The sequence below is a fragment of the Eschscholzia californica genome, unplaced genomic scaffold (assembly GCF_041429995.1).
Source record: "Eschscholzia californica isolate CP2 unplaced genomic scaffold, dmEscCali1.0.p SCAF_5, whole genome shotgun sequence".
In the NCBI taxonomy this organism is placed as follows: Eukaryota; Viridiplantae; Streptophyta; class Magnoliopsida; order Ranunculales; family Papaveraceae; genus Eschscholzia; species Eschscholzia californica.
Window position 1 is genome coordinate 14,234,941 of NW_028238472.1, and position 72,089 is coordinate 14,307,029.

Genomic DNA, 72,089 nt, shown 5'->3' on the forward strand with positions numbered 1-72,089 from the left:
GTTATTGATGAGATATTGAGATTTTAGAGGAGAGAGACTAGTAAAGTTGAGAGGTGAAGACAAGATGAAGAAAAGTGATTTCTAAAGTTATACACTTATATGCTTTTACTCTTGAAAGCTAACGGTTGCAGCTAAACCTACAGATTTAAAGACTTAAAAGCAATCATATAGGCAGGCGGGTATAAGGGGTAGGATAAATGGACGAGTATGTATGGGTTCGGTCGAGCAAACTATATAAGCGGGCGGACTCGGACGGATCACCGGGTAAAGACCTATGCCCGCGTCCGTCCGCTTAAGCTCTTTCGGTCGGGCGGGTACGGACCGAGATTTATCCGTCCTGGTGAGGTGGTCGGGCCAGATTTAGAGAGAGAAAGTTTCTCGGCATGACATTTGGGATAATTAGACCAATACCATATAGGGCAATCACAACTTCAACAACACCAAAAAGGAAAGTTCTTCCGCCATATATAAGAGGATCGAAGGTATTCACATCAAACCATTTACAGATGGAGATGAGTACTGAGGCCGTCCTAATCAAACGTTAATTTATCATGGTTCAAACGTTAATTTATCATGGTTCAAACGTTAATTTATCATGGTTCAGAGCTAGTCAGGCAGAGGCCGTTGTTATTGTAAGCTTTGAAGGATGGCTAAAAAATCTTCTACTTCCGCGCTCTCAATGAAATGGATGGCACTGTCCGACGAATATACATATCGTTTATGAGTGGATGAGATCATGGAGCTCAAGAGTTCTTCATTGCCATAAACAAGAGAAGGGTTCCAATTAAAATGCCCAACTTGATTAGCCTATTTGATTAGACAAAGCATATGAACTATTCTCAAAAAAAAAAAAAAAAACATATGAACTTGTAAAAAACCTAGAGAGTTGGTTTCTCTACCCAAAATCAAAATCATAAAAAACTAGGTCATTGTGGTTTCTGACTGCAACTTTATGTCAGTAGTGCCCAAGCAAACCCTGATGACCAAGATTCACCTGGCAAAATATATGATGATTATGATAGATATGATATTGAGCAACACATCAATGGAGATCTGGGCCAGAAGAACTACAAAAGTAGCAGTTGAGAATCAAAATACACAATTATATCTCATCTTTGTTTTTGTTAGCTAAAAGGGGAAATAATAAAACAGCTTCCAAAACATTAAGATGTTAGATCTCTACATACAATAACTAGGGTTAAAGAAAGAACATTAAGAGCGATGAAACCCCTACTGCTGTTTTTTACTTGGTATTGAAATATCGGCATTGGCATTAACAAGCAGATACAGACACTATTAAGGCAAGGATGGGTGGTTGGTAAGACGAATACACGTAACAAGGCACGTCTCATCTGGAGTCCCGCTAACATTTTCAAATCTAAAAACCAAACAAGCAATCCGAACACAATGGGGTGAGTGGGAAGAGAACCCTGATTAGGCTGATATAACTCAGAAAGTGAAGCCTAGAAACCAGTAGTATTATAGATGATGAGTTCATCAATAAACAACCCGAAACTAGACCACAAATCATGTCATTTTACTATCATTTTTTCCTTTCCCCTATCAGGAAATTAAGACAGAAACAGAAATAACAACAGAAATGCTAATACTGTAAATACATACACCTGCCTGGCTCAACGTAAGTCACCTTTCCTGCTCTCTCTCTCTCTCTCTCTCTCTCTCTCTCTCTCTCTCTCTCTCTCTCTCTCTCTCTCTCTCTCTCTCTCTCTCTCTCTCTCTCTCTCTCTCTCTTCTTCTTGCTGGGTTAGTCGGTCATTCGGCAGTCATAGGTGGGTTGATGCAGCACCTAAAGCGAGCTTTCCTAACAGTAGTCATTATCTCTGTTTCAGCATATTCGAGCATTCTTACAACTTCGGTGAAAGGGGGGCGGATTTCAGGGTTGGCATCCCAGCAACGGGTCATTATCTCACTAAGCACTGGAAGGCAATCATTTGGAATAATGGGTCTAACGCCTTTGTTTACTACAGCAAATGCTGCCTGAACTGCCGACATATTCTGAAAGGGTAGCATACCAGTGATTAGCTCCCACAGGACTATCCCAAAACTGTAAACATCAACCTTCTGTGTGTAGGGTCTGTGCTGAATCATCTCCCTGCACAAAGATTAGCAACAAAATTTGAATGATGAATTGAAATAGTTGCTTATCGTGGAAAGCAAGAAAAAAAACGGAACACATATATTTATACATCTACATAAACAGAAATAGGATTTCAGTTATCAAGGGTGGCATTATGATAAGGAAATCTGATATTCAAATGTCAGTAAAATAATGAGTTATCGCTATGAATCTATGGAAAACTATCACTGTTGATGAAAATCAGAAGGAATTGCAACAGGTAAGCTGTTAATTACAAAGTTGAAGGCTAGTCGGTTCAACAAGAAGCAGGTACTGAAAGTCGAGGACAACCAAAAGGGTCAGAGTCCGGACGTACATCACTTATAAGTCAATATGCACATATCATATGTATACCTAGAAAAGTTCTACAAGTTGGTGACGCGGACAAGTTAAGAGTTGTCAGGGACTTCAATAACATGGTGCTAGATAACATGTTAACCTAACCAAAATGGTGCAGCATTGAGATAGAGACCGACATCTGTTCAGTGACTATTTCACACAATCCAGAGACTCAAACAGCTATCCATTCTATCTTCCTACCTTCACATACATACAATCACATTAGGACCTGATACCCAAATAGTAAAACTCTTTTCGGCTACCAACCTAAACACTATAAGAGCTCATGTAAATTGCTCCAAGGGGGGTAAAAATCTTAAGCTATGAAGGTGTGACTGTAAACAGTCAAAACCCTCATCGATAAAGGCACTGAGTTCTGTGACCTACCTTTCCAATAGAACTAATTAAGTTTAAAAATGATTACTAATGAAGGATTCAGCCCTTATTTATAGCTAACTAAGAACAGGAATTACTCAAGTGGAACTACCTCATACTAATTTAATCCTCCAATGGAAGTAGGCCATCTTAGCAAATCTTTCAAAACTAAAAATAGCTCGAATACAAACTAAATGCAGTTGAAACTTTGCTGGACAACAACCAGATTCAAGAAAAAATCAACTTGTACGACCCACATACAAATGACATAAAACTCCTTTAATCATCTAATAACATAGTCAAAATCACTTCACAGAGTACCAAAACTTTCCAGTAACAGTTATTGATGTCAGAAGACGACAATCTGCTGCTTAGAACAACTGTCAAAATAGCTGCCGAAACAGGTTTTCTAGTCTTTTAAGTAAAAGCTAAATAGTACTCTCCACTTCTAGTTAGACATGAGAAAACATAACAACAAGATAAGTGATATCTTCTACCCGTGTTTAACCCTCCATATTGAGTAGGACACAATGTAACAATGTTGAATGAGACAACAAAGATACACAAATGAAAACTTTAAGAACTTCCATCTAATTGAATTAATAACGCTATCATTTTGAGCTTCATATCAACACATTCCAAAAAGTACCTCTCGAACTGACTATTCGTACACGCGTAAACAACTTAATCACGAGCTGGAAATGAATCCTGAAGAGAATAAATAGACTTCCCTCTAAGAACTCGCAATCTTACCAGAGCACCATTAAATTACACGTGGTTCGCATTCCTAACCTATGGTTTGGTGGTAAATCTGCCTAATCTGTCAGTCTTTGGGTTTTAACTAGGTTTTAAATGGTAACTTATTCGTATGTTTAACTTATAGTTTAGGAAACATATATAAAGTCAACCATCTTCTCTAATTTATCTTGCACCAATTGCCAAATAGTGCAGAAACATATCATATTCTTCAAGTACAAATGTACAATGAATAGCTATGAATCTCATACTATCCTTCTATCTCAAGGAAGTTAGAGAGCTCGCATCAACTTGTTCCGTTAAGATCCTAAAAAATGGCTAAAACTCCACGTGCTACCTGTGACTTCCGACAAGAGTAAAAGAGGAATCTGGAGATAACAAGTATACCAGAATAAAACAAACATGAATTACCAGCATACCATGATTCGACCAGACCTGTGGGTTGCCAGCTGATCCATAATACATCGCTTTTGAGTTTTGATTTTACCTTTAGGATTTCATTGGTGGCTAACATACCGCTTTTAAATTTTATAACTTAGCTTTTCTTCAAGGGCCTAAACATATATTAACTTACTATTTAGAGAACATCCTATAAGGAAGCCGTGTTCTCAGCTCAAGCTAACTAGTGTGTTACGCAAAGTTGGAGCATTTAACTGATTTCAGGCACCAAGATTAGCAGATATAGTAGAGTCTCAGGCCATGACCCCATTAACTCGGTTAGGTCAATTATAGCTAGTTTCTTGGACCTATGATTTTCTTCTTTTTCCGTTCCAAGCAATTTGCGATTTTGACAAGGACAGAAAAAGGGAAATAGTTATATACCAAAATCAAATTATTCAAATCCATGCAATCAGAAAGGTCATACGAAGACGTAAGTGTTGGTCGCGACAGGAAGCCTACATACGACAAACTAGAAGGCAGAGGCCTTAATGCAACAGATGACCTCAGATTGAAGTTAAATCCCCCACACTCCAAGAAGTGTGGAGTTAAAGTTCAAAAAAACACAATAAAAGAAACTATCCTTCGTCAACAATCTCCGTAACGGTAACAAAATAACCAGAACACATGGAAGCTATACATTTTCTGTATAAAAAAACTCTCCGTATATTTATTACGACTCTTGCCTGACCACAACTAGCAAAACAAAAAGATATCATCTCAAGGCAAAGGGAGACAAATGCTATTTAGGATATTACAATTAGTCTACGAAAAGTTTAAGTGGAACAAAATCAAGGGTACCAAAAATATTTTAAGAAAGCATCCATCCGTGGACAATTGTACGATGCAATTTGTAAGGCTCTTGAGCTTATTATGGTTTACGAATGATCATGAACATTATCTCATGTCCAGCTGTGAGTTACTCCTGACTCTTATCAGGCTAGGGGAAGTCTAGTCCAATTCCAAATGACTCCACGAGTCGGCTGAAACAGCAAACTAGTGAATTAAAGGCCAAGCACCTGATTTGCAAGTCAAGAAACTCACATAGTCACTCTTATTACTGATTCATTCAGAACAAAACCTTGAAGGATCTCATAAAAAAACAAATAATCTTACTTATAGTTATAGATGATTAACTGATTTTGTTGAGGAACAGGTTCCTCCTAGGTGTGTGCTTTTGTTGATGAAGTGACACTATGTGACAAGACTAAAGTATGAACAACCACAAAAGCAAAAGCAATAAAGATATTTCAAAATCCTATTTTTATGCTTCCATGTTTCATTGCCCACAGAGCCGGATTAACTGGTGACTGATATGTAAACTAGCCTACCAACTATGCTATATAATAAATTCATGAGACAACATTAAAGGCATCCACTTAATGCCCAATTAGATATAAACTAGCAAGATTCAAACTCCAAACATGCCATGTAACCTAATTTTTAGCCTTTTAGGTGGTTGAGGAAACATGAATGTTCCTAACTTGGACAATATGGGATTTGCATTAAAATAGATAAATGAGATCCTAAAAAATAAAGCTTTCCGATAAATTAAGGAAAAAATATAGGAAATAAGCAATGATCTGATATCTTCCATTCATTCAGCCTTCAGCCCCCAAATTAATTCATATAACAGAACAGGAGAACTAAGAACATGTGCAATGAATCCTTGCATTCAGCTTAAACTAGCAAGATATCTACCAGAAATAGGTATAAGAGACAAATGAGAGCAAAGGAAGGAATTGAGGGAACAATCGAATACCAAAAGAAAGAGAAAAAACAAATTTAAATGTGTAAGAAGAGAAAATCTTACGGAGCCATCCAACGGTATGTTCCAGTCTCTGGTGTCATGCCCTCGGTTTGAACCTCGATTCGAGCTACACCAAAATCTGCGATTTTAATTGATTTGTCAGAAGAAATCAGAAGATTATCTGACTTAAGATCCCTGTGAATGAACCCAAGCCCGTGTACATAAGCCATTCCCCTTGCGACATCTAAAGCCTGCTTAACAGCCAATTTCAAAGGCACAGAACGGTTCTGTCGCCTTGTCAAGAACTGCCGAACTGAACCACCCTTGGCATACTCAGTTATAATGCACCACACCATAGGTTTACGACATGCTCCAATAAAGCGAACGATATTGTTATGCCTCAAAGTAGCAAGCATCATTACTTCCTGTTGGAACTGTTGTTCCATGAATTGTGCCTTCTCTGGGCTATTCTCCGGCTTTTCCAGTATCTTAATTGCGACATCTTCACCATTATATGTACCCTTGTAGAGTTTCCCAAAAGCCCCTTGAGCAAAAGCTGTACCCATATTAAGCTTCCTCAAATCAATAGTCCATTCATCATAATTCTGAAGCCCTTCAGTTGGAAATCTATCGTCAAACAAAGCTTGGGCAAGTGCATCATCACTTAGGGCATGAGAAACTCTACCTGGACGAAGAACACTATGACCCACAGAGTAATTGTTATTCACATTTTTCAGACCAGGATGGCTCAAAATGTGAGTATGAGAATCATTTGACCCAACACTGCTATTATCTACAGACATCGAAACAGATCCACCACCATTACTAGTCTGCATGCTTCCAATACTATCAATGGACATATTCGAACCCTCACCGAGTTTCTGGTAAAACCCTTGAGTGAAATCATAGAAATTGTTTTCATTGTTATGATTACCTATAACTCCAGTGAATTTCGGACCCTCCAACATCTTGAAACACAAAAATTTCAACTCTTTCAATTGAAATCAATCTCCTTTACTTATTCAGAACCAGATTTTAACCTCAGAAACCATTGGTAACCCAAGAAAACACCAAATTAGGGGTATTTCCTTTAAATCTGATGTCACGATTCCTCAAGATCTCTTTTCTAATCAAAAGAAGAACAATTTCTTCAAAACCTAAAAAAAGCAGTCAAAAGAGGAAATCAACCCTAGTAAAACTTTCACTTCTTTCTGATCTGAAGGCTTCTTCTCTAAGAATCAAACTATCAAATTATACTATTAAAAACACAAATTTCTACACTTTAAAACCTAAAACCAAGATACACCTCGGAAAACACAGAATTTCTATCTCGATTCCAGTTAAGTAAAGGAAATAAAATAAAAATAAAACCTTTCAGGTTTTCAGGGTTAGAGAGAATCTGAGAGGTTTTAATTGCTTTCAGCTCTTTACCTACACACACGCAATACCAAATTCGTACACAATAATAAGACAAGAAAGATAAAGATAAAGAGAAAGACTGAAACAATATGAAATGAAACCCTAAAAAGTAAAGTATTAGTGAATTAAAGATCAAAGCTTACCCTTAGGAAGGAAGATAGTAATCTCTATTCACGTTATCTTCGTTTGGTAAAGTAGTAGCTAGGTTTCTTTCTTTATTATCTGTTTGGTACTTAAAGAGAGTGAATTGAGAGAGAGAGAGAGAGATGAGTTGATTTGCAGAAGAAATTGATGACGAAGGAACAAGTATTAGGAGAGAGAAAGAGAGAACTTTTTTTTTTTAGCACGAAATAATCTAGAGAGAGAGAGAGAGAGAGTGGGTGGTATTTTCGAGGGGAGTGAATATTTAGGGCAAATGGGATGTGGACTAGTGGAAGAAAGCAAGTCTTTTTGGCGTCCAGAAATGATAACACACTATCTATCTCTTTGTAACGGCTCTACTTATACAACACACACTACACTAGGGGTGTACTCGAGTCGAGCCGGGCCGAGTAGTAAGATGTTCAAGCTCGGTTCGTGTATTCGACTGTCGAGCTCGAGCTCGAGCTCGTTCGAGTAATTGTCCACTTGTTCAAGCTCGGCTCTTATAAGTTTGAAAGAGCTCGACCTCTAGCTCGAACTCGCATTCTTTTAAGCTCGTTTATCAAAATACTTCAAATAAAAACTTTCTAAATTATCAAAATACTTCAATGATCATTTGTCACATATAATAATGATTAAGGATTCATATTCCGATAATTTTTTAAAGGTTGATATTTCATGTACAAGTTTCAATACTAATACGTAATTATGTATTACAATATTATAAGAGTATGTTAAACGAGTTGTTCACGAGTAGCTCGTGATACACTAAAGAATGATCAAGCTCGGCTCGTTTACATAAACGAACATGATTTTGGGCTCATGTTAAGCTCGTGCTCCTTAATATTCGAGTCGAGCACGAGCAATAGTCTAGCCGAGCTCGAGCAGCTCGTTAAGAGCTCGGCTCGTGTACACCCCTACACTAAACATATGTAATTTGAGAGTAATTTGGATGTTTAAACAAAAAAAAGAAACGGTCCACCAGTCTTTGGTGCAGTAGTTTTTTTTTTTTTTTTAATCGAAGGGAAACATATCTATTAATAAGTGATAAAATCACATTGATACAAGGATGATAATTGTTATTTCTCTCCTCTAGATACCTCATGCAAGTTACATACCTGTAACTGCAAATGCCTCCTGAAGGGAAAGAAATTGGACTAGACACAGACGCAATGGATCCTAAAGATCCGAGAAAAGAGACCCTAAAGATCTGACAAAAGGATCCTAAAGATCCGTGAAAGGAGACCCTAAGTTGGACACTCATTTTAAGTTCATGAGATCGTGGGATCGAGTCTCGATAGAAGCAGTTTGTCATCAAGATTTATTCCATGTAATTTAAGCTATAAATAATGTAATAATTTTGTAGTGGTTGGACAGTCATCTTAAGTCCATAAGATTGTGGGATCGGTAGAAGCAGTTTGTCATCAAGATTTATTTCATGTAATTTAGGCTATAAGTAATGTAATAATTTGTCGGGCCTTAGGCCACTTTGTTGTTGGACTTTAGGCCTCTTTCATGCTTATTACATCTTAATGATGTATCAATGCTTTGTAATGACTAACGTAGATCGTAGTTAAATTCTAAAAAAGAAATAGCGGGCATTCCCAAACAAAATGTATAGTAGATGTTTCATGTACTTGGTAAAATAAAATGTCATTATAGGCATTTTTAAGACATTGAGTTCGTCAATAATATTTCAAGACATTTGGTCTACAGAAAAATGTGGAGTAGATATTTTATTAATAATATTATTATTATTCTTAATATATGATATTATTATTGTACTTTTCGATCAAAATAGACATTGGTTGTTATCTTTTCTTTTGAGAAATTGATTATGATCTACGTTAATCATTACAAGATATTGATACATCATGAATATGTGATAAGCACGATAACCGTCATTACTCATTTACTTGTTATCTTATTATATGAAAATAATATATAATATTCCATAATATACTTTTAAACTTTCGTACATGTTCTGTTATTTGTAGATATTGATGGACAAAGGATGAATATTTATCATATTAATCTCATTATTATCTTATCATATCAAATAACATATATTTAGGAGTTAATTCCGGTTTAGCCTCCAATTTGTGACCAACTCGTCGTTTTAGTCTCCTTAAGCGTCCGACAGTTCGATTAGGCCCCCAAACGCCACAAAAGTTACTTCTTGTTATCTTTCTTAAACATGGGGCTCAGACAAATCCACTAACTTAATTTTTAATTCTAACAAATTAAAAGTAGATAAAATAGGGAAAATCCCAAAGAAGGAATTCGAAGGAAGAAATCCTTAACCTTAACACTAAAACTCAGACAATGACTCAGGAGAATAATAATAGACCCCAAACTATATATTACACATATTTATGATCCCTCAATCTAGGAAGGAGAAATCTGAAAAGCTAATTTTCAGAACTAAGTAAATAGGCACGACGGTCGTGGAGATCCTAAGGTTTTCATGGTCTTCATCTAAATCCATCAAATTATGATATTGAACACAAACATAACGAACCTCTGCTTCTTCTTTTGATCTCATCGTTGTTAACGGTCATTCAAATGGTCAAGAAGTCGGTGAATACTAATCCAACAAGGTGTACTTGACCAACTTCTGCTTTTTGTAATACAAATCACACCGGTGCGGTAGACCCCTTTTTACTATAGGTATAGAGATAGATAGAAACCTATCCGATAAAAAAAAAAAAAAAAAAAAGATAACCTAAACTAGATTTTTTTTCGAAGTGAGGAAGAATCAGAAACTTTGAAACATATTTTTGGAGATTTTTTGTGGAGAGAAACTGATAGATAGGAAAATAGGGGTGGATTGTAGAAACTGTCAGAGAGAAAAGTAGAGAGAGAAAATACGTGGAGTAGTAGTTTTAATAGTGTGAATCGAATTTGAGAGAGATATTATAGAGAGATCGTAATTGATTTTGGTATATTAAAAAAAAGTTAATTGTTGACAATAATACCCTTCTATTTTGAGTCGATTAACATAAGAAAATTTTATATGAACCGTTAGATGTGATCTTTATCGAACTTCAACAAAAAACTAACGACCAGATTTATACCTCACGTAACCGATCAGGTTGTATTATGTATAAGATGGGGAGTTGTAGTTCCATCAATTTGGATCAATTTCTATTTACACTAATGAAGTGCATTCTTCTTTCGTGAATCACCTTTGGTTGTGGGTTTTTTGTAGTTTGAAGGTAGAGATTCAATTGATTTTGATGATTCTTCTAGTCCTAGTTGTAAGTTTCTTTTCATACCCTTCTTTTTACATCAGAAATGAATTCTAACTTCACCTCTGTAAGAATACAATCTTTTCTCTCTAATCTTAAATAAATAATTCAAAAGTAAACATCTATCCGAGTTTATAAATGAAAAAGTAAGTTTCTTTTCTGCCTATGTAGAAAATATGAGAAATTTTTGTTTATGATGTATCCTTGTATTTGAGAACTTGGTAGGTGTATGTAAAAGATCGGATTAGGAATAATCTCAGAAAGTTTAGTAAAGATAACCGTCAATGGATACATGTATAAAAACTCTAAAAAGAGAGAGACGTCTGGGTATTTTTGTTAAAAAAAAACATACGAGCATTTTTATTAAAACATAAGGCTAAATAAGAAACCGGTCTTAAAGTAAGGGCTCATACACGAAATAACCCTAAAATGAAATAAGGAAGTAAAAGTCTCTATGGTATTCCTTACAATGTCAAACTCTAAATACTCATGGAGTAGTGAGTTCCCCACAATCAAAAACAGCTTTTCTCAATAGCATCCCAGCCAAGAAAGATGACAACAACTTGTCTCTCATAAAACTAATCACATTTCCTCCACTTTCTTGAATCATACCGACCAGTGGCGAGGCCAGAGATTTATCCCAATGGGGGCACCTTTTAGTCATAATTCTTCAGAAAAATCAAATATACTTATTTAAAAAAATACATCTAGTGGTTCATTCAAAATCCAATACATATTTATAATCGTACAAGACGAATATACATCATTATAATAGTTCTCAAATCATTGCATCATTCTCATCGTAAGCGCAAGTTGTCATTTATCTATACATTTATCATTCAATATCGTAGTTAGTTTTAACAATGCTCGTGCCTGAAAATAATGGTGGATCTATGATTTATAAATATGAAATACCTAGAGCAATATAAACACTTTAATTCATACCATATCAACGTAGTTGAAGTGCAAATTAAATTTAAAAGAAGAGCGACTGCCACATAGATATTTATACAAAAGAGTTAGTACGGTATAAAATTTAAAATATATATTAGCATAAAATATTTATGTTTTACGCCTTATTAGAATTAAGCAATATAATTATTTATAAAGAGAAAATGTTATCGACTTCTTTTTTATATCCACATTAATTTAAAATACAAAAAGGAAGAGGAAAGAAACAAAGGAAAATAGTTGAATTACAAAGGAAAAGCAGAAGAAAATTGGAGCCGGAGTTAAATTAAAAGAAAAAATTTGAGGCCTGTTGGTTTCGAACCCATGACCTAGGAAGGAACTATATAAAATGGGTTCTCAAGTTTTACCAACTAAGCTGCAGCGAAGAATTGATAAATAGGGTGCGTTAATCAATATATATTTCACTTGGAGTGTATCTGTGTAAGCAAATAATAAAAGCAACATGGGCTGTGGGGGCGCGTGCCCCCACATGCCCCTATGTGGCATCGCCCCTGATACCGACCATGTAAGATGTACTCACAAGATCAAAGCTTCTCCATTTTCTCTCTTGATAAAACTTATTTAGTCCAACCTCTATCCTTTTATACTCTTCTTCTTCATTTTCATTTAGATCATCGCTTATTTCTCTTCTCGTATTTCTTGCCAACAGTGTTTGACCAATACACCTCGCTAGGACGATACTATCTTCTAATGCAGAACACCCACCCTGACCGAGATCGGGTGTCATCGGATGGAACGCGTCACCGGCTACACAAACATTCCCTTTGTTGATGTTTCCATACAATATATCCCATGGCCATCTTAACCTTAATGGAGATCTTGTAATGCTTCTTGGGTTTGTCTTTTCAACTACTTCCACCACTTCTTTAGGTAGATACATTATTCTTGGGTTATTTCTTAAATGGCCTCCTACTTTATGACTAGCTTCCCGCGTGGTTCCCTACTTTATCAAAAATACTCAGATGACCCCCTAATTTGAAACATATTTTTGGAGATTTTGTGTGGAGAGAAACTGTATAGATAGGAAAATGGGGGTGGATTTTAGAAACTGTGAAAGAGAAAAGTAGAGAGAGAAAATACGTGGAGTAATAGTTTTAATAGTGTGAATTGAATTTGAGAGAGATATTATAGAGAGGTATATTAAAAAAAATTTAATTGTTGACAATAATACCCTTATATTTTGAGTCGATTTACATAAGGAAATTTTATATGAACCGTTAGATGTGATCTTTATCAAACCCCGACTAAAAACTAACGACCAGACTTATACCTCCCATAACCGAGCAGGTTGTTTTATGTATAAGATGGGGAGTTGTAGTTCCATCAATTTGGATCAATTTCTATTTACACTAATGAAGTGCATTCTTCTTTCGTGAATCACCTTTCGTTGTGGGCTTTTTGTAGTTTGAAGGTAGAGATTCAATTGATTTTGATGATTCTTCTAGTCCTAGTTCTAACTTTCCTTTCATACCCTTCTTTTTACATCAGAATTGAATTCTAACTTCACCTCTGTAAGAATACAATCTTTTCTCTCTAATCTTAAATAAATAATTCAAAAGTAAACATCTATCCGAATTATTTCTAATTTGACTTAGTAATCAACCCAAAATTTAAATAATTAAATAAAAAAGTAAGTTTCTTTTCTGTCTATGTAGAAAATATGAGAAATTTTCGTTTTTGATGTATCCTTGTATTTGAGAACTTGGTAGGTGAATGTAAAAGATCTGATTAGGAATAAGCTCAGAAAGTTTAGTAAAGATAACCGTCAATGGATACATGTATAAAAACTCTAAAAAGAGAGAGACATCTGGTATTTTTGTTAAAAAAACATACGAGTATTTTTATTAAAACAGAGGGCTAAATAAGAAACCGGTCTTAAAGTAAGGGCTCATACAGGAAATAACCCTAAAATGAAATAAGGAAGTAACATTCTTTATGGTATTCCTTACAATGTCAAACTCTAAATACTCATGGTTTAGTGAGTCCCCCACAATCAAAAACAGCTTTTCTCAATAACATCCCAGCCAAGAAAGATGACAACAACTTGTCTCTCATAAAACTAATCACATTTCCTCCACTTTCTTGAATCATACCGACCATGTAAGATGTACTCACAAGATCAAAGCTTCTCCATTTTCTCTCTTGATAAAACTTATTTAGTCCAACCTCTATCCTTTTATACTCTTCTTCTTCATTTTCATTTAGATCATCGCTTATTTCTCTTCTCGTATTTCTTGCCAACAGTGTTTGACCAATACACCTCGCTAGGACGATACTATCTTCTAATGCAGAACACCCACCCTGACCGAGATCGGGTGTCATCGGATGGAACGCGTCACCGGCTACACTCTTAGATTCAGTATGATATCCACTGTGAGATTTGTTTTTGATAAACCTAAAGTAACAGACCCCAGCAGAGTGACCCCATCTCTTGCAAATGCCACAAGGGACAGTAGAAAAGTCAAAATCCTCTGCTTTCTGATTCTTGTGTTTGATGTTATCAGAATGAATATGCTGTTGTTGGGATGAAGACATATCCCTTTTTGCAGAATTTTGATTTCTATAATATGAAGGAGATGGCTTGTTAACTTGTCTATTCACTGTTCTCTTAACATAATAGGCTTCTTGGTCTTCTTGTTTTGAAATAAGCCACTGTTCATGTTGTGTGAGTCTAGACTTAAGTTGTATGAAGGTTAAGAGTTCATTGTTAGCTCTTAAGGCAATGATAAATTGATCATAATCTGCACTTAGTCCCTGAATAGCAATTCTGACCAAGTCTGAATCACTAATTCTATCATTAACAGAGATAAGTGAGTCTGCTAATTGTTTAATCTCTCTGAGATATTCAGAAATTGAAACATTTCCCTTCTTGATTGACTGTAATTTCTTTCTAAGTTGGTCTTTCTTAGATTCAAGACCTTCATTATGGGTAAGATTAAGACAATCCCAAATTTCTTGAGCTGAATTCAGTCCATATATATCATAATAGACTGATTTGGATAGAGTACTCTTAAGGTATGATTTGACAAAACTCTCTTTACTCCTCCAAATTTGATAATCAGGGTTAACTTGCTCAACCCCATGTATTATTTTTAGTTGTGGTGGTGGTTCAATGGTTCCATTAACAAAACCTAGAAGATCATATGTTACTAACAGTGTTTCAACTTGATCTTTCCACATCATGTAGTTAGAATCATCAAGTTTTTCTGTAATAAAACTAGTAACAGAAGATATGGGAGGAAGATTACCAAGATTTGCTGAAGCCATGATCGATTTGTGGAAGCGTGCTTGAAAACAAGTCTGAAGAAACAGTAAGTCTTCCTTGAAAAACCTTGACTAAATTTCTTCTTCTTCTTTAGAAATTAACTATAAAACTATGAAATGATGATGAATTTTACTGAGTATTAATCATCTTTTGCTTTGTGTTTGATTTTACGAGGTGTTAAATTGATTGCTATTGAATTCAAGTGAAGGAAACCCTAATTTTGGATCTAATCTGAGACTGATACCATGTTAGATTTCCTTGGTAAGAATTCTGATTTTATTTCAATGTTTATTAAGTACAACTCTAACTCTATTTATAGGTAGAGTTTAGAAGAAAACTAAAGTTAGTTACAATCTTAACAGAATCTTGATTAGTTAGTTTTCCTAACTAATTCTTTATTGTTACAGGTGCCTATAGACGTTCCTTATTGTGCTTGACCAGACTTCATGAACTGTTCTGACTTGGACTGCTTGACTTGGACTTGGACTGCTTGACTTGGACTTGGATCATGACCCTAGTCTTCATTGACATTTGACTAGAGTTGACTATATAAAAGATGATATCTTTGCCCTAACTTCATTTCGTCTGGTTCTCTCAAACCCTAGTTCTTACAGCCCCCCTCAAACGAATGGGGAAGAGAGAGGCGATGAACCATAAGTTTGGATCTCAACTTCTGAAACAGATCATAAGCTAATCCCTTTGTAAAGATATCCGCTACTTGATCTTGAGTGGGAATATGATGAACTGCAACCAATCCTTCCGAAACCAGATCCCTCACATAATGAAAATCGACCTCAATATGCTTCGTTCTCGCGTGGAATACTGGATTTGATGCAAGGTATTTCGCACTTATGTTGTCGCAGTAAAGTTTGAATGGTTTTTGTAAAGGAAAACGAAGCTCGGCCATCAGGTATGAAATCCATACAACTTCAGTTGCCATTGTTGATAAGGCTTTATATTCTGCCTCAGTAGATGACTTTGCTACTGTCGCCTGCTTCTTTGAGCTCCAAGATATGATGTTCGACCCTAAGAAAACACAATACCCAGCTGTAGACTTCCTGGAGTCAGGACATCCTGCCCAGTCAGAGTCTGAGAAAGCTGTAATAGTAGTCAGATCACTTGGAGATAATCGAACCCCAGAACCAACTGAACCCTTTAAGTACCTGAGAATCTTTTTTACCAAAATAAGATGAGTTGATGTAGGGCTATGCATGAATTGAGCTGTGTAGTTCACAGCAAATGAAATGTCTGGTCTGGTTAAGGTTAAGTACTGAAGAGCCCCAACCAGACTTCTGTATTCAGTTGGATTAGAAAGAATTTCACCATTTTTAATAGAAACCCTCTGTCCACTAGAAACAGGAAGCTTTGATGGCTTAGAACTTAGTAAACCAGCTTTCTTGAGAAGTTGGAGTGTATATTTGTTCTGGGTTAGCATCATAGAACTTGATGGTTTATCATAAGCAACTTCTATGCCCAGAAAGTATGATAGTAATCCCAAATCTTTCATCTTGAATTGTTTGCTGAGATCAGTAATTAGATTGCTAATAAGAGTATTTGAGCTTCCTGTAAGGATTATGTCATCTACATATAGTAGAAGAACCATAATCTCTGAATTACTATGCATCACAAACATTGATTGATCTGATCTGCTCTTCTGAAAACCATATGCATATAAGAAGGTTGCAAATTTGTTGAACCAGGCCCTTGGTGCCTGTTTGAGGCCATATAAAGCTTTGTGTAAGTGGCAGACATGAGTTTCTTTGCCTTTTTGAACAAACCCAGGGGGTTGTATCATATATACTGCCTCATCTAAAGTTCCATGTAGGAAAGCATTTGATACATCCAGTTGTTTGATTTGCCAAGTCCTTGAGACAGCAATAGAAAGAACTAATCTGATAGTGTTGGATTTAACAACTGGACTGAATGTTTCTTCATAGTCCACACCCTCTTGTTGATGGAAACCTTTAGCTACCAATCTGGCTTTGTATCTTTCTATAGTCCCATCACTTTTCTGCTTTAATTTAAATACCCACTTGCAGCCCAGAATGTTCATTTTATCATTTGAGGGTACTAAAGACCATGTCTCATTGTCTTGTAATGCTGAGAACTCTTCATGCATAGCTTTCACCCATTCATGATGTTTTGAAGCTTCTTTATAAGTAGTGGGTTCAGTAGGAAGCTCCAAAATGGATAGGAAAGCAACATCTAATAGGTGAGATGATGAATAGTGGGCAACAAAATCAGATGGAAGTTGCTTTTGCTTCACAATACCATTTCTGCCTCTAGTGATAACACAATCAGTCTGTTGTTGTTGAACTTGTTGTGTTGAGTTTGCTGGTGTACTAGTAGAACTACTAGGAATGCCCAACTCAGGAGAATATAGACAACTAGATACTGCATTTGCTGGTGGACTAGTGTTAATACTAGATGTGCCCAAAGTAGTTGAGACAGGCTGATTGGTATCCAAAATAGGCAGAGGTAATAGTATCTGAGAATTAGTATTCTGATCACCACTAGGCATAGAATTATTGATGTGAGCATAGGGGAAATTGTTCTCATCAAAAGTAACATGCCTAGACATGTAAATCCTTTTTGAAATAGGATCATAACATCTGTAGCCTTTGTGTTCAGCACTATAGCCCAAAAATACACATTGAATACTTTTAGGACTGAGCTTATCCTTCCTAAGCTCTCCAAGATGAGGATAGCAAGCACACCCAAAAATTTTCAATTGGGTGTAATCAGGAGACAAATGAAATAGAGTCTCAAAGGGAGAAAGACCCTTTAATGTAGGTGTTGGGACTCTATTGATGATGTAGACAGCAGTGTTAAAGGCATCAAACCATAAATTTTTAGGTAAAGAACAATGAAAGGATAAGGTATTACCTAGTTCAGTTATGTGCCTGTGTTTTCTCTCTGCCTTACCATTCTGTTGTGGAGTGTAAGGACAGGAGCATCTGAAAAGAATACCATTTGAATCCAAAAACTCTCTAAAGTCACCTTTCTTTAGCTCAGGTGCTCCATCAGATTGGAAATACACAATCTTTGACTTGAGGAGATTTTCACTTGTTGCTTTGAAGTGAGTAAAACACCTTATACTGTCTGACCTGAGCTTCATTGGATATATCCAGCTATATTTACTATAGTCATCTAAGAAAAGGATATAGTATCTTGCTCCATTAGGAGTGCACACAGGGGCTGGTCCCCAAATATCACAATGAACTAGATATAAAGGTGTATTAGTTGTGGATGAAGAATTTTCAAATGGTTGACATTTACTTTTACCCATTTCACATGATTTGCAGAAAACTTGACTTGTGGTGTTAGAAACAACAATCTTATTCTCCTTATGTAGTTGCTTGATGACCCCATTATGTGAATGGCCTAGTCTAGCATGCCAAATGTCAAAACTAGGAACAACATGTGCCACATGAGCCTGAGCAGAATGTAGCTTATGTGAATGAACCTCTATAGGATATAGATTGTTCTTAACAGGACCTTCTGCTAGAACTTTTTGTGACCAAATATCCTTAATGCTATAACCCCATGGAGAGAATTCAACAGAACATGAATTCTCTTTTGTAAACTTGGATATGGACAGCAAGTTTCTCTTTAGGGTAGGAACACAAAGTACTTTATTCAGAGTAAAATCATGACTTGAAGTTGATAATTGAGAGTTACCAATACTAGAGATGGATAGAAGATTACCACTACCCACCATGACAGCCTCTGTTCCATTATATGGCTGAATTGACTTGAGATTTGCAGCTGAGTGTGTCATATGGCTGCTGGCACCAGTGTCAGCTAGCCAAGATTGATCCTTAATATCTGTCTTATGTGATGATGTGAGAACATGACACTCTTCATTTATAATAATATCTTCCTTTGTATCACTTATGATTTCTGACTCACATTCTAGAAATATATCATCACTATCAACACAAATTGCAGTATGACATTCATGGAATACATCAGTAGAGTCATCATCCTCATACACATAGTCATATATAATAGCATTATTGCATTCTAGAAGTGATTCATCTTCATATAAAAAGGATTGAGACTCAATAGGTTCCTTGGGTGTTCCTGAACCTTGAATTTCTTGCTCACTCTTAGATTCAGTATGATATCCACTGTGAGATTTGTTTTTGATAAACCTAAAGTAACAGACCCCAGCAGAGTGACCCCATCTCTTGCAAATGCCACAAGGGACAGTAGAAAAGTCAAAATCCTCTGCTTTCTGATTCTTGTGTTTGATGTTATCAGAATGAATATGCTGTTGTTGGGATGAAGACATATCTCTTTTTGCAGAATTTTGATTTCTATAATATGAAGGAGATGGCTTGTTAACTTGTCTATTCACTGTTCTCTTAACATAATAGGCTTCTTGGTCTTCTTGTTTTGAAATAAGCCACTGTTCATGTTGTGTGAGTCTAGACTTAAGTTGTATGAAGGTTAAGAGTTCATTGTTAGCTCTTAAGGCAATGATAAATTGATCATAATCTGCACTTAGTCCCTGAATAGCAATTCTGACCAAGTCTGAATCACTAATTCTATCATTAACAGAGATAAGTGAGTCTGCTAATTGTTTAATCTCTCTGAGATATTCAGAAATTGAAACATTTCCCTTCTTGATTGACTGTAATTTCTTTCTAAGTTGGTCTTTCTTAGATTCAAGACCTTCATTATGGGTAAGATTAAGACAATCCCAAATTTCTTGAGCTGAATTCAGTCCATATATATCATAATAGACTGATTTGGATAGAGTACTCTTAAGGTATGATTTGACAAAACTCTCTTTACTCCTCCAAATTTGATAATCAGGGTTAACTTGCTCAACCCCATGTATTATTTTTAGTTGTGGTGGTGGTTCAATGGTTCCATTAACAAAACCTAGAAGATCATATGTTACTAACAGTGTTTCAACTTGATCTTTCCACATCATGTAGTTAGAATCATCAAGTTTTTCTGTAATAAAACTAGTAACAGAAGATATGGGAGGAAGATTACCAAGATTTGCTGAAGCCATGATCGATTTGTGGAAGCGTGCTTGAAGACAAGTCTGAAGAAACAGTAAGTCTTCCTTGAAAAACCTTGACTAAATTTCTTCTTCTTCTTTAGAAATTAACTATAAAACTATGAAATGATGATGAATTTTACTGAGTATTAATCATCTTTTGCTTTGTGTTTGATTTTACGAGGTGTTAAATTGATTGCTATTGAATTCAAGTGAAGGAAACCCTAATTTTGGATCTAATCTGAGTCTGATACCATGTTAGATTTCCTTGGTAAGAATTCTGATTTTATTTCAATGTTTATTAAGTACAACTCTAACTCTATTTATAGGTAGAGTTTAGAAGAAAACTAAAGTTAGTTACAATCTTAACAGAATCTTGATTAGTTAGTTTTCCTAACTAATTCTTTATTGTTACAGGTGCCTATAGACGTTCCTTATTGTGCTTGACCAGACTTCATGAACTGTTCTGACTTGGACTGCTTGACTTGGACTTGGACTGCTTGACTTGGACTTGGATCATGACCCTAGTCTTCATTGACATTTGACTAGAGTTGACTATATAAAAGATGATATCTTTGCCCTAACTTCATTTCGTCTGGTTCTCTCAAACCCTAGTTCTTACAATTCCCTTTGTTGATGTTTCCATACAATATATCCCATGGCCATCTTAACCTTAATGGAGATCTTGTAATGCTTCTTGGGTTTGTCTTTTCAACTACTTCCACCACTTCTTTAGGTAGATTACCAAGATTGTTAAGCACAAATTGCTTTAGTTGTGTTGGGCCCTCCTCAATATTTCCTTCTTGGCAACCACAATAAGAAAAAGAGGGAAAATAAGTTTCAAAAAATTTTAGTTGACACCTAAAATTTTTAGTATGATTGATTAGTCTTTAAACACAACAATGTGTTTTTTTTGTTGCAAAGTATAATTACTTACCATGGTGGGAAGGCGATGTATAAGTGAAAAACCAATATATTGTTTTTCGGTCGCATGGAATGAAACCGGAACGAAAGCCACTCCCAGAGAATTGCAAGAACTTAGGTTTAAAATTGTGTCCATTACTCCCTTGGTACAGAGCAAAACCTCGAATAGCTACCCTTCTAGTGAAAATAGGTGGAGGAAGACCTAACCATTTTGCCACTACTGAGTTTACTCCATCACATCCAATTAATACCTGAAATAAAATAACCGGGCTTAGGTTTCGTTTAAGAATGGGAAATGCTAAGTTCACAAAAAAAATTGACAAAATTTTTGTCGAAATGATGTGGCAAGTCTTTTTTCACAGTTTGACTGAATCCTGACTGTTAAAACATAATTCACTCATAAAGAGAACTGTCAAGATTCAGCCAAAGTTTGAAAAAAATCTTGCCACGTTTCGGCAAAATTTTTGTCAATGTTTGACTGTTTGAGCACTTATCTACGACCTAGACTGCAGACACTCTCTGAATGGATCAAAGTACTTGCCATCCGCTTATTTCTTAAAAATTTTGAAGTAATTTAACAACATAAACTTAGAATGGGCAGAAATTATTACCTTAGCCTTGACAATGGACCCGTCTGCTAAATGAACCAGCTTGGAATACTCTTCTTCATCAATTGAAACAACCTTAGAATTGAACCTAATGGTACCATCTGGAAGTTCATTGTCTAGGGTTTCAAGCACTTCTTTTCTTCTCAGACAACGAACTTCATGCATCCCACTACATAAACAAAGCCGGCAGGTAACCAAACTAAGTAGTTATATGTTACGCTTTTTTTTTTCTTATGAATCTGAAATTTGATTTGAGGGCGTTTGGGCTGCTTAAATAAGATTTATTTTTCAGAATTGCTACTTAAAACGAGAGACGAAAACCGACCCGATAGCAACGTGACGCGTGGGTTGAGAAACACGTGATTTGAATGTGGATCAATGGTCCCGATCATATTTTGTACCAAAAGATTTGAATGTAAATACGGGATAATCGTGGACTGCAGTATGAATATCAATTCGGAAATAACAAACGATGTTATTCTGTTTCTCAAGCCACACGTCACGTTGTTATTAGTTCGCTATTGGGTCGCTTTTAATCTCTCATGTTAAGTAGCATTTATGTTTATTTTTTAAACCTAAATTGAAAAAATAGATAACTAACTCGATTTGAATATATATTTGATTTTCAATTGACAAACTAATGTAAATGGAAATATCAAAGAAAAAGTAACCGACACTCGTTAAATAGAACCCTGATTAAAATCTAATTATTGAGATTCCTATTGATATATAACTTACAACTTCTCTTCAAATTTTGAGAATGAGATTTTAGAGGTTGGATTTCCAGAATCAGAAGAAGCTGCAACTACGCTGAGGTAAATCAGGTAAACGGTTCAGTTAAATTAACACATAACACTAGTAATATAACAAATTACAATATTCGTTACACAAGATTATATTTTCGTGGACATTGTTTTTCATATTAGTTTTTCTTACCGTTTTTGTAAATTTCAATATGTTGTAAATAACTAGGACCATACTCAAAATCGTGGACGGCGACTACATTACTTTCATCTCAAAATTTATGTTTTTTTTTTTTTGCTATTTTACTCGTATTTCCATTATGAATATCAATTTTTTATCCTTAATTCCAAAATAATACGGTAATAACAACGAAGCCCGTAATGAGAAATGTTCTTTTTTTCATATTACGATTATAATTTCGGTTATAGCGCTTACAACAATAAAAACGTCGTCGCTATTGTTTCTCTTGTAACATTTGTTTTTGTAACTTACCCTTGAAGTAAGTCATGATTTTGCCTAAGGGTATCCCCAATGCCAAGGGCATCTATGGCCTTCCAAGCATTAGTCCATGTTGTAATTGCAAATCCTGTCACCCTTAAACTATCTGAACTTTCCAAAACCAAACTCTCCAAACCCATCCTGCAATAATAATAATAATTAATTGTCATGATTTAATGAGTTCTAACTTTAAGCATAATAATATTTATATAGAGTACCTATGAAGGCCTAGAGAAGTAGCAAGACCAGCAATCCCTGCACCAACAATAACAATATCTTTAACTATCATTTCTTTCTTTTGCTCCATTTCCATCTGCTGCAGACTCTCTCTATTTTTTTTCTATCTCTCTGTGTGTTGAGCTTGTGCTAGATTTGATGATGATAAGAGTCACAAGATCATATTTTACATATAAAAAGAAAAGGATGATTTCTATTTAGCCCCAAGAGGTGAGTAATTCACTTATTTAGTCACCAATTTTGTCCAGTGTTCCCATTTGGACACCTCTTGGTATTCTGTGTAGAGAATATTAAGTCATTATTATTTTTTTACCCTCTCCTTTTTCCTACTTCACTCTCATCTCAATCTTCTTCTTCTTCTAGGTACTAGCTCTCCTCATTCTCTCTCTCTCCGAGCAAGATTGATTTTGTAAGAATCTATGAGATGAAAAACGGGTTTCAAAAGGTGAGCCTCACTTCGCGTTTCACACGTCCTAGACTAGTGAAATCCTAATAGGATTTCATAATTGGTATCCCCCTTTGGAATTCAACTCCAAAACGAGTGACACAAACTGAAACCCTAAATTGAGATTTCAATCTCCAAATCTCTATTTTGGATTTAACTATTTACTTGTCTGATCTATTTGAAACCCCAAAAAAAATCTAATTTGAGAGTTCATGGATTTTAAAGATTTAATCTTGATAGGAGAGAGAACAAGTGAGCGAGAGAGATAGGTGAATATTGAGGAAAAATATGAATTGGGGAAGTTGATAAAGAATGAAGAGAGAAGATATAGCAAAAAAAGTAGATGAGGGTAAAACCAGAAAATAAAAACAATAATCGAACATTTTGTCACCGAGATATCAAAACAGAGGACCAAACGTGAATGCTGGATAATATTAGGGGCTACACGAGTGGGTTGGTCAGTTGGTGGCTAAATTAGAATTAACCCTATAATAGATGAGCTGATGGCGTCTGCCATTACGTAATGATGTTGATGACATCATCCAATACGTTATCACTTAAGAGTCAAGACTGTCCTCTTTTATGTTGACCTAAAGACTATCGTCTGATATTCTATGTGGATCAGGATAATGAGACGTCCATAGACATATAAATGAAGACATTCAAAAGTCCACAAATGTTGTAAACATTCCAATTTTGACATTTAAAAGAGTTATTTCCTTTTTGGCCCCCTACTTTGTGACCAGCTTCCTTCTTGACCCCCTATTTTTCATAAATTCAAATATGACCTCTTTTTTCAAGGTAACTGCCATAACTACCCTTCCACTAAATATATTTCCAAAATAAGAAAAAGATAAAAAACATCTCTCCACCTCACCTCTCTCTTCTCCGACAAGGTCGCCGTCCAGAAAAAATTTCGGGCGACAACCTTCAAAAAAAAAATTTCTCCTCTCTCTCTCTCCAAACACTCCGGCGAAGGAGTTTCCCTTCACCGTAGGCTGGTGAACCAGAACTCCGGCGAAGGGAAACCCCTTTGCCAGAGTGTTCAGAGAGAGAAGAGAAATTTTTTTTTTAAAGGTCGCTGGCAGGAAATTTTTCCGGCCGACGACCTCGTCGGAGAAGAAAGAGGTGAGGTGGAAATATGTTTTTTTAATATTGAAAATTTGTTAAGTGGAAGGGTAGCTGTGGCATTTACTTTAAAAAAAGATCATATTTGAATTTATGAAAATAGGGGACCAAGAAAGAAGCTGATCACAAAGTAGGGGGTCGAAAAAGAAATAACTCTATTTAAAATCTACACTGAGGCATTCAAATGAGAACATTTGAAAGTCCACAAATATTTGGAGCACTGTGACAATTTGTCTATGGACTCTGGTAAAGTTGTATTTTTGTAGACAATTTGATGGGTACCCGAAAATATTCCGAGAAAAAAATGTTCTCAAATGAATTGAAATCCTAATTTGTTGAAGGCGACGGTAATTATTAATACGGATAATAATTTAATGAGGACAATGAAAACTTTTATATCAACAACAAAAATAACTAAAAATAATAACGAATAATAATGAAATGATAAAAATAAAATAAATGAATAGTTTAAGAAGGAAAAATTGTTTATGGTTGATGTTGAACTTGGATTGTTTGGATCATCTAACATGTTTTTTACCAATTGAGCTACATTAGACTACTCGAGCTTAGTAAATAGTTTAAAAACAAATACTGTAATTAAAATTGAAGCCCCTTAGTTCTTTCCACTCATTCTTCCTGTGAGGCCCTTTGGCCCGAAGCGAGGCTTTTCTTGTTTCCCCTTCAGGATCGACCATGAATGTAAGAAGGATATATTTTCTCTCTCATGTACACTACGCCCTGAGATGTGCAGCAAAAAATTGAGCTTTCTGATTGTTGGGATAATCTCACATTAGTTGTGGAAGAGGCAGAGGATGAGTTTACAAATGTGGGAGAAGCCTTACCTCTTAAACTAACTTTTGGAATGAGAGAGCAGGTGCGGCCCAGATCAAAAGCAGCCAAAGCGGCTGCTTTGGGCCCCAACATACTTGAGGGGCTTCCTGGTTGGAGTTTAATAGACTAGCCCTAATAAATAGATAAAACTAGAAGCAAATTTTGCACAAAAATCAATCCGCAACTCAGTAGTTAGGGACTTCGGTTGTGTAATGATGGGCAGAGGTTCGAATCTTCCCGTAACCAATGTAATTCAATTAATTTTTTACTTGAAAAGGGCCCCTATTTTTAACTTCGCTTTGGGCCTAGAAATTGTTTTGGCCGGCCCTGTGAGAGACCCAAGAACCACGAAACACTGGTATCAGAACCCGAATATAACAATCCTCGACACAATAACTATTGAAGTTTAGAGTCAATGTGTAAGGGATTGAACCCGGATATAACAATTCTCGACACAATAACTATTGAAGTTTAGAGTCGATGTGTAAGGAAGAGATTGTTGGGATAATCTCACATTAGTTGTGGAAGGACATGGGATGGATTCATAAGTGGGGGAGAAGCCTTACATCTCAGAACTAACTTTGGGGTTGGAGGCCCAAGAACCACCCAACCCTGATTACCACATATCATTGCTGAAAAGGAAAACAATATCTTTTGTATACTTAAACAATGAAAAATGAAACCATATCATTTGATAATACACAACTCCGCCATTTCTTTATCAATGAAAACTTAATTATTGCAAATTCTACATCACAAATTGTTTCAAAATAACTTGTTATGTTCTCTGATACATACAAACTTATGTTCTTACTTCTTCGATAAGTATACAAGACCTTAAAAAGAAGAAATACAACAACAAAATCATCAATTCAGCCACAGTTTTCGAAGGTTCATCTTAATCAATTATGAATATTGTCCAAATTCATAATCTTCTGTTCTCTTAACCTTCTTTTATACGTAACTGCAACACAAAATGATTTTGAAGAAGAAGAGTGAAACTTATCCATCAGACTTAAGGTTTCCATGGAGCAAGAGGTGGTGGAGGAGTTGGAAACATTGGTGGTACCGCTGAGAATATCGTGTTTTTATCAATCGGAGTTGTAACTTTGCCTTCGCCCGATAAAGCTACAAGTGCAGCAACAAGTCCCGCATTTCCTGCAAGTGTTGGCTCCGTATAATTGTAGTTTGTACGAACATCACGAAACCCATCAAATTTATCAGGTCCGGCAACCATGGCTCCGACAATTGTATTAGGGTTGGGCTTTGAACTGTCCCTCCATTTCCATCCTCCTTTACAATTATACTTCACTCTATTTTTCGGAATCGATGCTCCTCTATGGTGAACATGTTTCGGGTACTTCTTTCCGTAACCAACTAGGTAGCTCATTTTCCGAGGATTCTTACCGAGGATGTAATCAATCTGACAAAACCAACACAATAAATAGCATTCTTATTAAATTTTCTATAAATGTTGTTTTTGTTTGGAAGAATGCTACAAATCATTTACAGTTTTACTTCGAGTCATACCAATGAATTGGTGGCACAATATATACCGGTTGATCGAAGTACGTGGTCAAGGTGATGCCAGATATGTTTTTGAGTCAAACTCTGATTATGACTCTAGGGAAAAGAAGCATTTCTCTTTTGTTGCCCGGGGACCAAGTATGTTTGGAACCACTCAAAAATGAAAAATAAGATTTGACAACATACCTGAGTTTTGGCAAAATCACGAAGGGCATTAGTTGAAAAGAAGTTGGGCCCACAATACCATCCTGGCGTATCCGCAGCATCAAGATAATCAGCGTATAAAGTAGCCAAAAAGGCTGCATTGACTACATATTGAAGAGGTTGAGGTCTTCCATGATTTAGTTGTATCAAACCTCCTGCAACGATCCCAAATACTCGAACATGTTAGAATAATATATTATGGACTTTAAGACAACATATATCTTTGGGCCTCTCACTTCAACGTTCTTGTTGGGCTCGATTTCTAGCTTTCGTGTCTAACTTAAATGACTACCTATAATGCAAAAACTCATACATGTACGAGTGAGGGATGGCTAAAGGGCCAAAATGAGTAAATAACCATGTAACTCTTTGTCTTAAGTCGTACATGTCATGATTTTCACTTTGTGAGCATTACGATATGATCAATCAAAATGAGGGAAAAGACGAACCTCTCGTTCGGTTAAAGCTGGTGAAAACTGGTAAGTACGAACACATGATTATACTGGTCTGATTGTGGAAAGTGCTTAACATATCCTCGTAGGGGTATCCAGGACTCAAGAATAGTCTTAATCTACTGAGAAGGACCTGCAAAATAAAAATAAAAATAATCAACATCAAGCTAGTCAGACGAATATTAAGCACTGTTACAAGCCCAAGCCCGAGGTGGTTTCCAATGTTTAAGCGATAACCGCCAAGGTCTCGAGCTGAAATAGCAAAGATAGTGAGCCATAATCTTGAAGGCCCAAATAGCATGAAAGAATAAGCCATTTACTTACTTGAACACCAGCAAGCTTGTTGTCCCAACTAAACACACCATAATCAGGCCCGCCCCAAAAAGCACCGGCATGTTTTGCTAAACCTCGTGTTGTAGCTAACGAGAGGTACGAGGAATTTCCAGTAGCGTAATATAGCCAAGCTCCGCCCCACAAAAACTCGTCCCAGTAACTAGTTGAATTATAGAAAAGCGAAGGGTCTGAACCTCCACCACTATACCTTCCTCTTTGAGTCCTTGCAAACCTATATAAAGTCGAAGCACCGTGGACTAGCTTTTGTGAGTAGGTTTTGCTGTCTTTAAACACGATCGATGCAGAAGCTAAAGCAGCAGCCATTTCAGCAGCAAGATCAGAACAACTATGGCATTCATATACTTTCCTATCATAATCGATGTCCTCAGGCCTCTCCCAACAATAATGGTCATTTGGTGTAGTACTCCCTCCCGAAGTATCCCCTGTTCCAACCTACATGACAAAGAAGAAAATGAGATTTATGTGTTACCACCCGACCAAGTCGGGTTTCACAAATTACATCAGTTTCCAAATGCCTAACTTAGACTCTTGGAGTGTTCGCTGTACCAGGAAGAAATTAACAACCGCAAAACACGGATCATACTCTAGAGTTGGTACATCCACATTTTTTTTTACTTTTGGGGTAAAAGATTTTTGATTGTCGAAGATATGCCAAATCAAACACAGACAGAATTTTCAGGTCAATTGTTAATTATCTTTTTTCATAGTTCAAATGAACGCAAGTTCTAAGATATTCCTAAAAGCAATCGAAAAGTGGGACCAATGTGTAGAGTATAACAACCAACCCTTAATCAACTAAAGAATAGTTGTACGGAAAGTCGGCAACAGATCGTTCAAGTAACTAGCAAACCTAATCACGCTTATCAGAATTCCATTCTAGATATTGTATCTTCCACAAGATTGATTTACTCTTGGTTTCAATTTTGGGACTAGATTTTGTTTTCGTATGAACTGAAATGAACATTTTAAGGCAACATGCATGGAAATATCCCTTTACTTTTACTGGAACAATAACAATAAAAGAAGTAAGCAAGCGACGAAAATTTTAGTACAACCAATATACCTGTGCATAGATCTTGTCGATGGTATCAGCAGAATTATTGAAGGTTTTCAAGAGGTAATCAGTACCCCACTTGATAAGTTCCTTGACATGGTTGAGTTCACCAGCAGCTTCATATTTAGCACTATATTCAATGACACTCCAACTCAACATTGTCATGGCGAAAGAAGCAGGGAAGTTGAATTTGATTCCATCTCCTGCATCATAAAATCCACCAACTAGATTCTTGCTGACTGAATTATCCGACATTCCGTCTTTCATGCCAGAGTTACCCCTCCATGAAACATTATTATGTTTTGGTAATGGTCCAGCTGCAAGAAGAAATGTCAAGGAAGATATGAGATTGGGCCCCTCATATCATAAATTAAGCATCAAGAAAACTATTAGTACAAAACATTACTGTAGTTATACTACAAGATCTCATTATGCCGACACATTTTTCTACAATAATTCAATCCGTTATTTTTAATCGATCCGAAACAACGGAACCCACAAAAATAGAATTTGTAGTGTAATTGTTGTAAGTTTTACTCATTTCGACCTTGTTTTTTCAAAGATTCATTAGATAATACATAATGATATTACATCATGCAAACTAACCTTGAAGACTCTTGAAATAAACCTCAAGATCATTATGACTACCTACTTTGTTAATACCTATAAATTACATCGAGCAAAATTTGATGGAAACCATACTCCCAAATATTGATCCCGTGACATCGTGGTCTTTTCGAGGGATGCACAACCAGTTGCACTACAACCGGACGTTCTACCCATTTAGACCTAATTGACATATTAGAAGACTACAAAATTAGACCAACTCCAGGTCTAGGGTAGGTCATAAATACCGTTTTTTTTTTGCAATTAAATAACGGTTAATATGATCTACTGTTACACCAACATTTTACTGTTTTCCAAACATGGGTTTACTTCAATTAATAAGATCTGAGTATAAATCACAACAATTTTCCTAATTCGGAAATAACCCACTAAAATTAAGCTAATTGGGCGGATTACTTCAATTAATAAGATCTGAGTATAAATCACAACAATTTTCCTAATTCGGCAATAACCCACTAAAATTGAGCTAATGGGTTTACTTCAATTAATCAGATCTGAATAAAAATTGCACCAATTTCCCAAATTAGGCAAGAACCCACTAAAATTGAGCTAATGGGGAGGGGATTACTTCAATTAATCAGATCTGAGTATAATAAATTGCACCAATTAATTTCCCAAATTAGGCAATAACCCACTAAAATTGAGCTAAAAAAACACCCAATTGAGTAAACGGATTCCTGTAATGAAAACCAGAAATCAAGCAATAATAAATAATTAAGAGAGAGAGAGAATGAGAGAGACTTACAGCGTTGGGCATTGAAGAACATGAGAGCTTTATGAAGAGCTTGAGTATAATTATCAGGAGGAGGATCATGATGATGATGACGAGGAACAGTTTTAACAATTAGGGTAATTAAACCAGCAAGAAAAGCAGAAACAAGTAAAGTAGCAATAGTCCAAACAAAGATCTTACGACTAACAATAATACAACCAAGATCTACATATTTTTTCTTTTTTTGTTCACCTGGACCTAATAACCAACTTTGTTGTGTTTCATCTAATGGTCTTGATAAAGCTGCTCTATCAAAATCTTGTAAATTTCTACTTCTATCTTCATCTGTTGCTGAATCTGCTGCATTTATCTCTAATGGACCTCCCCAATCTCTTCCATACATTTTTTATTTTATTTTTTAAACCTCCCCCTCCTCCCCTTTTCTTTCCTTTACTCTCTCTATATATATCCTTCTTCTTCTTGTTTGTGATTAGAACATGAAGATTGCAAATTAATACTAAACTTGTAGAAACAGAAAGAGAGATAGAGATCTAGAGAGAGAGAGAAAGTGTTTTTGATTGGTGATAATGGAGGGGTGGGAGGAGGAAGAAGTGGAAGTTAATATCTTCTTCACTATCTTCCTTCCTTCCTTCCTAATGGAGTTAAGAACTACTAGCTGGTAGTAGTAGTTTATTTATTAATTTTTATTTAAGTGGTGTCTATTTTTCTTTCTTTTTTTTTTTCTTTTGATTGTCGGTGATGTTGACTTGTCTGCTGTATTTCTGAAATTCTGTGCACTCATTTTTAATGTGGGTAAACAAAACCTAGTATATGATCTAACTAACTTAGTTATGGGTTAATTCTATTTTGGGCCACTAAAGTTGACCAACTAACCAAAGTGGCGCCTAAAGATGACCCCCATCCAGTAGAACCCCCAAACAGTTTTTCTACTCTGACACTAATGACATTACTTTTTCGTTACCAATTTGTCCTTGTGATATTTTTCCAATTAATTTTTTCGCTCTAATTGATACCTTCTTCTTACTCTAGTTAATTGATATTCTTCTATCTCTAATTAATTGTATTCTTCTATCTCCATCATCTTCAATATTAGTTCTTATGTGATTCATTACCGTCACCTTCACCATTTTTTCTACTTCATAACTTATCTTGTGGATCTTTTTATCTCATTTATTTTCTCTATCATCTCTTGGTCACGCTAAATCTTCTTTCAATGACTTCTCATCATCATCATGTAGTCATCATCACCATCTTCATCGTCGTCATTATTATATTAGTTTTATTGATTCAAGAGTTTTTTAGTTGGAAAGAAATGCAATCATTCATCTTGGATTTGAGTGACGCTTCACTCTTAGGAGGTCATTCTGGTAAGTTGATCATGTTTGGGGACCAAAATGAAATTAACCCTCCATCTATTTTCAACCATGTGGTTTTTATTCTATAATAGGTTTCCTAATACAATTGTTCTCTTCATATTATATAGAATAAAAATGATACATTCCTACTTTTTTTTTGAAAGGATACATTTCTACTTAACATAATTGATCTTACTTCTCTTTTTCTTCTTATTACTCTTCATCTTTTTGTCTCTTAAGGAGTATTTGGTGTCTACTCAATATCAAATTTCAATGTAATATCTTAATTAGATTAGGTTTTGTTCTAAGTATTGGTGCTTTTATTACTTTCTAAAAAAAACTTAAGGCCAAGTAGTAGATTGAGACGAGAGCTACACCTACCGCTTTTTAGTCTTTTTTTTTTTTGATGAGACCGCTTTTTAGTCTTCATGGACATTTATAATCTAATAAATCACTTACAAAAGATTAAATAAATCAAGATATTTTGTATTTTTATATAACAAAATCTAATAATGGTTCAAAACATATCTGAATCATGAATAACTCAACATCATTTTTACTGTAATTCTGTTATACATACAAGAAGTTAAACGATCTCGGACAATGTTGAGTAAAAGAATATTTCGATCTATTATCTTAAACATTTTTGAAGTACATCGATCTTGTTTCCATATCCCCTCCCCCAAACAAAAGCTTCAGGTACATGAAAAAGTATAAAACAAAAGAAAAGAAAATAAGTGAACTTAGGGATGTAGTCCACACTGGAATTCAACATTCCCTCCTACATTTGCAATGAAAAAATAAAAAATATCCCCTCCTACAAAAAAGCCAACGTTTGGTTGGATCTCTGTTCTTTGACTAACGGATGGTGATTGTGGACTAACGTGGGCTAACGGAGCAGTTGGTGCGTCGGTGATTTGTCCAGATCTGTGGTTGTTGTTTTATGTAGGCCATGTGAGTGTGCCAGAACGTCAAATGAAGCTTCCAATTAATCATTCACTACTATTACTTTAATATAATCTTGTTTAATTACACATTCTCGTATTTTTTTTGAAGGGTTATTTCCTAATACCCCAAACTTTGTGACCAGCTTCCTGCCTAGCGCCCTACTTTAATAAAAATATCTAGATGATCCCCTTTTTCAATTACAGTTATAACACCGTTAACTAGTCATCATTTATCTCTCTTCTATCTCGTCACCTCTCTCTGCCACTTCGTCTTATTGCCACCTCATCGTCTTCATTAGCGAAGGTCGCCTACCAGCCAAATTTCCGGCCGACGACTTTCAAACATAAAAAAAATCCCCCTCTATCTAATTTTTTCTTATTCCTCTCTCTCTAAATACTCTGGTGAAGGGGGTTTCCATTCGCCGGAGGTCTGTCGAACATACCATTAAAGGTTTGCTCGACAGACTTATGAAGGTTTGCGAACAAACCTTCAATAGTCTGTTCGCAGATCTATGAAGGTCTGCGAACAGACCATTGAAGGTCTATTCGCAGACCTTCATAGGTCTGTCGAACATATCTTCAATGGTCTGTCGAATAGATCTTCAATGGTCTGTTGGGTTACATTTTTTTTTAGAGAGAGATGAGAGAGAAAAAATAATAAATTTTTTTTTTATGTTTGAAGGTCGTCGGTCGGCGACCTTCGTCGGTGAAGATGATGAGGTGGCAGAGAGAGGAGATGAGATGGAGGAGAGAGAAATGATGTCTAGTTAACGGTGTTATAACGGAATCTGAAAAAGGGAGTCATCTGGGTATTTTTGATAAAGTAACGGGTTAGGCAGGAAGCTGGTCACAAAATTGGGGGCTATTTGGAAAATAATTTTTTTGATAAAGTATGGAGCTATGTAGGAAGCTGGTCACAAAGTTAGGGGCTATTTGAGAAATAACCCTAAAAAAATCAAAATTACATAAAACAAACCTTAACATCAAATACTCCTCTCTAAAAAAAAATATGGGTGGATCCATATATTTATACATAGTACCAATGTTGGTACGACTATGAGTCTATGACTCTATGAGTACCATAAAATTACAATCATACGGGAATGGTCCTATGCTTACAATTTTGCTAAAAGAGTAAACATATTTTTCGATTTATGTCAACATCATTGATTGGGTTGTTGGAGTATTTAAGAAGATTAAGTTAAAAATATCAATAGTACTCACTCAGAAGCTGACAATAAAATATGAGTGAGCATCGACTCACATGATAATGGCATACTACTATGATCACGAATAATGTTATTAATATCGCATAATTGTCTCTCTAATTCAACTACTATAAATTCGAAGTTCTATGTTGCAAAATTTGCATGCATCAACCAAATAGGTGGTAACCTAATATTAGCAGCGACTGAGCTGATCCGGTATACTTTCCTAACAATAAGATATGAGTGAGCATCGACTCACATGATAATGGCATACTACTGTGATCACGAATAATGTTATTAATGTCGTATAATTGTCTCTCTAATTCAACTACAATAAATTCGAAGTTGTATGTTGCAAAATTTGCATGCATCAACCAAATAGGTGGTAACCTAAAATTTGCAGCGACTGAGCTCATCCAGTATACTTTCCTAGCAATAAAATCGTTGAACTTTTCTAAGAGATCATGTTCAACAAAATAAAAATAAAAATAAAAATAAAAATAAAAATAGGAAATCAAGTATAATTATTTCTTCTTACGAGGTGATCTGAACCAATGTTTCATGAAGAAAAAATCACTTATCGTGATTGAGATACACACAAATTTGTGTATCTGATTTTTTTGATTTCTCTTATTAATTTAATAATTCAACAGATTTAGTTTTACTATTTCGAAATTTCATACACTAACAGCGGTACACTCAAAATAATTAATTAGAAAGTATTTGTGAAGGTCCAAAATGGACCATAATGGCACCATAAGTCCACTATTAACACAAAATAGGTCAGAAGTCTAAAAAAATTACAGATTTTAAAACGTAACAAAACAAATCATTTTTGCGTTTATCGAGATTTATCAAGAAAATCATTTTTGCATGACATCGTTACCTTATTGGATTACACAAAACATCTGTTGAATTTCACGCAATTTAGTTTGCGTTGCGTAAAAAAAATCCCTATTTCTACCTATATGTACACAATCACTACACAATCAACACATTAGTAATAAATTTGTGTGTTTTTCTTTTTTGTTGAACAATAAATTTGTGTATTTAAAAAGAACAAACTGTTTGTCTATTTTATTTAAGTTTGAATCTTAGGGGGGGGTAGTGGAGCGGGACTTTCACAGACTTTCATAGACAAAATGTCCCGTAGACATTTCAAGACATTTCGGATGAGTTATTATAGACAACATGTGTTCATAGACATTTTCAAGACATTGAGAGTTTGTAGACAAAATGTCTTTATAGACATTTCAAGACATTTGATCCATAGACAAAATGTCCTGGGGACATTTTAAGATCTTGAGTCCATTGACAAAATGTGTAATGCATATTATATTTGTGCTAATCAAAAATATATTTTTCGACTTTTGTAGACATCTGTGAATATTTGTGGACATTGATGGACATTCGGTAGACATTTATTATTTTAATATTATTATTATTATTTAATCACATGAAATAATATATTAATACTAACATTTCAAAAATATATTTTTCGACTTTCGTAAACATCTGTGAATATTTGTGGACATTGATGGACATTTGGTAGATATTTATTATTTTAATATTATTATCATTTTTTTAATTACATGAAATAATATATTTATACTAACATTTCAAAAATATATTTTTCGACTTTCGTAGACATCTGTAAATATTGTGGACATTGATGGACATTTGGTAGACATTTACTATTTTAATATTATTATTATTGTTTAATCACATGAAATAATATGTTTATACTAACATTTCAAAAATATATTTTTCGACTTTCGTAGACATCTGTGAATATTTGGGGACATTGATGGACATTTGGTAGACATTTATTATTTTAATATTATTATTATTGTTTAATCACATGAAATAATATATTTATACTAACATTTCAAAAATATATTTTTCGACTTTCGTAAACATCTGTGAATATTTGTGGACATTGATGGACATTTGGTAGACATTTATTATTTTAATATTATTATTGTTGTTTGATCACATGATGGACTTCAAATGTCTCTTGTTTTTTGAAAGACATTTTGGCTTCCAAATTTGTCCCAAATCCTTCACAAATTCATCAAACTATGAAGTCCACCAAAGTCTGGGACATATTTTGTCTACAATCGAATGCCTCGGACTTTCATAGACTCTCAAATGTCTGGATTTGAATGCCTCAGACTTTCGTGGACTCTCAAATGTCTGGATTTGAATGCCTCAGACTTTCGTGGACTCTCAAATGTCTGGATTTGAATGCCTCAGACTTTCGCGGACTCTCAAGAGTCCGCGAAAGTCTTGCTCCACTACCCCCCCCTTAAACTCAATTTATATTTGATTTTGGACTTTGTGTCGGTATAAAGTCGTGGTTGGGTCCGTTCGAGAGGACCCACCAAAGCCCATACTCGTTTCTCTTGGTTGGTGAAAGGTAATGCATCTTCATCTTCACTACCTAATGAGGTATCCCTTTTTCCTCCCTTACAAGCCAAGAAGATATTTTCCTTTAGTATTGTTTATCTTCGAGGAATAAATTTCAACCAAAAAGAAAATAACACTTCAACTTAGAATGAATACCTCTTTCAACAAAAAAAAAAAAAAAAAAACTTAAAATGAATACCTAGATTTAGCATGTCTTTCATTTTTTTCAAACAGCCATAAAAGTAGGTTTTAGACCTAATTGTTTCATAAAAATATATATAACAAGAAAACTGTTTGTTGGCATACATAAATTGGTATGTTTAGGTGACCACGGAAATGGTGGGGACAGGGATTGTCTCAAAAATGAAATAATCAAAATTTTCTCTTTGTAGTGTACTCAGACCTAGGATTTCTAATAAGATCTTTATCAATTTGGATTTAGTATGAATCAAAAGTCCTTGGTCTGTTTGACAACAAAAAAATCTTAAGATTCTCTCTTTTGCTCATGAAGTGATTTTTTGTCAAGGTAACATACTAATTTAATTTCCAGGTGTTACAAATTAGAAAAAAAAAATATGGAGGGCTTCCATTAGTGGTAACCCTCTTAGAAAGAGAAGAAGAAGATGATGGAACTAAAAAATAAGAAGAAACAATAGAGACAGAAGAAAAAAGCAAAATAATACCATTGGAATGTAAAAAACATGACTTAAAACAAAAAGAAACCATTTCTGCATTTCTCATACTTTAGGAGATCACGCGAAAAACTTGTCATACTTTTGAGGGCCCCTATAGAAATAACTCTATTAATAATTTAATATAATCTTGTATAATTAAACTTTATGGGTTCTTTACTTAACCAAATTTTGGTATTTTAAGTTTTTTATCTGTAACTTTTTACAATGATTTTGTGAAAAGAAAATAAAATATTGAACAAGGAAAAAAAACATACAGTACCATCAGATTCTCCCCTCTTAGAAGTTTGGGTGGATTTTGTTTTTATTTGTCTATTGACAATTTTATATTGGAGAAGCCGTGTCTTCAATCCAAAGACTAGGACACTAAAATATCAGTGGCTCAATGCCTACGATAATAGTAGTTCATACGGTGCTATTATGATTACGAATAATGTTGTAGACATTGTAAAATTGTTTTTCTAATTCAACTATTCTAAATTGATTTTACAGTAAGGCGTAATCGCGAGTCCGTACTTACAACTATATCTTCTTAGAAAGAGATCTAAACTAGTGTTTCATTAAGACAATTAAATTTTAGCTAAACACGATCCAGAGGTGTGCAAAACAACCATGTACATATTCAATTGCTTGGGTTATTGTTGGTTTCTCTACAAAATTTATTAATACTACATATATAAGAATTATGTATCTAATGGCCAACTTTTCATATTTTCATTGGCCCCCTAAAGCAAATATAATTTCTTCCTAAATGTCATAGAAAGAAAATCTTTTCAATGGTGAGGTGTGTGTGTCCATTGAAGAGGACCCACCAACGGCTGTGAGCCCATTCATAGTCGTTTCTTTTGGTTGGTGAAAGGTCCTTTGCATCTTCATCTTCACTATTTAATGAGGGTATCCTGTCTTTCCTCCCTTACAAGCTAAGAAGATATTTTCCTTTAGGGTCCGTTTCATACGTGTGAAAATAAGGTACGAAAATTACGAAAATCGATTTTCCACCGTTTGGTTGGGTCTAATAGTGGGAAAGTGCAATTCTTATGGGAAAAAATAGTTGGAAAAAGTCCTAAAAAATTTTACGACGAAAAAGGTGAGAAAGGGCTTTTCTTACCCACACCATGTCGCGCTCTCTCTCCTCCCGTGAAAAAACTTGCGCTCCATCTCTCTCCCGCCTAAATTCTTCCATCTCCCGCGTAAGTTTCCCTAATCTTCAGACTTTCTTTTCCTTTATTAATCCCTTTTTCTCCCTCAATCCATTAAAAAAACCCTAAATCTTTTGATTCCCTATTAATCACTTTCTCTTATTCAATCCATTAAAGGAGTCAAGAGAAGACAAATAGAGCAAGTAATAATCCCATCATTCTATCTCTAAACCTCTGTTCTTCATGATTGTTTTGTCATAATATATCAAAATCGAAAAGCAGTATACCCATTTGGATCAACTTTGATCAGCTTAGGTATTGTTCTTGGATTTTGATCAGCTATGATAGAAAAAGTTGTCGTAGGTCAAATGTTTTTATTTAGTATCAACAAGTAAGCAATATATCCAATGTATATTACAAACAAGTCAATGGTAAATCTATGAGCCAAATTTATAAGAGATTTTACAAAAAAAATCTTGAATACTTCTACCTTAGATGTATCAACAGTAAGCAACAAATCTAGCAAACAACTTAGATTATGATTTTGGTCAAGTTCTGAAATGTTTCTATTTTGTTTCTATATTAGATTTGCACTATCAACTAGTAAGCAGTAAATCTAACACATACCTATCTTCATGAATTTGCAATACACATCTTTCTATCTTGTTTGTATCTTGTTGCTATATTAGTTTTGCAATAACCATATTTCCATTGGTATGAATTTATGAGAAATTTTTGCTTTTGGATGCTTATTAGGTGTTTGTTATATTTACTAAACCAATTTTTGGACTAGTATTTCAGAATTATGTGTCCTTAAGGTGTAGAAATTTTAAATATATGTGTTTGATGACTAGTATTTCAGAATTATGTGTCCTTAAGGTGTAGAAATTTTAAATATATGTGTTTGATTGATCTCATGTAGCCTAGATTATATTGAAGCCAGCTCTTATTTTTTTTTTCCATGTATAACAGTTGTGGTTGATGAGTATGGCTCAAATGCACCACCAACCCTTCGTAGATGGCAGCGGAAAAGGGAAACAACATGTGCGGTGGACTAATGAAATGGATAGACTCATGATTGATGTTCTGATTGAACAGCTTGCCCAGGGGAATAAAGGAGATAATGGATGGAAACAAGTTGCATATCATGCAGTATGTGGTAAGATAAAAGAATCAGTCGGCATAAACATTACAATAGGTAATATACGGAACCGACTTAAGACATGGCGGACACATCACTTAGCAGTAAAAGCGTTGATAGATCTCAGCGGGTTTGGAATTTGTCCTATTAATCATACACTTAAAGCCGATGATTCCGTGTGGTCCGACTATCTCAAGGTATGTTTTATTCTTTTATGAAAACTATACTGTTGTGGTTTGTTTCGTACTTCTTTTTTTTATGTGTAAGCAAAAAAGAAGTATCGCCATGAGAACAAATGTGAGATTGGAGAGAGTATGCAGTGAGTGAAAGAGGTGGAGAAAATGTTTGTGTTTGTTATGTTCATCTTTTTTGTTATTTTTTGTCTAAGCAGGGAACAACACAAGTTGTTTTTGCTGGTTGTTGACTGTTCTTGAATGACATATACATTCTTACTTGTTTGTAATATCTTGCATGACAGGTTTAAAGTTAATTGTTAAGGGATACTGTTAAACAACAGTTTTGTTGACGCAAACATATCTTAATATAATGATGCTACTTCTTTACTTGTTTGTCATATTTTGTAGCACAGGTTCATCGTCAAGCTCAAAAGTATTGAAACATGAACTTAACAAACTGGGATGAGATTGCTTCACTAGTTGGCGCAGATCAAGCAACTGGATCATTTTCAATGACACCCGGACAAGCTGAAGTTGATATATCAGATGTTCCTGATACACCTATCTCTGGTCCCAGTATGGAAGAAGTGGACAAAGATATTTTTCATGATGGACGAGGTAGAACAACTTGAATGGTGCAAGCTACGGTTTGGGTCGTGATACTTTCTGAAGAATAGTTTTGGTATGAGATGCTTATGGTACTAGTTTGTGGTGGAAATACACAATACTTTTTGTAGTTTTTTGTGAATAGGTATGTAGCATTTTGTGCATAGGACAATGTCATATGATAGGTGTGCTACCTGAATAGCATTAGCCTGAAAAACTACGTTACTATGAATACTAGTATTTAATCTAAATGTTTATTTTGTTATGTCTAAATTCATATGTTGTTACATTACTAGTATTTAATCTAAATGTCTATTTTGTTATATCTAAATGTCTATCTTGCGGATCAATGTCGATTCATATACTAAAATGGTGATCTCGGAAAATGTTGTGTAATAATCTAAAATCGAAATCGAAGGGCTTATTGATAATCTAAAACCTTCGAATGAATAGGACTTCATCCCGCATATTGTGTTATAATCTAAAATCGAAGGGCTTATGTGACGGAAGGTTTGTAACAATTGAAGAACAAGTTGCAATGTTCCTCTTTGTTATCGGCCATGACGTCAAGAATCAAAATGGAAACTTAATTTTTATTCGTTCAGGAGAGACAGTAAGTCGTTATTTTAATCAACCCATGGTGCATGAGAGTAGGAACTTCATATTTTGTTTCACTACTTCACAATTTTACCAAAAACTTGAATTTGAATTTCTCGCGAAAATTCAGGGTTGTATCAAACGCTTAAATTTGCATTTTACCATGTTAAAATGACTTTCTTTCCTGTGAGAAAGAAAACGATTTTCTTACTCGGACTTTCTAACGTATCAAACGGACCCTTAGTATTATTTATCTTTACCATATGATAAGGGAATACACTTTGACGAATACTTTTTTGACTTAGTTAGAAATTCAAAACTTGTTAAGATTTCAAATAGAGAAATTGGTAAATTATTGTATGAGAGGAAAATTGCATCTCTTAAGGAATTTCTAAATAAAAATCTTGATATATGATATGTTAAAAATAGTCTTCGGAAACAAATAAAGGGATGGAGGTTAGAGGCTTGAAACATGTACTAGGTACACTTTCCTTAAACATTATTTATCCCCTCCCGATCCAGATTACTTGAAGTTACGAGGTAAATGCTTCCAAGATACGCTAAACCTTTGTGAAATCAAAACCGCTATTACTTCCTCCAATATTTCCCTCCACTCCCCTAGCTCGTCTGGTAATGTGGCTTTGCCACATTATCAACATGGTGGCAAGGAACAAAAGGAGTGACGGAAGCACGAACTAATGAGTTTTTCTTGACTTATCTATTTCTGGTCCCTAGAGTATATCCTTATTTATAAACTAGTCTCCCTATTTATAATCAGCCTCGACTCTGGAGTGTTGATTTATCTCTGGGTTGTTGATTTATCTCTGGAGTCTAGGTCTTAACCCCATTTAAAATTGGTTTTTAGTATGAACCTCTAATAATCAATTCCTCTTTTTATTTTCATAATTGGTCTTAGGTTTTATTTTCATTTGAATTTCTAAGTTTCTCGGAATGTCAGGTAATTTGGGGAAATAAAGAAATTTTCCTGAGTAGAAAGATTTGAGCGGAAACAAATTTTTTTTTTAAAATTTTTTGTTCCCTCCAAACACTTAAACCATTCTTCCCCTTACATCCCTCTTCTTCTTCTCCCACTACCACCATCAACTCCGACGACCTCCCAACACAAATTTCGACGACACTCCCACCATCTTCGGCGACACTTCTTCCTCTCTCATGTTTTTTTCGACGACAAGGAATCCGGCGAAAGAGCTCATTCCTTTCGCCCTTTCCTTTTGCCGGAGATAGAGAGAAAAGATAGGGAAAAGAGGAAGAGAGAAAGAGAAGAGAAAGAGAGAGAAAAGAAAGAGAAGAGAGGGAAAGAGAGAGAAGACAAAGAGAAGAGAGATGAAAAATCTGTTGAGTTTAGTCGGACATTCATAATGCCAAAGTAAATTGAATCTGAGTTACAAATACTTTGAAACTAAAATCGTCTGAAATCAAAATGCATATAATCTTGACTACTAATAGTCTGAAACTGATAATAATCGCAAAATTAAGTAGTCTTCATCCAAAGTATTCAACCAAGACTAAAACAAATCTAAATACCAAATTAGACTGAAACAAAAAATAGTATGAAACAAAATGAACCTAAACTACGAATAGTCTAAGATTGGTAATAGTATGTCCTGATGTCAAAAAATGGTCTTCCGTTATATCACCATGAAACAGGAAGTTGATGCATGACATCCTCCGTTATGGTGAATATTCTGTTAAGTCAAGTGAGATTCTGCCGGTGTTTCTGTCTCCAGTTCTGATTATCTGCAAGGAGCAGGAGCAAAGAAACAGAGAACCAGAACTGGAGGCGGAAATAATCTAACCTAATTTAACAGAATATTCAACAAAACGGAGGTTGTCATGCATCAACTCCCTGTTTCATGTTGATATAACGGAAGACAATTTTTTTACATCAACACCTAAGTTCAAGGATCTTTCGCAGATATCTTGCCGATGTGATAGATCTTTGAGGAGAAGTTTCTCCCTTGGACGCATGAAGTCCAAACTTGCTTAAACACTTAGAGATCTGTAGCCGACTGAGATCTCTGTGGAGATTCTGAAGGAGATGTCTTTCGACCAAGAATGCAATACGAGCAATTTGTCGGATAGAACAACTGATGAAGAAGATCATCAAGTCCGATTAATTTAGGGGTCGTAGTGTTTAGCTAGAAACCAACTACGATCGTCGAATTACGAAGTAATTCGCGGCTAACTTCGATCGGATCCTACAACGAGTTACACATAAGAATGACTATTTAATCGGATGATATGACTAGTGGGGTGAGATATATAATAATGGGAGTGTCCCATAAATATATCTCATAGGCCTAAAACAAGTTTAGGCAAAGATTGCAAAAAGTCCCGAAAAAGGGGTTTTGGGCCTAGAGCCAAAAAAGGACTTTTTGGGCTCGGATTGGGCTGATTTTTGGAGGGTCGGTTCCTCTAATAAGTAACATAAAATCTGCCAATTTTGGCTGGATTTGGACGTCACCTCCTCAAGGAATTGAGAAAATATCAACTAATTTCTATTTTCGACTATTTCCTTAATCTTATTCAAAACGGGAGTGTTACATGTACAAGATCCTTGACAAAATTTGTGACTTAATGACTCTTTTTCATATACAAGACCAAAATTGATCAAAGATTTTCAAAGTTTGACTTTGATCGGGACCGTTCAAATGACATTTTGTCAAGAATCTTGTCAAAGATTCTTTGTACATTTAGCATTTCCCTATTCAAAAGGATCTTTTAGGAAACCAAATTAGTGGTGGACTCTTATTAGGATTCTATATAATGACCTTTAGGGCAGTGAATAAGGTGTGGAATTTCTCATATAGATTTCTTATTCTACCGCATCAAGTAGAGAGGAGAAAGTGAGCTAATTTCCCAAAACTATCAATTAGTCAAAAAGAAGTGTTATTCGTATCAAACTACCATTGGGGTTCTAGCTGACCTTCAAGGTGGGAGATTAAGGAGTCCGTTTGGTGTCCCAACTAGAAGATCAAACTACATGAGATGTCTGAGATTCCGCTATAAACATTAGTAGGGACTAAAACCCAACAGTGGCTTTAGAGCCTCTTGCAAATGACTAATTTTTGCTAAGTTTCGGACTAATCCATGTTTGATTAGCTTAATAGTTTAGTTTAAAAGTGTTTTAAACATCCAATTTGAATGTGATTCAATGATTTTCAAATTGATAATCAAAGATTGATGATTGAAAGTGTTTCAAAAGAATCAATTTTGATTGATTTTGGTATTGAAAACTGAATTCAAAACTTTGGTTTTCATTGATTTTGATTAATTGGATGAGAATCATGAAATTGGGTTTTTAAGTAGTTTCTAAAAATTGGAATTATCTCAAGAACAAAGAAATTGGATTTAGAAGTTTCCTTAAAAGATCAAAGTTATGATTTTAAGACTTTAAGAGTTTTGGAAATCAAATTTGAACCCTTTTGGAAGTTTCTAAAAGTTGGAATTTGATGCTTGAGATGGGAAATTTCTTTTTTGAAAGTTTCCAAAAATTGAGTTGCATGCATGCGGGATGCTGCTGGCCGGACGCGTCTAGACGCGCCCTAGTAGTATCTCGGATGCGTTCGAGACGCATGCAGATCGACCAGACGCGTCTGGGAGCTCGGAGGGTTCGAGCACGTCTCAGATGTGATTCGAGACGTGAGGAAGCAGCTGCGGCCAAGGTCTTGGACGACCTAGGAGTCTCGGACCTGGTCCGAGACGCATCCTAGAGCCCGGCTTTAGGCCAGACGTGTCTGGCACGCGTCTGAGCCTAGGCCGACGTCCTGGCCTAGTGCAAGGACGTGTCCTATGCCTAAACCGAGAGCTAAGATGCGTCTAGCCCGGGCCTAGACGCACCTAGTCTCGGCCAGACCGTGCTAGGCACGACCCGAGCACCTGGCCTTGTGCCATATGGTGCATGGGCCGGACTTAAGCACATCCGAGGGCTCTTTGGTCCGGACCACCTTGTTGGGCCTTGACAATGGAGTGTCCCGGGCCTTACCGAGTTTGACCCAGGTCCACGGGCCGAAATTTTACGGGTCTTGACCCGAGTGGGAGATTTTCCGACGAAAGTCAAAATTTTCTCCCGATTCCAACCAAATTTTACCAAAATTGTTCCGTGCCACCCGAAGGTCCGAAACTAGTTTTTCTTAAAATTAATTTGGGAAATCATTAAGAAACAAACCAATTTTTTCCGAAATTGACCTGGGCCTTCAAAAGCCCAAAACGGAGTTTTTCTTAAAATTGATTTTATAAATCATGAAAGATAAAACCGGAACGAGAGCATTAGTCGAATTCTTCGAATTTAGACTTAAGGTCCGTAATGTGACATGTGATGTCGACAAAAGTATCTCCAGGATTATCATGCATATATAATTCTTAGCCTTTAAATATTATATGATTGCATGTGATGTGAATGTGGGAAACTAGTATGGCCATAGAAATTGTTTCTTTTAATTCTTGTTTTAAGCACGGATGGGTGCAAATTTGTAATTAATTTTAATTTCAAGTTTATATGATCTGCGAATCGTTAGAGTCTTGTAATTAGATTTTAGGGTCTATGAGTCCATTGAAGAAGCTCGAGCATGAGATCCAAAGGCGAGTGGGAGAAATCAATGGAGGTTCGAAGATGACGATCTAAGGCGAACCAAAAGACGAAACAAGAAGAAACCAAAGGAGACTAGATCTTCTAGGTTAGGGGCCATACTAGGATCCATATATGCTTTGATTTACTTTCTCGCGCGTATTTACTTACTTATTTACGCTTTACATCGTGGATGTTAGTCAGGCTAAGTAGTTCACTATAACACGTGCCAGACTAGCGTAAAAGTCCCCAAAAATAATTTTGAGTGAAGTGCCTATCCAGATTAAGACATTCGTTGCACTTTTGTTTGTGATGGTGGGTCGGCCTTCGCAGAGTACCATCTCTACCTCGGGACAATGCGGGTAGGCCTATTGCAGAGGGCTACATGTCTAAGTGGTTCCACTCAACGAGATCAGCAAAAGAGTTTTGGGTACTCGAGGCAAAAGGATAGATTATTCATTCATTAATGAAATCTATCAACCAAGAGTCATAAGGGTATGGCCAGTGAAGTGGTCCTTCAAAACGATTACAAAGTGGTCGAGCTCGGGAAGCTAGCTGTGCTCAGATAGGTCCGAATGTGGGTTTGCTACGCGAAGCTTGTTGACCACGTGTGTTAACCCTTTGATGGATGTTATTTGTGGGATGATCTCTTAGTATTTGGATTAAGATTGGTTAGATCTTTAACCCTTTTGGGAAAAACCGAATTCTAAAGCGAAAAATAGTTGAATAAAATTTGTTGATGGTATTCTGTTTTTTTATTCTTCGAAGAATGTTGATATTGACTCTTTAAGAAGAAGGTTCAGTTGAGTAGGCTAAGCATTATGAGAGAAGAAAGTGTCACTAAAGTAAATTACGCGCAGAGGACCTAAATTCCATTTTAAAATATGTATAGGTTTTTAAGTCATTGACCCAATTATTTTGAACCCCAAACAAATCCATCCGCCCAATAATAACTAAAAATCTCAAACTGAACATTTTGCCGATAGACTCAATATCCTGACCATCGTCCACAAAAAATGTTATCTACGAAGCCAATGTCTTGAAATATTTAAAAGATATCATGTCTACATATTCAATATCTTGAAACATTTAAAAGACATTTTGCATACAAACTCAACGTCTCCTAACGTTCAAATGACATTTGGTTTATAACCTAAGGTTCTGTTTGATAGACACTTTCTCTGGAGAAATGAGAACTATTTTCCCTTCAATATTAATTTTCTCACTGTTTGATAGGTTACTGGAGGGAGAGAAAAAAAGAGGCACGTGACCTTATTTTCTCACTTTTTCCCCACTTTCCCTTAAAAGTGGGGAATTTCGTGACCCACGTTTCACCAGAGAAAGATTTTCTCAGATCCAGCTTATGCTGATTAAACTACCTTTCTCTCTCTCCCTCTAAAACTCTTTCTCTCTATCTTGGATTAATTGTTCGGTTACTCCTCAACTCCAAGCTCTAAATCAAGTAGTTCTGGTTCATCTAGCTTTAGCTACGATGTGAAAGCTTCGCTGAAGATCTATGTCCCTCTAGTTAAAAAACCTAATTGCATCAATTTCAGTATGGCAAAAACTCAATCGACAATAACAACTTTTAGGAAACAGAGTTCGTCAGATCCTGACGAAATGAAGATACAGAGGGGTCAACCAGATTTTCTTGAATGAAGAACTGAATTCAAGTTATGCAGTTTGAATATGAATAAGGATCAACTACTTACTAGCTACCCATCTTTATACACAAATACAGAGAAATGGTGTATTTTCCTTCTTTCAGTTTCCATTCATTTTAGATGTTATTTGAACAAATGTGGTTCTTGAATGATTGCTTGCTTCCACAAAAAAAATGGACAAATGGTTTTTTTCTCCTCGTGAAGTAAACGATAGAAAATAAGAAAATATTTGTAGAGAAAATTATTCTCGGAGAAAAAAAATTCTCGTAGTAAATATTTCTCTATTATTTTACTTCTCCCCTGCTCGCTATCAAACACAGCCTAAATGTTAAACGTGTAGTAATAGAAATTTTGTTCATGTCAGCTAATGTCTATCACTCTATCCACTACTCCATCATTGGATCTTTTCTTCATAGTATGACCAAAAGTTGCCCTTTATCCGGACTTGTTTGACTTGTCCTCCTCGATTTGTAGCTCACAAAATCTGGAACTGATAAAATCCCACTTCACTGCCTTCTCTGTTCACTGAAGATTTTTTGATCTGATTCAAGATGGTAACTTTCTCACTCTTTTCATCTTCTCAGTTGAATTTCTCTCTCAATTACTTTATTGGGGGATTTCTCTAATCTTGTAGGAATCAACAATTGCTAGCGATTCTAATCTTCTTCAAGTACCAAAATTGAAGTTATATTCTTACTGGAAAAGCTCTTGTGCTTGGCGAGTTCGTATTGCCCTAAACTTGAAAGGTCAGATTTTGATCCTACCCATAAATTACATCAACTTGATTGATCAATTGATGATAAACTTTTACTCAGAAAACTTAATAATCAAATTTAATTTCGTTTTTTGGGTAGAGTTAAGTAGTTTTTCCATATTAAATCGCTTACCCATAATAGATCAATAATTTTTTGACACCCATGTTGCAAATATCTATGGAACTCAAATGAGGATTACTCAAGAATTACCCTTTTTAGGGTTTTCTCCTCATCAAATAGATCATATGTTCAATTATGTGCTTCCTCCTAAAAAATGCAAAAAGTTGCACCCTTTTAGCATTTTTGCTATGTCAGATGGTTCCACACTCTTGTTGGTTCAGTGGATAAAGTTACCTTTCTAGGTTAAACCAGCTGCTTGGCTGGTTTGTTGTGCATCCACTCCAAAAACCCTGAGGTCAAAGGTTCGATTCACGACGGAGGTGGAATGCTGGAATCCACCATTTACTGGCTTGTGTTAAAATGGTATAAATAAAGTAAAGGTAGGAATGGACTTTCATGCCCCTGGGATGACCTTAAGGGTGTTTATATGGTCTTTAGGACCCAAAATGTTTTTGATTATGGTAGTTGTCAGGCTTATTCAGTTCATGTATTTATTCATGATGTACACATCATAATTTTACACAATAGCACGAGTGCATCAAAGCATGAAATAACGAATAAGCACATAAACAACCATGTAAAAACCCTAGAGTCCATAGAAACTAACTTGAAAGGCCATGATAATTACTTACTTCATTTACACCTATAAGTTATGTAGAATAGTATTTGAGGGTAACTTAGCTCTCGAAGTATAGATCCCACACCTTCTGGACTTCCGTAGGATGCCCAACCCCATGTGCATGCATTGGTAATTGATTTTGCTGCACACTACTTGGCTAGAACTGTTTCGGCTATTGGTTATTGATTTTTTTTTATTGGTGTTGGTTTTTTTTTATTTGTAAAAAAGGGTTGAAATATGAGTACAAGGCAGTCAATCTGTTGAAGGGGGAACAGTTCAGTCCAGGTGAGTAACTGACCTATACTTGACTTCTTTTTTGCCATTACGGTTAATGTTTGAAACTCTAAAAGTCGACCTCAGGTCATCTTGTTGTCGTTCGCTTAATTCATGTATCAATATATAGGTTTATTTGTTTGTTTTATTTTGAATTATTTATTAACATTTACGTGTGATTGCATTACTAATCCCAAATTTCTTGCCCTTTTTAAGGGCATCACTGAGTAATATTCTCGATTAGCCGTTCTTATTTGGTAAGCAAGTTTTTCTGTTATTGTACTGCAGAGTTTTCAAAGCTGAACCCTCTTAGTTTTGTGCCTGTACTAGTAGACGAGGATATCGTAATCAGTGACTCTTTCGCCATTTTATTGGTTAGCTGCAACTTCTCTTCTTTCTCTTATTTCTCGATATGAGCTATGATAAGATATCAAATACTTCTTTTTCCTGCTTTATGTTTTCTAATACTTACAATCTTTATCAAATCCATAATGGCTAACCTTGGATTTCTACAGTACTTGGAAGAGAAGTATCCTGAAAATCCAATTTTACCGAGTGATCTTCAAAAGAAGGCCATTAATTTGCAGGTGAAGTTACTAACCCTTTCCTTTATTTGATTTTTCCGTCAAAAATTAGTTATAGCAATTTAGTTTAACTAAAAATAAATTCATGAAAAACTATGCAATCTCAATTCTCAAGATATAAACGGAGATATGTTGATTCTTCAAACACTAGATTAAGTGGCTAAATAAGATAAGTTCCTCATGGACAGATTCCCGCTCAAAATATATTTCTCCCATCCTATATCGTGTAGGTAGCTTCAAAATTTCCCTTACCTCGTATTTCGACCATGTGTATATTATGCGGGCACCACACAATATCCTTCCCTGCCTTGCTCCAATAATGGTTTAGACTTCTCTGATTTCCCTTACCTCGCATTTCGACCATAACAATCTTCATTAGTGATTTGGATGATATAATTATTCTCAAGTACAAAGACTAAAAGAGGAACATAGTGTCGCAAGTTGTAGAATCAATACCTAGTTAGGTAGATGGCAGCTCAGCCGAAGTGGTTAAGATAGTTACGTAAACTTGTTCTGGCTATATCTCTTAAAGCCTCTCTATTTGAGGTGTTAAGATAAGAGTTTACCTTTTCCACCCCTAATATTTTTTTTTGCGAGCCTTACTTTGGTGCTAATGATTTTCATTATTATCAACTGGTTTTAGGCTGCAAATATTGTTTCCTCGAGCATACAACCACTGCAAAATCTTGCTGTTTTGGTAAGTTACTTCTGCACAGTTCTAAGAAGATTTTCTATGAAAATGTTATTCTTTTTCATAATACTTGTGGTAAACCTATGCTTGTGATGAATATTGTATCCCCTTCTTTCCCGAGTCACTTTTAATGACATGTGATTGGCATTAGAATGATTTTCATCCTTGGCTCTTCTATTTCTCCTTATTCAGAAATACATTGAGGAAAAAATTGGTCCAGATGAGAAGATTCCTTGGGTTCAACGTCATATTGGAAAGGGCTTTGCAGGTATACTTCTACCCTGATCCTAAAACTCTACTTAATATCATAATTTTTCAAGTTAAAAAGCTAAATTCCTTTGGCCAGTCAACTCTATCCGGAATCATATCTAAGAACTTAGGTGGTTAGGATACTTGCCCAAACCTCATTGCTGGCTTTTGGAACGATGTAGTTACAGAGGCGTGTATTCCGAGCTTACGTCTTTGAATAGTATGAAAAGTTTTTAGATTTTCAGGGCTTAACGGGTGCTAAAATGAGTCTTTTGTTGTGTATATAGTTCGGTTCCTTGTTATCAGACTTTGTGATAGTGCATTAGATTCTATCTTGTTAAAGCCGAACCCCCTGAAGTTCTGGGTGGAGAAAAAGGCCATGAAATTTAAAAAGTCGCTCAGTCTCCAGAAGTATCACACGAAAATACCATTATCTCCCTAGAGGTACCAGAATTGGCACCACAAAATTAGGGTCCCAAATTAAAGTCGCTTTGGGGCTTGTCTCACTGTCTTCTTTAAAAAACCTCTAGCATGACTTAAATATAAAAGATTTTGAGGGTTATTAACCAAAAAAATACCATATATTAGGGTTATTAAATAAAAATACTTGCAAAAAGGTAAGTTATCAAAGATATCTTCATACGAATCACTCAATATCATAAACCTGAAGATATTTTGGCCCTTAAATTGAAGGTTTTGAGTTTCTATTGAGAAGTTACCAACACCTCAAGTAAAATTATCATAGAATTACAACTCACTTGTTCTGTACTGTTAATGTTCTAGTCTTCTATAGAGCCGAAGAAGACATATCGTGTTCATGAATCCAAGGTAGCTAATTCAGCTCTTTTTGTACATTTCTATGAATGAAGATGATATTTTGTAGGGAAGTACTCTTTTTTATGTACATAATGTCCTCTATTGTCATGGATGCCTCAATAATTATCTTTAAACTATAACTTCCCTTACTTAAAACATAAGTTGGGGGTGTTTTTCTGTTGTAGCACTCGAGAAGCTTTTAGAAGGTTATGCTGGAAAATACGCTACCGGAGATGAAGTTTTCCTGGTTTGTTCATTCAAATTTAGTTTTCTTTTTATATGTGTAGGGCTCACATAAACATACTCCAAGTATAGATATATAGAAACCTCTATTCTGTTTTCTTTGGTTATTGACTACAATTGAGACATGAATGAGGGGGTAGTATGTTGAAAGTACCACTCGCTTCCTCTCTCTCTCTCTCTCTCTCTCTCCTTTTTTTTCATGTTCTTTCTTTTACCAAAACACCCATTTGTATCAAACAAATTTTGTTATAATACATAGTTTGGGGTATGAACTTGAATTTATCTATCTGTATCGTTATATTCTAACTTGATTTTTTGCTGAGTGACTAGAGCTGTCTTTCCAGAAGACCCATTGTATATAAATATTATACTTTTGTAGCTTTAATCACTACCGACTGAAATTGATTTGATTAATAACTTCTGTTTCAGGCGGATTTGTTTCTTGCTCCACAGATTAGTGCAGCTATTACACGGTTCAGTCTTGACATGGTACTTGCCTTACTGTAAATTTCACTATATATCACTCTTCTGCACTTCCATATATCTTATCAATGTGCTAGTTTAGCATTAAAATTTCGTTCAACTCTTGTTGGTTCCTATATAGGCGAGCATTTGATGCCTTCTCTTTTCGGATACCTCATGCATTAATTTCTTAGACTACACAACACATATAATTTTTTTCGTTCAATATTCATATGAAGTCTCAAGAAAATGTATTACAGATACTCGTTTGTAGTTTTTTGCCTGTGTCCATCACTCAGATACTCAAGTCGGATACGGCAATTCACTTTAGTGGGTAATGTGAGATTATACAAGTACAACTTTTATAAACTTGTAGAATTGTGTTAGAGCCATAAAATGCTCTCTTTAGACGCTAAATCGTTTGCTTATTACCGGCGATACCCCGTAGTGGTCTATTTACACTAACCCATATCCAACCTTCGTATCAAAGTCAGATACCGACAATATACTGGTGATCATGTTAGATAGCTTATAATTGATGAACTCAAGAGTTAAGACCTTCTAATCTATGTATCTTTTGTCTATTTGGTGCAGACCCAGTTTCCTATCCTATCGAGGCTCAACGAAGCATACAATGAATTACCCGCGTTTCAAGCTGCGATGCCACAGAATCAGCCAGATGCAGTTATATGAAACTCTAGGTTAGTCTAGTTTCTGATGCATAGTGAATAAAAACGAATCAGCTAGATGCAGTTGTATGAAACTCTAGGTTGTCTAGTTTCTGATGCAATAGTGAATAAAAATAAATTCAACCTTGAGTTGAAACATGCCTTTATCTTTGAATATAGTGTTATGATGGAGTGTCATTGGATCTCCAAGTTCGAAAATAAGCTAAATATATCAATGTTGTGTCGATCTTTACTTTATCAGGGTTACGATATATGGTTTAATACTTTTGTAGCTCAGTGTAACTGAATCTTTTTCTTAGTTTTGGAAGAATAAGCCGAAAATAGTTTACCATAACTCTACAAATGTCTTTAGTCAAAATGTGAGTTGAGTTCTAATCAACACAACAAGCTTACAAAAAGCACACAACTAATTCCAATTCTGTGGTCTTGGTAATTTGTAAACAGTTCGAAAACTAAAATTTCAAAAACAATTGTTACTTGGGAAAAGGTTAGATGTGAAAACCAATTTTTTTATGATCTGAAAGAAAATTAAAATTTTCATTTGTGCATTAAAATTTTAAAGGGTTAATTGGATGGTTGAAAAATAGAGTGTGCCTTTAAAATATCGTGCTGTCTCCATTTATTCACCAATTAAATAAGTGGTGCCTTTAGATTTTTGTCATCATCTTCTTGTTAGTAGGATGCTAACATCGGAAACCCTAGTTTCAATCATTTCACATTAATGAAAATCCTAAATTTCATTATCTCTATACTAATCAATGAAATCTCCTATCTATATCTATGAATCGGACTATGATGAATGGTTTTCCTACATCACAATCTCGTATTTATGAATCTGACCATGATGAGTGATTTTCCTCAATCACAATTTTGAATCTATGAATCATTGAATCTCACCATCTTCATCCTTATCTGAGAGAGCGACACAGTCCTATTTAGTGAAGAAAATAAATAGCGAATAACAGAAGAAAACCGACGAGTTAAAAAGGTTAAAAAAGAACACCATAAGTTAAATTAATTTATTAAGTTATTTTGCAAAATGGACAAACATAAGTTCTCAGTAATGATAAGTACTCAGTAATGATAAGTACCGAGTGATGGATTTGGAGATACGAAGATGTTCTCTTTTGAAATTGGAGCATGAACTAGTTTTTACTAATTTCACCATCTGAAAATAATGATGTCTAATGAACCTTAACGTTAGTTAACTGTAGTGAAAAACGTAAGATGTCCCAAACACTATTTTAAAAAAAAAAATTGTGGCTAAACACTAATTTATCAAGTTATTTTCCAAAAAGGGTAAACATAAGTACTAAGTGATGATGAGTATTGAGTGATGGGTTTTGAGATACGAAGATGTTCTCTTTTGAGTTTGGGACATGAACTAACTTTGACCAACTTTACCATCTAAAAATAATGATGTCTAACGAACGTTAATGTTAGTTAATTGTAGTGAAAAACGTAAGATGTCCCAAACACTAATTATTTTAAATGCTTGTGCTGCAAACATTAATTTGTTTAATATAGATATCTTAACCCTGTTTTTGCAACTTTTTCATAAAATATTCTAAATAGAAATGAAAATTTTACTTATATTAATAAAATGTATTTACATAAATCGGCAAATGAAACCCTCTTTGCCCCTCTCGCCGTCTCTCCGTACCTCCGTCTTTCTTCTCTCTTGTCTGAGATGAAGGGGAGAAGTTTTAGGGTAACCCTCCTCAACAGTTCAAGGCCTTCAGGTTCTAGAGTTGCTAATGAAATTATTTTTCTTCGTTTTCAGCGAAGCGAAACATTTTCTGCGTCAGAATTGTGAGAGGAAAAACATATAAGCGAAGAGAGGACGAGAGCCGTGGAGGGTTTATGAGGAATCCTCCTCAAGAGTTTTAGACCAATAACACCTTGCGACAACTTCGCAACAATTTTATAACACCTTACAGTAGTTTTACAAAAAAAAAAAAATTGAGTTTTTAACCAAACAAGATACAAATGCAGTGCTTATATTTTAACAAAAAACAAAAACAAAAATTTAAATTTTTTACCACTAAATATATAGCCTACTTTTTTAACTTAAAGAAATTTATAATTTGTTCTTCACCAAATTTCTTAATTTAATTATAGATGTATATACATATTTACTATATATTTATGCTATAACTATATCATGTAAAGGATTAGGGAGATAGTGACCCTTGGATTTCATTCCAAATTTCTTGATTTAATTAAAGAAGGAAACCCCCTCTTTTTCTAAAATATATTCTGACTTTCATGAAGACTTGAAATTCTAATAAGGTGATTTTCATCTCTTGTTCTTGGGGTTCTACAAAAACCGATCGAATTTTTTCTTCCCTCACTTTCTCTCTCTCTCTCTATAAACAACGAATCAAATGTTGTTTCATTTCTTCTTTCTTTCTCTCTCTACAGTACAATGAAATTCCTGGTTCCCTCTTTTTCACCTTTTATCTCTCTTCCGATCTTCTCTTCTCTCGGTCTCTCTCTCTCCTTCTCTTTGATTTGATTACTGATACTGTTAATTGTTAAAACCCAAAGGTGAAAAATGGCTCCAATTAGTAACGGCAAAACTAATACCGCATCAGAACAAGCCGAGCTTCTTAGAAAAGATGGGAACCTGTATTTTAGTAAAGAACGATTTGCTGCCGCCATTGATGCTTATACAGAGGTTTTCTTCTTATTTTCCGTACAATATCTTATTTCCCACTTTGGGTATTTCGAATTTTTGATTTTGATTTCTGGGTTTTTAGGCGATTACACTTTGCCCTGATGTTCCTGTATATTGGACAAACCGTGCTCTTTGTCATCGGAAACGAAAGTATGTTTGTTAATCTTCCATTAATATCTCTCTCTTAAAACCTTGATTTCTTATTTTGTTACATATTTTTGGTAGCAACTGGGAAAAGGCAGAAGAAGATTGTAGGAAAGCTCTTCAATTAGATGGACATTCTGTTAAGGTTTGATATACTTTTTTTTTGAATTTTCTTGGGTTTGATAACATAAATTAGGGTTTTCTTAAGGTCATCTAATTGTTTATTCTTTATTATCTAGCTAGTATAACAGTTATGTGTTTAACAACATTGTACAATGAACACGTTTTGCGTCCGAGAAAGTTTACGCCCTATTTTTGCATTGATCTCTTAAAAATTGAGTTACATAGGTAACCGAAATACAACGAGTTAAAGTTCATTAATTCAAATGGAGATAGATCTTTATAGGAGAGTGGTTAAAAGCATAAAACATTGGAGATGATATACTTTGAAGCCCTAGAACTAAACTACGACGAGATTTCAGTTCTTTTGTGTAAGAGGCAGTGAGAAAACAAACCGTTTATTGAAGTTGGTTTGAAGAGAGGAATCAGTTTCGTAACTGGAGGGGGTTAGGAATGATTGTGGAAAGTGGAGGCGGGGTTGTCAGGGATAGGGTAGTAGGGAAAAATGTGAGGGATTAGGGAGATATTAGATTTTACGTGATACACGTATGAGAGATAACGGAAAGTTTAATAATGTATGCTGGATTGGTAAAGAGTTTTGGATGGAAGGGTTAACGATTTATAGAAGGGGATTGCGTGTGAGATTTATAGATACGACTTTTGACATGGCACCAAATACACCGGCTACATAGGCCTTCAGTTTAACAAATTAACATCGGTATGTTATTGCTACTCCTACAAGTACAATATAGAGCATTTAGAAGACATAATATGGTCTATAGACTATATAACACATAAGGGCAATTTGGTTTTTATTTTTGTTGTAGTATGGCCTTGAGGGGATCATGCTTTTGTTTATTTTGGGTTGCAATAATAACAGCTTGTTTTGTCGTAGAGTATATTATAGCTTTTGTTGGTATTTGGTACACTTGCTTCTATTACATAGGGAACTTTACTTCAACTTTATTTGGATTAGTTTCCCTTATCTGATTTTGTCAAATTTTATTAAATGGTTAATTGGTAATGGCAGGCACACTATATTTTGGGACTTGCTTTACTACAGAAACTAGAGTATGTTGAAGCCGTCCAACACTTGGAGAAGGTCACAAGCTTTTAACCCTTTGCATCCCTGCAACAGTTGATTTTCTAGATTTGATATCTATGTTTCTCAGCGTGTTTACGTCGTGTTACAATGACTCATATACATCATATAGTAATTAGTCATGATTCTCTCCTCCTAGGTGTTCATTCCTGATGCTGTTGTATGTCTCTAATTAGCTCTATCTAGAGCTGCATCTTCTGTGAAGTCATGTGGTTTTCAGTCTTTTACAAGCTCCGAGTTCTTAATGATGCTCAGTCTTCGTTAAACATGGATAAAGACTTCGATTGTTTGAAATTGCATAAAGTTTTCCTGTCTAGCTTTATTGTACGACCATATCAAGCACAGTTACACTTGTACACCACAAGCTTCAAGTAGCTCCGGCACTAGAATGTACAACCCATAAGGTGAAGAAAGTGATCGATATTTTGTGCATCGGTTATTTGTTGTGGGAAACAAAGAAATCAATTTAGCACCAATCAGGAACCCAAGGGCATGCCTTGGGTGCCTTGAGGACCATGATTCCTTGATTTGCTAAAGCACGCCTCCTTTTGTTAGGAGCTAGGGGATGATCTGGACCTTTTAGTTAAAAATCTTGAAAACCCTACAGAAAAGTAATCAATTAGAATGTTAGATTGTATGTATGTTAAGGTTCATTTATTTGGCTGTATCTAGAAGTAGTCTCGAAGTACCTATTTCTACAGCCGTGACACCATGAATTTGGTAGTGCTTGTTCGCGAGATTCCGAGTTTTATAATTTATATAAAATGGACCATTTGAAAGGATAGCAAAGAAAAACATATGTGTTGGTTTGCACCTAGCTGTACAGAATTTGCTGCTAGGAAATGAGAATACTTTTTTGCAGAAGAAATGGAATCATCTTTGTCACCTTTGTATTGAATGTCTCCAACTGTTGTACTCCATCTCATAAGGACGTTTACTTCTATTAGAAGAAACAAATATCTCACTAGAGTTTTTCTTAACTTTTCGGTCTACTAACAATAAGAGAAAACAAGTAAATCTAACTAATCAGGAAGCAACTGAAATTAGGAAGTAGATGAAATAAAAGTGAAAAGTGTGTAATTCAATTCGTTTAGGATTGCTGTCCGTTTGGACATGTATTTGTGTGGCCTTCACTTGCCCGTCACTCTGATCCAATTTGTAAGTAATTCAATTCGCATCAGATCAGCGAAGATTATTTTTTATGCATGTACTATGTAGGTCTTCTTATTGAAGAGATTTTAGTGTGCTGGGTATGCGCGATAAGAATCTCCATTGCTATTGTTTTATTTTCTACCTAGGTTTTATCTGTCAACAAGTTGAATGTTACCTTTATCTTTCAATTCCTTAATAGGCTTTGGAACTTGGAAGGGGTGCAAATCCTGGGAGTTATATGGTTGAAGAGATCTGGTTAGAGCTTGCCAAAGCAAAATACATAATATGGGAAGAAAAGTCATGCAAGCGATCATGGAAGCTACAAAACTTAAAGTATATATTTATATATACTTGTTAATTGATCTTTCCTGATTTTACTTTCTATGAACTCATTTCGTATTTCGATTTATAATTGGTTATCTTTCAGAGAAACATGTGATAAAGCTTTGGAGGAGCAATTTTTACTCGATACTTCTCAAGCTGAAGTTGCTACAGATGAAGCTAAGAAAACCCATTTGGAAAATTTAGACCTATTGGGGCAAGTATTCAGATCTGCGACAGAAGCTGACACTCCAGCTGAGGTAAGAATCTCAGCCTCCTAAAACCAATGTCAATTTTTTTTCTTTTCGGTTTGTTTTGAAAGATGATGTTTTTTGTTGTTAACTACTTCTAAATATTCAGATTCCGGACCACTTATGTTGTAAGATCACTCTTGATGTTTTTCGAGATCCTGTTATTACCCCTAGTGGATTAACTTACGAGCGAAAAGTGCTACTCGATCATCTTCAGAAGGTAACAATTCTTTTGCATTTTCACATTTACAAACTCTTAACTTCACATATTCTGATGTTCAAACTCGCGACCATCTTTAAAATATAGGTGGGTAAGTTCGATCCGATCACTAGGGAACCACTTGACAAGCACCAACTGATTCCAAACCATGCTATCAAGGAGGCAGTTCGAATATTTCTAGAAAAAAATGGTTGGGCTTACAAGGTGTAGGTAAAGATTTCTCTCATGCTTGATGAAGGTAATAGGTGAAGATTTGGAAGAACTAGACAAATTTACTCAATTGTTCATTGCTATATTCAAATATAATCGTCGGATTCTTTTTTTCCTTGATACAATTTATTGCTTCACTACCCATGGTCATGTAGTGTATAGATTGTCATTCGATATGACATTTACTTGGTGAATATATCATGTACAGTTTGATAGTATAACATGATTTTGAAGGGAAGAGAGTTAGATTGTTCATTTTGGTAGGTAAGTGCTATTCTGTTTTCATTGAGTAGTATAGAGAGCTGCAAGTTATAGGCCGGGTTTGAAATAAGATGTATTTTGCGGCGGACTGCCACATGACCTCGGTTGGGCCTTCGAAATACCGTCAGATGATCTCTGAGTTAGTAAAACTACTTTGACACAGAATTCAGGAGCATTGTCAGATCACCATCTGTTGGTTTGCCCTAGGGTGAATTTCAAACAGAATTGATCTCATATAGTTTAATCTCTAGACTGGCTTAATGGGTGTTCTGCTTTTCTTTATTTGGCTTCTATTCTTTGTGGGCTTCTGGTCGTTTTTTCTGCATTATCAGAATCTGACTCATCTGAATTTGATTTCTCTTAGGGGTACATTAGTCATTTTAGGTTACTTCAGAGGACACTTGATTTAGACTTATGACGGACTTGAGTGCAACCAATACCAGGCTGAGCCGCCCCTTTACAATTGTCTCGACATCACGAGTCAAATAAAAACAAACTCTCGGAATTTTAGTTAATAAGATTTCGAAGTCAACTTTCATATTTGACTTTAGAGAAAATAAAAAACAAGTGTCACAAACTTTTTGCTTTATAATTGGTTCTCTTTTTTTGCCAAAGTTGGTCAATCTAGCTTGACTCAAGAATTCTTTTTTATCCTCGTTGAACATTATATTTTTTTATACTTTTTGCCTCGGTAATCTTTTCGAATGTCCCGAACTAGGGGTAGCAGAAGAATACAAACGACGTTCATTTGTGTGGTTTGTCATAAGTTGTTTTCGTGACGGAGGTAAACTAAATTAACCTTAACCGAAAACCCCATAAAGAAGGTACGCTCTGCTTCGCCTCTTTAGCCATATAGTCATCACAATCTTCCATGGTAACGACCATCATCTCTCCCATCCCATCTCTCTGTGCCATCAATGAAAGTTTAGGCTAGCCTCCCATCCCATCTCTCTGTGCCATCAATGAAAGTTTAGGCTAGCCTCCCATCCCATCTCTCTGTGCCATCAATGAGAGGTTAGGCTAGCCGCTAGCCCTAGTTGAGACAGGAAGAACCCGAGAGGAAGAAGTTATGGAGTGGGGAGAAAAAATTTCGGGAAGAAGGATCTTCTTAGAAATATGAATATGAAAGGAGGATATACCTCAAAATTTCTCTCTTTAGATAAAAAAAGGGTAGTTAAGTAGTGACAACCATAATAACTGTTCTAACGGCTAACTAACATCAGAGATAAGTGTCTATAAAACAGAGAGGAGGGTTTCATTTTTCCCTCTCCCTTAGCTATTCAAATTTCAGAAAGATCAAACTTTTCATAGAGAAATTCTTGTTTTCTTCATTCAAGATTATTAGGGCATTCTCAAATCCCTAATCTTTCTTCTTCTTCGTTACAAACTATTATTCTATCTCTCTCCCTCTGTTTGTTGAAATCTCTTGATTCTTTCTTTCTTTCTATCTTCTTGAAAATGGAATCTGGGTTTGATCTTAATACCACTCCCGAATCTATTTTCTATAGTTTTAGAGATAGACGCCTTGGAATGTTCAAGGCTCTTACCACTGATAATTCATTTTCCCATTCTTCATCCTTACTAATTCAATTCTCTCTCTGTTCTTTAATTTTGACATCTTCTCTGTTTCTGATTATTTGTATGCAGAATTTGATGAATTTTACAGGCAATGTGACCCTAGTGAGTTATTCTACCAATGAATTCTTTAAAATTCAAGAAAATTTTGTATGATTAATCTTAGGGTTTTTATTAGGGTGTTATCATCAGAGGAAAACTCTATTTGAAAGTATTGATAACTTTTGGTTGCAGCAAAGGAAAATCTGTGTCTTTTTGGTCTTCCAGATGGAAATTGGGAAGTTAGGGAACCATATGAAGAGTTACCTCCTGATCTTCCTGAGCCTGTATTGGGTATAAACTTTTCCCGGGATGGCACGGCTGTTCGTGAATGGAGATTATGGGTTGCAGCTCACAGTGATTCATGGTTGTTCACCATCGCCTTGTATTATGCATTTCAATGTTTCTTTAGTTCAGATGATCGGTAAGATTCATCACTATTAGTTCTTCTAGACGTTTTCTTCTTCGAACTGGATTTCCTTTTCGAAATGCTCTCTTTACTGCTTTTGGGTCACTGACTTTCGGTTTTGTACTAAAAACTACAACAGAGTTCCCAATTTTGATTTATAGGGTCTGTGAAGATTAGATAGAAGTTGGTCTGTTTAAATGCTAATAGATGTTCCTAATCGTATTCTGGTTAGGGTCGGTTTTCTTTAGGTGAAGGTCTATATCGAGAGCGTTTGTGTCTTACTTTCGCCTGAATCGTATCAATTATCATGTATCGATCATGTACGCAGTGTGGTAGCTAGGGAAGTCCATGTTTGAGTTCTATATCCTTGTAACCCAGGCTATGATTTTTTGTTACAGGAAAAAGCTATTCGATATGCTAAATAGTCTTCCGACCTTGTCTGAAATTATTGGAAGGATGGACAGTAAGCAAACTAGTAACGAAGCAACTACATCCGCACCCAACATCTTGAACAGAACGAAAGCAAAGATGGTAAAATCTTAATTTCTTAATTTTCTTTCATGATCTGCCCACAAGTCGCCTGATTTCGCCTACTATTGGGATTATATTTTAGCTCAGGAGATGCTTTAGAAGCTTCTTTATTTCTAGGTCGACTATTGAAAGCATAGTTTTATCAGGCAGACCAGATGTTCAGTCTCTCTCGAATCTCATCATCCATGGCTGTATTTTTTTTGAGAGATCGACTACGATCATTGATACACACCTAAATTAAACTAATAATGAAAGAGGCCTAAAACTCGACAAGAAAGAGCCTAAAGCCCGACAAAATTTATTTTTATTTAGTGCCTCATCATCCATGGCTGTATTTTTTTTTTGAGAACTCGACTATGATCATTGATACACACCTAAATTAAACCAATAATGAAAGAGGCCTAAAACCCGACAAGAAAGAGCCTAAAGCCCGACAATTTTTTTTTATTTAGTGCCTAAATTACATGGAATAAATCTTGGTGATAAACTGCTTCCAACAAGACTCGATCCCAGGACCTCATGGATGTCCTACCACTACACCAAAGGGTGGTGAACTCCATGGTTTTTTTTTTTTGAAACTACGCGAACCATATTCATTCATACGTGATTGAATCACAATTGATACATGGATGATCATATTTATTTCTCTCTTCAAACATCCTGAGAATTGCATACCTTTAAATGTAAAGTGCCTCATAATGAGAAAGAAATTGGACTAGACACGACTCAAGAAAATGACCCTAAAGGTCGAAAATGAAAGGATCCTATAGATCACGGATGAAAAGACCCTAAAGGTCACCAAAATAACAGATAATACAAAATAAGAATAAACTAATTTACATCCCCGTCACATTCGCCGGAAAACCGCATTGTCGCCGTAAAACCGCCATTGTCGCCGGAAAACTGCTTTCATCGTCGGAAACTGTCGCATCACTGGAGAACCGCCTCCATCATAGAAAAATCGTCGCCGCTGCTGTTTTAATATTATACAAACTCCAGCATCCCCGCCACCCTAAACCACCACCCTTTTGCACCCATCACACCACCACCACCATCACTTACACCCAGGGACGGATCTAGGATTTTCACTTAGGGGGTGCGGATTTACATACCTAAATTTTTTTTTTTTGCAAACACAGTAATTAATTAAATACTTATATTTATTAAGTATGTTAATACATCGACGATTACAAACGCAATTGACATCTACGAGAGTTCATATTTTGAAATGTTCGCATAATCGAGTCGAGTCTAGAACTACTGGTGTTGAACTAAATGAACGTGAAGAAAATTTTCTTTTGAAATATATTTCCCTAGTAAGAGTAGGGTTCTGAAGAGATAGAAAAGTTTTCTAGAGTTTAAGCCTTTACTTTTACATAAAGTGTAAAACAGACAACAAAAAGCCCAAGCTCTGAAGGTCCAACTCAACAATGAAGACAACTCCAGAGGCATTCCTTATATCTGAACAACAAGAAACAAAGTTAGTTAGTTTAACTAACTTTGGTAATTTTGTTAGTAGTTAGTTTAGTTAGTTGTTACTCTTCTACCGAACTTTAATTAACTATCTTTCTCTCTCTCTAAACTCTATATAAACCAGTTGTAATTGAAGTTTATGATTGATTGAAATAAAAACTGAAGTTCAAAGAAAACTCACACCCTAGTTGCTAGTTAAGCTTGAATACTTGGTAAGATGAAGAAGAAGTGATGAGAATTGAGTTGATTTATGGTAGATGAATTGAAGTTTATAGGAGTTAGGGTAGATATGAATTGAATTTTATAAGATTTATTGTATATGAATTGAAGTTTGAAGGGTTTACGGTAGATGAATTGTAATTTATAGGGTTTAGAGTTGTTGAATTGAATTTTATAGAAATTTAGGATAGTTGAAATATTAAAAAGGTTATAAATCAAATTGTTTATAACCGGACTCGAACTCAGAACCTCATGCTCCCACTCACACAAAAAACATATGCCTCAACCATGGGCTAACTCCTACTTGATGTTATATGTACACAATACACACAATATATAGTATATATAGGTCTAAAAATAACGTGAAAAAAAGAAGTGAAAATACTGTTATGTGGTTTCGAACTCAAGACCTCATGATCTCATGAACTACTCTCACACGCGCTCTTACCACTCAGCCAAAGACTCCTCTGCGTCACTTTGTCACACCAGAAAGTATATATTATAAATACCTCTCTATGTATTGAAAAAAAATACTACTACTACTATATCTTTTTCTCGGGAGGATCCAGGGGGTGCGGCCGCACCCCCTCGCACCCCCATGGATCCGCCCCTGCTTACACCACCACAGTATTCACTCCACCACCACACCACCATTACAAAACACCACCATACCACCACCACAAATATCCGGTCGCTTCATCATCAACATCCCACCACCACTTCTTCATAACCTCCATCATATCATCATCATCACAAACACCACAACTGAACCCCCACTACCACAACATCACCATCACCAAGCACCACCAGATCTCGCCATATAACCCACACACATCACCACCACCACGACTAAAACTAGAGAGGAACTAGTAGATCCGATGCACTCCACCACCACCAGATCTTGTCGTGATCGATTCATACCATCACAACGGTTTAACTGTAAAGAGAGAGAGGGAGGAAAGAGAGGCAAAACAGAAATCATAAAATGATTCCGGCGAAGGGAGGACCTTCGCCGGAAAAATACTTCTAGATCTGAATCGGTTAGTTATAGAAACTTAAAGAGAGAGGGAAAAGAGAGAGCCATGGTTGTACTTGCAGACCAAGAAAGAGATATAAAGAGAGAGAGATAATGCATGTCGAGTTTAGTCTCTAGAGGGAGACAAAGATCTTTGGCAGTTTTGAAGGAAAGAAAGTGGAAGCCCTAGGCGCGACTTATTTGTCCAACGACGATAGAGGGTTCTGTTAGTGTTTGAGTGGGCGGTTATCGAGCTTATCACATCTATGATGTATCAAGTGCCAAATGTAACGACATACGTAGATCGTAGTCGACTTCCAAAAAAAAAAAAGACGATAGAGGGTTATTCAGGTACGGGACTTTTGGGCCAGTCTTAAGTGTAGGGATCCTACTTATCGTTTGACGGTGTCCTCTCGTTAAGGGGAACAGTGGTTGGTTGCCGACCATTTAGGATCAGACCGAATCCAAACCCATCAATGACGGTTTGGCTAAATCATTGGTCGAAACCGATCAAATCGTGAACCGACTTCTTTCGATGTGGTTCGTTTTGAGGCGATTGTGTTCGGTTGGTCGGTTTGGCCGAACTCAATTAACTAAATCAAACATGACAAAAAAAAAAATGAAATGAAGCAAGAAAAATAAAACTTAAAATTTAATTTCACTATTTAAACCGACTTCTTTCGATCCACATTAAGTAATGATAATTTGGAAAAAAGAAAGAAACTATGATAATAGTTTATAATATTATATATATATATATATATATATATATATATATATTTGAGATGATAGTTTATAATATTATATAAATGTATATATAAATTATACACGAAATTGGGCTAAGATTAAATTTTAATTTTTTTTAGTTAGAAAAGACAAGTTCTTTTTGTTAAAAATCCAGATTTGGTATTCTTTTTTTTTGTTTGTTAAAAATCCAAATATTTGTAGTTTGTTTGGCTAAAAACCAATATTTTTTACAAAAGTATTGCAAGAGGTTGCACGGTGCTGCAAAGCGTTCAGTCGGTTTGGTTTGGCCAGTTTTCAAAAACCTAAGCCGAACCAAACAAAGATCGGTTGATTGTTCTTCAGTCGAATGGAGTCGAACATTGTTCAAATCGACCTAAAAATCATTCGGTTCGGTCAAATTCGATCAGTCGGGTTCACCGACCGTTGCTAATGATAACACAATATTATGTTTGACTTAGTCTTGGTCTGACTTGGTATTCAAGTCAGTTGTAACTTCCACTTTCAAATTTTGAATTTCAAATATTGTATTCATCTCTATCAAGAGAGATCTTGTAAACAACTAATTTTTTACTATAAATACAATAGAAGAACCTACTGTTTGAGTAGGGAGAATTCAATTATTTTCATGGTATCAGTAGTTTAGGTTTTTCTTAATCATTTTTCATCTCACCAATGTCTTCCTCTGCACCTCTTTCCTCTACAAACCATAATCCTCCATCATTAACTAGTCTTGTTCCCTTAGTTTCCATTAAGCTTGATCATACCAATTTCCTTACTTGGAAGAAACAAATCCTTCCTATAATGAAGTCCCAAGATTTGTATCATCACATTGATGCTACAACAACTTCTCCTCCTTCCTTCCTCATTGACGAAACAACAAATCAGGAGATACCAAATCCGGCATTTCTCGCTTGGACTCATGTTGATCAAACTTTAATTAGTTGGATAAACACAACCCTTACCCCCTCTGTTCTTTCCCAAACACCCGAATTTGATACGGCAAAATCTCTATTCTCTTATTTGCAATCGACCTTTTTGGCACAAAACACAGCTAGGAAATCACAAATGCTTCTTCATCTCCAAACTATTAAGAAAGAATCACTCTCAATGGCTGATTATGTAGGTAAAATAAAGGAGATTTCAGATGCTATAGCGGCTGCTCATACTCCTGTTCCAGACATAGAACTTGTGCTTCACACTTTGAGAGGTTTGGGATCGGATTACTACTCCTTTGTTACAGCTATTGAAATCAGAGAAACTTTGCCTACATTCAATCAGCTACAACCCTTGTTATTTACTCAAGAAATGCGGCTCAAACAACAAGAGGTTGAATCCAGTTCTTCATTGGCCACAGCTTTAGTAGCCAAAACCCAGCTCGATAAACCTCAGCTTCAACCTAGAGGTCAGAACACTCAATCCTATGCAACTCGTGGAAGTGGTCGAGGTGGCAAATATGGAGCAAGGGGACGTGGACGAGGACGATCCGGTTGGAATTCTCATAATGGTTGGTATACTCCAAACCAATCTCAGCAAAAATCTCTCCTCGGCAGTCCACCCCCTCTCAATCAAAAACCCATTACTTGTCAGATTTGCGGCGGCTTCGGGCATTCTGCTTTGCAGTGTTATCATTATACTCCAGGTTATCAAACACAGGATGTCCCACAGTCTTTTGCTGCTTATCAACAACATGTTGTGCCCTTTGATCCAAGTTATTATGCTGATTCAGGAGCAACGAACCACATGACGAGTGATTCGACGACGATGGTAAACAAAAATCCATATTATGGTTCTGAACAGATTTCTATTGGAAATGGTACTCTCTTACCCATTTCTCATGTTGGTAATGTTTCTTTAAAAACACCTTCTTCCTCCTTCACCTTAAAGAACGTCTTTCACGTTCCGTCAATTGCGAAAAATCTCTTATCTGTTTCCCAATTAACTAAAGATTATGATTGTTGGGTAATTTTTGATCGTGATCATTTTTTTGTTCAGGATCGTCGAAAGGGGAAGCTAGTACTTCACGGAACCAATAAAGATGGTTTATACAAGTGCTCGGGAAAGGCTCTTCAAGGGTTCAAAAATGCTGTTAGGAGTTTTCATTCTAGTTTTTTAGGAACAAGTTTGGCACATGCGTTTGGGTCATCCCCATTCCCGTGTTTTTTCTCGTGTTATTTCATCTTCATTCCTATCAAATAAAGGTTTGAAATCAGTTGGTTTATGTGACTCCTGTATTCTTTCTAAGCACCATCGACTTCCTTTCTCACTGTCTTCTACTAAATCTACCAAGCCTATTTCAAAAATTCATAGTGACTTGTGGGGTCCTTCGCCCGTAACTTCTACTTCTGGTTTTCGATATTTTTTAATTCTCGTTGATGACTATACAAGATTTACATGGCTATATTTTTTGAAAGATAAAACCCAAGTTCTTGGTTGTTTGAAGACTTTTAAAGTTTTAGTTGAAAATCGTTTCAATGCTAAACTGCAAATACTTCAAAGCGATGGTGGAGGTGAATACGTTTCACACAAACTTCGTGATTATCTCCTTGAACAAGGTATTTTTCATCAAATGTCGTGTCCTCACACCCCGCAACAAAATGGGGTGGCTGAGAGAAAAATACGCCATGTTGTTGAAACCGGCCTTGCTTTACTCCACCAAAGTCATTTTCCAAAATCTTATTGGCCGGAAGCCTTCAGTACTGCCGCATAGATAAACAGGTTGCCATCTACATCTTTACAAAATAATTTGCCATATTTACTCTTATATAATCGGTCACCTGATTACCAATTCCTAAAAGTGTTCGGTTGTCGTTGTTATCCACTTTTAACTCCTTACCGCAAAAACAAGTTGGATTATAAAAGTGTCCCTTGCATTTTTATCGGTTACAGTGAGATGCACAAAGGTTATAAATGTTTCGATCCTAAAACATCTCGAGTTTATATTTCAAGGGATGTATTATTCGAAAAAAGTTTATTTCCTTTTGCTCTTCCTGATCTTTTCAATGTTAGTAAAGAAGTTACTGTGTCAGAGGCACCCCAATGGGTCTATATAGAAAACTCTTCGGCTCCTCAAGTAATTCCTTTTTCCAATTCCACTCTACCCACTGTTGAAACTAGTTCTATTTCCAATTCCACCTTACCTATGTCCACCTCATCTCACTCCAATGATGTTCACCCATCACCTTTTAATTCTTCTTTAGCTGATGTTCCATCATCTGTGGAAAGGGAAAACACAATTGCTACAAATTCTCCTGACTTCATTGAAGACCAACATGAGCCGGAACCGTTATCTGGTGAACCATCTACTTTGAGACGTGATGAAGCTAGTTCTTCTGTTCGGTCGGTTCCAAGCCATCAAATGGTCACATGATCAAAAGCAGGTATTACTAAACCCGAGATATTTAAATCAATGCTTGCTTCAAGATATCCTGTTCATCATTTGTTTTTATCACAAATTAATTCTTTGCCAAAAGAGCCTAGTTGTTTTACAGAGGCTTCTAAAAATACAATTGGCAGAATGCAATGGCAGATGAATTCAATGCATTGATTCGAAATAGTACGTGGTATTTGGTTCCACGAACACCATCGATGAATGTTATCGGTTGCAAATGGGTGTATCGGGTTAAAACGAAAAGTGATGGTTCTATCGATCGTTATAAGGCACGTTTGGTAGCGAAGGGTTATTCCTAAGAACATGGTCTCGATTATGATGAGACATTTTCTTCGGTTGTGAAACCAGTGACTATTAGACTTGTCTTGAGTTTGGCAGTTACGTCGGGGTGGAATATAAAACAACTTGATGTTAAAAATGCTTTTCTGCACGATTTTCTTGACAAAGAGGTATTTATGGACCAACCACCTGGTTTTGTTGATAGTTCAAATCCTAATTATGTTTGTCGTCTGCAAAAAGCTTTATATGGTCTTAAACAAGCACCAAGAGCTTGGTTTCAAAGATTTACGACTTATCTTTTTGAGCTGGGTTTCATTGCTTCAACATCAGATAATTCATTATTTACTTATCGCACTGGTGGTTCCATTATAATACTGCTTTTATACGTCGATGATATCTTGATCACAGGTTCAGACTCTTCAACTATTCATGCCATTGTAACACAACTACATCAACAGTTTTCAATGTCAGATCTAGGGGATTTACATAACTTTTTGGAGATGGAAATTAAAAGAACCAAAAAGGGATTATTGTTAACTCAGACACGGTATACAACCGAGTTGTTGAACAAGATTGATCTTTTACAATCTAAACCTGTTTCCACTCCAAGCCCATGTGGCAAGAAGATGTCAAAGTTAGACGGTAAGACGTTTGATAATGTCACGTTATATCGTTCTTTAGTTGGAGCTTTACAATATTTATCTTTGACGAGACCTCATATAACTTATTCAGTTAATCAGGTTTGTCAATACATGCAAACTCCAACCGACGTTCACTTTAGTGTTGTTAAACGAATTCTACGATACCTAAAAGGTACTATTGATCGGGGATTATTTTTTGGCACACAATCTGATTTTCAGCTTCGTGGGTTTGAGTCTCATTTAAATGCTTTCTCCGATGCTGATTGGGCTGGTGATCCAGATACTCGACGATCAGTTTCTGGATATTGTGTTTATTTAGGTAATCACTTGGTTTCATGGGCTTCGAAGAAGCAACCAACAGTTTCACGCTCAAGTACAGAGGCGGAATATCGTGTCATGGCCACCACCACAGCAGAAGTTACATGGATTCAATATTTGTTACAGGATTTAGGTGTTGTCCTTAAGCAACTGCCTACACTTTATTGTGATAATGTTAGTGCGACATACATGGCTCATAATCCTATTTTACATTCGCGAACCAAGCATATGGAGTTGGACTATCATTTTGTTTGCGAAAAGGTACAACAAAAGGCTCTTCAAGTGGTATACATCCCTACACAACAACAAATTGCGGATATTTTTACCAAGGGACTAGTAAAAGCTCGACATCAATTTCTCTGTAGCAAGCTCTCACTATTGGATCAACCCGTTCGGCTTGAGGGGGGCTGATAACACAATATTATGTTTGACTTAGTCTTGGTCTGACTTGGTATTCAAGTCAGTTGTAACTTCCACTTTCAAATTTTGAATTTCAAATATTGTATTCATCTCTATCAAGAGAGATCTTGTAAACAACTAATTTTTTACTATAAATACAATAGAAGAACCTACTGTTTGAGTAGGGAGAATTCAATTATTTTCAGCTAACCCCTACTTTCGTTGTCACATGCCAGGTAGTGGGCGGCAGTGGCCCTCTTTCGAGACAGGCGGGCACGATCTGGTCCCTGGCTGAGGGCCATTTTCCTAGCCCTAGCCAGACATAGCATAAACATATGTTTGTAATGGAAGAAATTTCCTTAAATTTCTCTCTCTAAATCACGTCCCGACACGTCATCCGACCGGGTTCCGTGCCGGGAAGAGAATCATTTTTCTTAAATTTATGTTCTCTAAGAAAAAAGAAAAAAAGTACTAACTCGACTACAAATTTAACTCTCGCCAGAACTCAATAACATAATTACTATTTGGTAAGCTTCAAATAAGTTTTAGAATTTAGTGAAACTAAACTCTCAATACATGTCGATACTTCAGAATAATCCATGATGCAACATAGCTTAGAAATCGTAGCTTTTTTACGCGTTGAGTCGTATAGAATTACATCCCTGAGATCTTTCTCTATTAATATGTAGCCATTACTGAAACACTTTATGGGTTGTATGTGATAAAGCGATCGAATAACATTGTCTGTTGTAATGGTGAACATTTTATTCCAAGACCCATACTCCTTCATCACCCACACTTGAGTACAAACATTTTTTATACTATCAAATATGCAAAGATATTCTCTGAAAATACCCAAAATTGTGCTTCTTGATGAATACGATTTCACATTAAAATGGGGAGGTATGGGCACTTGCTTGAATCTCTCATTAACCATATCAAATGAAACTATAACATTACACGTTGCTCTCCTCCACCTTTCGAGAGACGACGGAATCGCTACCCAATGGAGAGCCCCATGAAGAAGCACACCGCACTCGGAACTAACTACTTTGTAAGGAATGTTTTCAATGAATTTCCACGAATTCGAGCCTAAAGTGTACAAACTGATTACACTAAAAAAATCATCGCCTTCTGTCATGCATACAATCCTCAGAATCTTGTAATCGTCAAGCTTGCAATCGTATCCGAATCCAGAAGATACATATGAACGACGAACTGATTGACTAGTTGCCTTGTATGGTGGTGAAGCCGGACATACTCTGTATTCATTAGTCGACGGGTTGAAAAGGTGAATTCTATTATCCATAGTAGCGTATGAAATCAAACCATTACAAGAACCCACAAAGTAAATCTCTTGTTCCAAAGAGAAGAATGGGTAATTGTGAATATCAAGAGGTTTATCAGATGAGGATGAATCATAATCAATTGAGTATACTCTGTTTGTACCCAAGATATAGGGAAAGAGACTAAATTTGTCTTGTTGAATTGAATGATTCATGTGAAGTTTAATGAATATAGGGTTAGAGAACAGAGATAACCAGGTTTTGCATACTGACTTGAATCGTAATATAGATTTGACTGGTAACATCACAAGGATATTGGTGATCAAATCATCATGGAGGCTGGAGATTGAATATTGCTCTGTTTTCATCATATTTTTCTTACTATTTAGAAAAAAAAAAACCGAGCTGTATCAGAGAGATGTTTAACCCTTAAAATACATTAAAGTATTTTTATATTACGGGAGTCCTAATTGAAGAGTAATTCGTTTTACCCCCTTAAGAATAGAAACTTCTCCTTATCAAGTTAGTTGGTTTATATCTCATAAAAAAAAAAAAAAAAATTAGTTGGTTTATTTTTGAGTAGATAGAGTTTATCGCCACAGAGTGATTTTTTCTCCCTCTTCTTTCTTCGTAAACCCTAACTCCACTCCCAAGCAATCTTCGATTTCATTCGCTAGAATCATTCTCTCCTAACAGTCTCTATTGCACCAAATCATTTAGCCTTAGAGCCAAGTTTAGATAATCGCAACCTAAACTAAGCAATTCAGTTCTATGCTCTAGCCTATATCTAGGTTTGCTCATTGAGACGAAGCGGAAGAAGGAATCGGATGGGGGATAACTCAAATCGGTAATATCTAACTGTTCCTATTAAGCTTTAAGGTCGTGCGTAGGGGTGGGAATTGGACGGATTCGGTCGGGCTCGTACTCTTGCTTCGCGGACACGGGCAGATCGGGCTCGAGAGTGAAATGCCCGATCAGGTTATTGGGCAATTCGGGCCAGACAAATTTGAGTACTTTGTGCCCGCGACTCGGTTCTGTCTGCAAGCCTCTCAGGCTTTAA

The 72,089-nt window shown here is 35.7% G+C and overlaps 5 protein-coding genes and 2 pseudogenes across 7 annotated transcripts; 3 read left to right on the plus strand and 4 right to left on the minus strand.

The window, feature by feature from the left end:
• Window positions 1-1,457: 1,457 nt before the first annotated feature.
• Window positions 1,458-7,732, minus strand: LOC147537296 (serine/threonine-protein kinase STY13-like). 3 transcript variants are annotated; one of them, XM_086642047.1, is made up of 4 exons: window positions 7,358-7,732; window positions 7,167-7,226; window positions 5,859-6,952; window positions 1,458-2,113 (listed from the first exon to the last, which is right to left on the minus strand). In XM_086642047.1, exons 3-4 carry the CDS (start codon window positions 6,761-6,763, stop codon window positions 1,774-1,776), a joined length of 1,245 nt encoding a protein of 414 aa, XP_086498173.1. In that variant the 5' UTR covers window positions 6,764-6,952; window positions 7,167-7,226; window positions 7,358-7,732; the 3' UTR covers window positions 1,458-1,773. The 3 variants fall into 3 exon arrangements, with proteins under 3 accessions (XP_086498173.1, XP_086498172.1, XP_086498175.1); XM_086642046.1 differs by having other exon boundaries at window positions 5,859-7,226; XM_086642049.1 differs by lacking the exon at window positions 7,167-7,226 and having other exon boundaries at window positions 7,358-7,690.
• Window positions 7,733-12,053: 4,321 nt separating this feature from the next.
• LOC147537297 (monooxygenase 2 pseudogene) lies at window positions 12,054-12,458 on the minus strand (annotated as a pseudogene).
• A 13,507-nt stretch (window positions 12,459-25,965) lies between these two features.
• On the minus strand, window positions 25,966-30,869 carry LOC147537298 (endoglucanase 25-like). Its single transcript, XM_086643415.1, has 6 exons — window positions 30,239-30,869; window positions 28,876-29,183; window positions 27,783-28,244; window positions 27,456-27,591; window positions 26,989-27,161; window positions 25,966-26,698 (listed from the first exon to the last, which is right to left on the minus strand). The coding sequence occupies exons 1-6, from the start codon at window positions 30,606-30,608 to the stop codon at window positions 26,291-26,293; spliced, it is 1,857 nt and encodes a 618-aa protein (XP_086499541.1). The 5' UTR covers window positions 30,609-30,869; the 3' UTR covers window positions 25,966-26,290.
• A 16,220-nt stretch (window positions 30,870-47,089) lies between these two features.
• Window positions 47,090-52,473, plus strand: LOC147537299 (glutathione S-transferase zeta class-like). Its single transcript, XM_086639458.1, has 10 exons — window positions 47,090-47,302; window positions 47,383-47,494; window positions 48,471-48,527; window positions 48,804-48,889; window positions 49,031-49,102; window positions 49,743-49,796; window positions 49,983-50,058; window positions 51,041-51,102; window positions 51,528-51,587; window positions 52,155-52,473. Exons 1-10 carry the CDS (start codon window positions 47,300-47,302, stop codon window positions 52,251-52,253), a joined length of 681 nt encoding a protein of 226 aa, XP_086495584.1. The 5' UTR covers window positions 47,090-47,299; the 3' UTR covers window positions 52,254-52,473.
• A 1,901-nt stretch (window positions 52,474-54,374) lies between these two features.
• On the plus strand, window positions 54,375-58,704 carry CHIP (carboxyl terminus of HSC70-interacting protein). Its single transcript, XM_086639459.1, has 8 exons — window positions 54,375-54,929; window positions 55,012-55,079; window positions 55,155-55,218; window positions 56,224-56,295; window positions 57,647-57,780; window positions 57,875-58,028; window positions 58,129-58,239; window positions 58,327-58,704. Exons 1-8 carry the CDS (start codon window positions 54,807-54,809, stop codon window positions 58,447-58,449), a joined length of 849 nt encoding a protein of 282 aa, XP_086495585.1. The 5' UTR covers window positions 54,375-54,806; the 3' UTR covers window positions 58,450-58,704.
• A 1,464-nt stretch (window positions 58,705-60,168) lies between these two features.
• On the plus strand, window positions 60,169-61,276 carry LOC147537301 (PHD finger protein ALFIN-LIKE 5 pseudogene; annotated as a pseudogene).
• An 8,927-nt stretch (window positions 61,277-70,203) lies between these two features.
• On the minus strand, window positions 70,204-71,291 carry LOC147537302 (F-box/kelch-repeat protein At3g06240-like). The gene has a single exon (XM_086643416.1). The coding sequence runs from the start codon at window positions 71,242-71,244 to the stop codon at window positions 70,264-70,266; it is 981 nt and encodes a 326-aa protein (XP_086499542.1). The 5' UTR covers window positions 71,245-71,291; the 3' UTR covers window positions 70,204-70,263.
• Window positions 71,292-72,089: the final 798 nt, after the last annotated feature.

Bases quoted from the DNA above. Each gene is read 5' to 3' on its own strand.
- LOC147537302 (XM_086643416.1), bottom strand. From the start codon at position 71,244: ATGAATCATTCAATTCAACAAGACAAATTTAGTCTCTTTCCCTATATC.
- CHIP (XM_086639459.1), top strand. From the start codon at position 54,807: ATGGCTCCAATTAGTAACGGCAAAACTAATACCGCATCAGAACAAGCC. The intron at 55,080-55,154 runs GTATGTTTGTTA...TATTTTTGGTAG, and splicing joins CTTTGTCATCGGAAACGAAA to CAACTGGGAAAAGGCAGAAG. The intron at 57,781-57,874 runs GTATATATTTAT...GTTATCTTTCAG, and splicing joins TGGAAGCTACAAAACTTAAA to AGAAACATGTGATAAAGCTT.
- LOC147537296 (XM_086642047.1), bottom strand. From the start codon at position 6,763: ATGTTGGAGGGTCCGAAATTCACTGGAGTTATAGGTAATCATAACAAT. The intron at 2,114-5,858 runs GTAAGATTTTCT...ATCTTTGTGCAG, and splicing joins ACATACCGTTGGATGGCTCC to GGAGATGATTCAGCACAGAC.
- LOC147537298 (XM_086643415.1), bottom strand. From the start codon at position 30,608: ATGTATGGAAGAGATTGGGGAGGTCCATTAGAGATAAATGCAGCAGAT. The intron at 29,184-30,238 runs GTAAGTCTCTCT...TTCTTCTTGCAG, and splicing joins GTTCTTCAATGCCCAACGCT to CTGGACCATTACCAAAACAT. The intron at 27,162-27,455 runs GTTCGTCTTTTC...GGATCGTTGCAG, and splicing joins CAGCTTTAACCGAACGAGAG to GAGGTTTGATACAACTAAAT.
- LOC147537299 (XM_086639458.1), top strand. The intron at 47,495-48,470 runs GTCAGATTTTGA...TTTGTAAAAAAG, and splicing joins TATTGCCCTAAACTTGAAAG to GGTTGAAATATGAGTACAAG. The intron at 48,528-48,803 runs GTGAGTAACTGA...ATTGTACTGCAG, and splicing joins GGGGGAACAGTTCAGTCCAG to AGTTTTCAAAGCTGAACCCT.